This window comes from Sarcophilus harrisii, chromosome 3, assembly GCF_902635505.1.
Source record: "Sarcophilus harrisii chromosome 3, mSarHar1.11, whole genome shotgun sequence".
Lineage (NCBI taxonomy): Eukaryota > Metazoa > Chordata > Mammalia > Dasyuromorphia > Dasyuridae > Sarcophilus > Sarcophilus harrisii.
In genome coordinates this window covers 303,763-374,314 of record NC_045428.1, presented here as the reverse complement: position 1 = coordinate 374,314, position 70,552 = coordinate 303,763, and the positions used below count along the sequence as shown (strand labels likewise).

General features: G+C 53.6%; 1 protein-coding gene across 2 annotated transcripts; it reads right to left on the bottom strand.

The window, feature by feature from the left end:
* Positions 1-15,286: 15,286 nt before the first annotated feature.
* Positions 15,287-58,983, bottom strand: WSCD1 (WSC domain containing 1). Of its 2 annotated transcripts, XM_031957340.1 has the most exons (9): positions 58,582-58,983; positions 44,672-45,354; positions 35,263-35,377; positions 34,603-34,787; positions 31,609-31,730; positions 25,799-25,958; positions 23,918-24,082; positions 21,415-21,615; positions 15,287-15,830 (listed from the first exon to the last, which is right to left on the bottom strand). In XM_031957340.1, the coding sequence occupies exons 2-9, from the start codon at positions 45,114-45,116 to the stop codon at positions 15,475-15,477; spliced, it is 1,749 nt and encodes a 582-aa protein (XP_031813200.1). In that variant the 5' UTR covers positions 45,117-45,354; positions 58,582-58,983; the 3' UTR covers positions 15,287-15,474. The 2 variants fall into 2 exon arrangements, with proteins under 2 accessions (XP_031813200.1, XP_031813201.1); XM_031957341.1 differs by lacking the exon at positions 58,582-58,983 and having other exon boundaries at positions 44,672-45,528.
* Positions 58,984-70,552: the final 11,569 nt, after the last annotated feature.

Below are 70,552 nucleotides of genomic sequence, written 5' to 3'. Positions count from 1 at the left end.
CCCCCTCCTTGAAGGTCTTCAAGTGGGAGTTGGGTGATAGCTTGTCATGTATAGCATAGATGCCTTGTCAAGGAGGGATTGGATTTTAGGCTTCTCAAGTCTCCCCTGAGAAATTAAGTAGTGAGGAAGGGATAGAGTCAGAAAGACTTTTCCTGAGTTCAGATCTGGTCTCAGACACTTACCAGCTGTGTGATCCTGGGCAAGTCACTTAACTCTATTTGCTTCAGTTTTCTCATCTGTAAAATAAGCTGGAAAAGGAAATTTCCAGTATTTTGTCAGGAAAACTTCAAATGGGGTCACAAAAAATAAGATATGACTGAAAATTAATTGATCAACAACAACCACGTCCCTTCTAGCTCTGAGATTTTGTGATTCCTTGATGCTTGTCAAATAATTATTAGAAAGAGATGAAGTGGGCGTAGTCGGCTTCTTCTTGCTGAATCCATGCCCACCCTCTGTGAGCATTACTTCCCTTTCTGATGTCCTGATGCATCCTTTTTATGATTCCTCAGGGGGCATGGAGCATTAAAGTGGGTCTCATCCTCCAACAGATAATTCTCCCTTTGCTGCCCTAAGACAGCATAGAGAAACCTCCAAGATTGGCTCTGGAAACTGACCTTGGAGCTCTGGCAGAAAACCAGCTGGGCTGTGGGGAGAAGTTTGCTCTGTGTGATTGGAATGATCCCCACTTGTGTTTCTGTTACTGGATTGGCCCAAACATACTCTGAGCTTTTCCCAAAGCATGGGTTCGGTGAAGCACAATGCGCCCATGCTGGTGTTTTCAGGACCATTGACAGCGCCAGACTGCAAGAGTGAGGATGAAGACAACCAAGAGCACTGGCTGGCGCTCTCCTTCTCTCTCTCTCTCTCTCTCTCTCTTTCTCTCTCTTTTTCTTTCTCCCAACTGTCTCTCTGTTTCTCTGTCTCTGTCTCCCTCCTCCCTCTTCCTCCCTCTCGTTTCCCTCTTCTTCCCTTCTCTCTCTCCCCCTTTCTCCTCATAGATCCAATCAGTTGACAAACTTTGTCATTAATACCCCCATCACATCTCATGGATCCAGACCCTCCTCCTCCCTTACCCAGCCCTTACCATAGTTCAGGCCTTCACAGTCCTTGCCTATATCATTGCAGTAGATTCCTGATGGGTCTCCATGATTCATTTCTTCTCTTTCCAATCCATTGAACTCACAGCTATTGAAATGATTTTTCTTTAAACCAAGATTTGGTCATGTGACTCTCCCATACAACCAATTCTGGTGATTCCCTTTCACCTTTACAAAAGTACAAGCCCCATGTGGCTGTTAAAGCTCTTCAGATGCAGTTCCCACTCATTCTTACCATTTCTTTGGATATTATTTGTCTTCCCTTCATCTCCCTCCTCCCTGCCTTTGCCCAGGTTGTGCCATCTTCCTGGAATATTCAGTCCCTCCTCAAGTCATAAATCCTTCTCTTCCTCCAAGATCCAGCTCAAGTGCTCTCTTCTCCACCCGAGTCTCCCTTGTGTCCTCCCTCACTACCTTGTGTTTGATTACTCTGGGCATTTATTCTCTTTCTGCTTATTCTATATATGCATCTCCTTATTGTCCCTCTGTTAGAATATTGGAACCTAGCAAAGGGCTGCCACATAGTGAATTGATTGCTTTTTTATTGTATCTTCGTTCTGCTTCATACCTGCGATAGAGGAAAGGGTATAGCTAGGTATGTGTGTGTGTGCGTGTGTGTATGTGTGTGTGTATGTGTTTTCAGGCAGCAACATCCAATGTTTCAGAAGTCAACAAGCCTTTATTAAGTGCTTACTATGTGCATTAGACTATGTATTAGCTCAGAGGGTAAAATGCTGGGTCTGGGATCATGAAGACCTGAATTCAAATTTGACCTCAAATACTTACTAGCTGTGGGATTCTAGGCAAGTCACTTAACCCCAATTGCCTCACAAAAAAAGAAACAATAGACATTTGCAGAAAGGAAGCTGGCCTCTGCCCTCAAAGAACTTACATTTAAATTGGGAAATGCAATATATAAAATGTAGGAGGAGGTGGGGGAAGAGATGAGGGACCTTACACGGGGCATGGAGAAGCATGAAGACACAGCTAACCTAGACATCCTCTTCATGTGGAGGTTCTGGGAGGAGCCAGCTACTCCAAGAAGGCCATAGAGTCAGCTTCCAAGGGCGAAAAGTCCAAGGGAAGAGTGACTTTCTGGGAGGAAGAGATTGTTGGGCATTCATCCTAGGGAAAATCCAGAGCATCAGGAATCTTAGATAATTTCCTGTGGCTCCCAAAGATAACCTCATGGACAGCAGAAATAGGGACTCCTAGGCACCCATACTGGCAGTGATGAGTAGAATCCATCAAGCCTTTCATATTATTTAGCTACAAGGTCAAATATATCATCTCCATTTGACAGATGTGAGAGATTATCTCTGAAGGAAAGAAGAATAGTTTTAATAATTTAAAACTAGAGCTTGACCACTAAATGCATTTATAAAAATATACAGGGATGAGAGCTGGTGCTGCCAGAGGAACTCTTCCTTCTTCTCACTCTTCCTCCCTCCCCTCCCTTTCTATCTTTCTCCTTCCTTCCTTCCTTCCTTCCTTCCTTCCTTCCTTCCTTCCTTCCTTCCTTCCTTCCTTCCTTCCTTCCTTCCTTCTTTCCCTCCTTCCTTCCTTCCCCCCTCAATCCCTTCCTTCCTTCCTTCTTCCTCCTCTTTCCTCCTTCCTTCCTTCCTCTCTCCCTTCCTCCCTTCCCCTCTTCCCTCTTCATTCCTTCCCCACTCCATTCTTTCCTTCCTTCAGGGTTAGATGACTTAGCAGCAGCTCACAGATGATGCAGTGGAGAACCAGATGGTGTCCAAGCAGGCAGCCAGCCTCAGAATTAGTCCTGACAGACCTCGGGAGTCTTGGGGTGGACAATAGAGCAGGGCCTCCTCTCCTGCTGGGCCGGGGGGGGGGAGCAGGGCCTCCTTTCCTGCTGGGGCAGAGGAGGGGGATCCAGTCCCCTGGCCTGATGAATAAAGCTTCAAGAAAAATGAGTGTGCAGAAGAGTTTCCTCTGGAGGCCGGCAATGACAAAACAGTAATGAATTAGAATGTTTCTTGGTTATGTGTTAGAAAATTAGCAACAAGCTCGCGTTAATTGAAATTCAGTTCCTTGTGTACATCAATTCCCTGTGATCCTTCTGGGCCTCACAGCAGCGAGAGAGACACCGAGCCACAGATTAATCCAAACCTTGGCAGCAGCAAAGATAAATTAAGGTTGGAGAGCCCACATGGAGATGAATTACTGTTACAGTCTGTCTCTCTCATCCACGGTTACTGTACAGCTGGGAATCAGGGGAGAAAGGGTGTTGTCACCCATGGGGATAAAGCGAGGCCCTAGGGCCGGGGACCCCGCCAGGCTGCAGCCAGAGGGAGCCATGCAAGGACCAGGGGTCCCACCAGTCTACAGCCAGAACTACTCCAGGGCTGGGAACCCCCAAGTCTGTAGCCAGAGAGAACTACCCCAGGGCTGGGGCCCCCCAGTCTGCAGCCATAGGGAACTACCCCAGGGCTGGGGACCCCGCCAGTCTGAATCTGGAAGGAGCCACGCTAAGGCCACCCCTGGGCTTGGAGCTTTCTGACGTGCTAGGGGTGCGAGCATCCGGTATCACTTCCTCAGTATGTCCCAAGGGTAGAGAGACTTATGAATTCCTTCCCAGAGATCTGTAGCAAGGGAGACTGGGAAAGCTCACAGGACAGATTTGCACAGAAATGAGCATGGGAGTGGGCAGCACCCTCAGGCTTGTGTTCAGAGGTCCTGGCTGTCACCTTCCCCCTGGCACCCGTGGTGTCCACTCCATCCATCCTGTCCCGCACTCTACAATCTGCTTCCCTTCTGCCCGACCTCCTGAGAGGTGCCATATGGGGATCTCACCTCCCCAGACACTGGCGCAGCAAGGCCTTCGTAGACCCCACAAGGGCCATGAGCCCGAGCCTCTGAGGGAGCCAGGGCCATCCTCTTTGGGTCCTGCTCCCTGGCCTCTAGCAGGAAGAGAAGACCCTAGTTGGGCTGAGCATAGGAAAGCAATCCAGAACTATCTGCTCCCAGACCGAGCCATGGGAAGAAGTGTCTGATGGGGCTTCTGGGCCCCCGGTGGCCCCATGCCTCTGCTCACTGGCTTCTTGTTGGGTCTGGGGGAGCGGTGGCGGAGACTCCCCGGGCGTGAGTGGCCGGGACACTGTCTGCAGCTGGGGCAGAGCTTCACGGGACTTTCTGATTGTTTGGACCCAAGATGTCACTAGGTGTAGGAAGTCCCAGAGAGGGAAAGCCCTCCTTCTACCACAAGATTCCAAGATGAGCCCATCCCTCCTCCCTGTCCTTGCCCCAGCACGGTTGTGTGCGGGTCGGGTCCATTTCTGGGTTTCTTCTAAAAGATGGGGTGTTTTTTTAAAAAAGGAACTTGGAAATTTTAGCAATAAATGGAGAAATGTATCAACGAATTCACCAGGAACCTCTATTAAAATAGCACTTCAGATACAAATATGAAAGAAGCATTTGTGGGAGTGGCCGTCGGCCCTCAAGCCGGATACGGACCCTGGGTGGCTTTGTGCCCGTCGGGCCCAGCCGCTCCCTCGGGGGCATGTTTCAGGGCACGGCGCAAGGGCTGAGCTTGCCTCCGGATGGCCTTGTCGAGAGGCTGCCCGTGGGTGCGACCCACTGGCTGGGCCAGAGTGGGTGCTCAGCTGGAAGGGGCCCAGACAAGGGCAACCAATGAGGCAGCCAGAGAATGTGTCAGATTAGGGAAGACTGAAAGAAAGGCTGGGGCGGCTGGGATGGGGGGCAGGACATCGCCAGCAGCTCCAAGCCAGGGAGCGCACCCCCCACCCCGAGCTGGGATAACAACGGCTCCTGAAGAGAGCATGCTTCCCGAGACTGCTCATTGGCAGAGGCCTCCTCAGGAACAAACCACCAACAGACCTGGCTGGCTCTGCAGGGAGGTGAGGGCCTGGTCCCCGCTGGCCGCTGCAGGAAGGGCCATAGGCCCTCAAACACGCCCCCAGCTTGGGGTCTGACGGCCTCCCTCTGAACAGAGACCACAAGGGCTGGCGAGCTCAGCTGTCAGATCTGTTCTCCCTGCTCCAGGAAGTCCTGAGTGTGCTTCGGGAAGCCTCGATCCTTGGGCAGTGACTGCAGCCCAGGGCCTGGATGCTCTCTGGGGACCTGCCTCCACGCTCTCAGCATCACCTCCCAATTTGGTGCCCCACGTCCTCTCCCTAAGCCCTCCCCCTGCACAGAGGCCCCTCAATACCCCCGCCTCTGCATCTCGATTCTTTTCAGGGTTGTCACATACCCTTCGGCATTGTCAGGAAGCCACAGCCTGCTTCTGATGGCCATGGGACAGTCAACAGCCACCATCCAAGGGCTGCTTTTGAGCTGCTCCCCGTCCAGTGTGGCTGAAACCCCAGATGCTTCCTGAACCCTTTGAGCCCCGGCGCGCATTTACCCTAAAGTCTGCTGATCCTTGTGAGATAGGTGCTATTTGTTCCATTATAAAGCCAGATAAAGTAGGGCTTAAAAGTCAGGACCAGAAGTCATCCCAACTCAGGGACCCTTCCACCTCATCATGCCCACTGACCCAAGGGCCATGACACTGACACCTGAAGCTTCCCGAAGCCTCCCCCCATGAGAATCCTTTCATGAGAGAAACCAGTTTGGGGATCTACAATTCATGGATTTGGAGTTTGAGGGAGACTAGGTGTGTTAGGCTGGGGTTCAAGGAGAAATGGAGTCACTTTTCTGAGAGAATGTACCTGAAAATGCCTTCACTAATCTTGATTAAATGCTCATAAAGTGGGGTAGGCTAGCCAAGGGACTTTTAAAGAGCAGCCACCATGATCCCAAGAGCAGCCACCATGATCCCAAGAACAGCTGCCATGATCCCAAGAGCAGCCGCCATGATCCCAAGAACAGTTGCCAAGAAATCTCACTGATTCCAAGCACAGAGCCTGGACCTCTCACCTCAACCCATTCCCCTCCACCGAAAGACACAGATGATCCCAGAGAGGAGAACTAAATGCCAGCCTTCTTTCAGGAGATCCAGCCCTGAAGGGTAAAGTTGCCCCAGAGGAGAAGAGACTGGGCATTAATGGAGATAGTGGATCTCAATGGAGCCTGGCAGCTAAACCAAGAGCCATTATCATGGAAGGTGACAGGAAGAGCCAGTGGGAATGAGGGGACATCAAGACTGGTTTGATTTCCCAGCTCAATGCAATGTGAAATCATCGCCTGGAAAGTTGTAAACAGATTGACTGCACCAGGCATCAGCCTGCCTACAGGACAAGAGACGCATCCCACTGGGCTTTCCTGGGCTTATGAAGAGATGTAGAAACAGGAAACCCCTCCCTCTGCCCTGCCTAGTAGACATCCACTTCCCTTCCTTCTTTCCTTTCTTCTATTTTGGCAAAAGTGAACACAGTGGGAGCAATTGGGGAAGACACTGGTGAAGAAGAGAAGGGGTTCTGACTGAAGGATAGGGGAGAGATAATGGGGCAGCATCCCTCCGGCCTGGGTCGGGTCATTAGGTCCGACCAGGTGATGTGAAGGAGCCCGGGGAAGGGGCAGCTGCCCTTCTTCTGAAAAGGGAACAAAAGAGCCTCTGGCTCTCTGGCTCCCGCTCCCTCTCCTCTCTCCCTCCCTCTTCTCTGTCTCTCTCTGTCTCTATCTCTCCCCTAAATTTCTATGAAAATCCCAGTTTCCTTTCTTCCTTTCCACCAATATCAATAAAGTTGGCAGCAGTGGAGGTGCCAGACACAGATTCAGTGGGACAAGGGTGAGAAAGTAGGGGACTGAGCCCATTCACCAAGACTGAAGCCAGAAGCCATAGTAGCTGAGGCAGGGGAGGGAACAAATGGCTGCTGGAGTTGTCTTGGTCATTAGGCCCGTTGTCCCCGGACATCTCCAGTGACCTAGCTAGTCCTCTAGCCCAACATAGATTGGCTCAGGAAAGAGCAGGACTTTGGTCCCCAAATCTGTCCTCTCAAAATCTGGAGGAGGGAATTCAGTCAGGTATTTTCCAATCAGATTCTGTGTGGACACAGTCCCTTGGGAAAGAGAAAGGTTTGGGAGCCATGCTTTTCTAGTTCTTTAAAAAAACAAATGGGAATGAGCCAGGTTTTCCATCTGTGTACCCATCCCTCCATCCATCTCTTCTATAGTCATCCTTTATCACTCATTCATTTGTTCATAAAACATTCATTGAGTGTCAGGCCTACTTAAGATCTAAATTTGGTGCTATTTCTTTGTCAAAAGGTGCTATGTCAAACAATATTTGACATTGTTTTCTGGGATGGCCAAACCTAAGATCTGGAGCCCTGATTTTGGGAAAGGGAAATAGAAATTATGAAGCCCACATGAAAGCACTTTACTAGTCTGGTGGGGGAAAGAGCTCTCTTCATCCCCTGGTCCAGTGGACCAGAAGAAGTCCATTTAAGCTGCAGTATGAAGATCCAGGAAAGGTTTAAGGGCATGGGTTTATGATTGGGTTCCTGGTCCGAGCTCCACCATGCCATCTATGCCTATAGGGTCTGAACAAGAGACCTGGCTCCTATGCTTCCCAGTACTTGTGCTGGAAAAGAGATCTGAGCCAGGTCGCTTTAGGAAGTCCCTTCTAGCTGCAGAGCCATGCTGTCTCATTACTCTCAGTGGAAGGAGAGGGAGGAAATAGAGAGGTGGTTGCAGAAATTCAGAATAGAAAGTTGTAAATGATATAAAAGATGCAGAGAAGGAAAGTGAGACTAAAAGTGGAGTTGTTATGAGGGTTTCTCCAGAGAGGAATGATGACCTAGGTCTCCATTTTTTTGTTGTTGAGGCAGTTGGGGTTACATGACTTGCCTAGGGTCACACAACTAAAAAGTATTAAGTGTCTGAGTCTGGATTTGAATTCAGGTCTCCTGACTTTGGAGATAATGCTCTATCCAAGGTGCCATCTTGCTGCCCCTAGCTCCCCACTTCTTTGGACACAGCTCTATTCCTGACCTCAATGATGTAGAATGTGGTCCCATTCTCCCTGTTGTGACAGAGTCACTCGAGGTTCTGGGGCTGGTTTAAGATGTCACAATCGATTTGGTTTCACAAAATCAAAGACCCTCCAGGTCTTCTCTAGACCAAAATGTCATGACTGAATGCTGATCCAGAATGAATGTCCATAAGGAGGGGAAACCTCAGCACCTTCTTTTCCCAGAATACTCTTTGCATCTCTCTTAACTTTTTGTCCATCTATCTTTCTCTCACTTTCCCCACCCCTCCACACCCCTCTATTGTTCATGCTAATTTATTATCCCAGAGTCCAGCACAGACACCTGACTGAAGCATCCCTATGAATGATCCCACGTCCCTTTTCTCCTGCAAAGTGGACTGGGGCTGGGGCTGGGGAGGACACACTCCATTCCTGACTGTGCTTCTGGAACACTGGCAAAGAAAGTTACTCTGTTTCTGGGTTTGGGGCCTGCCTGCACATGAGGCAACAGCTAAAAACTGAGTGAAGAGGGGACACTTTTGCTCAGGATAATTTACAGGGACCACGGGCTCCAGTGATGTTCAATGGATCCCAGATGGAAAGCAGATACGTGGATGTGCTCACAGGAATACATGAGGATATAAATCTATACATATGTGTACACATGGCTAACACATGCAAACTGCCCTGCTTAGGAAAGAGTGTGAGTTGCTGTTGAGGATCAGCTTTGCCCCCTGAAGTCTGCTCCCAGACTTCAATCAATCAAAGGGTGGGCTTGCCAGGGAGCTTGCCTTGTTTCAAGTATACTTCCCTAAAGTTCCACCCTCTACAATTAGTAATCCCCAGTGTCACTGAGAAGTCCCAGGCCTCCCCCTTCTACCCTAACCCCCACTTTCCATCTTCACTGTTTTTGATGATGTGGATCAGAAGTGTTCCAAATCTGCCAGGTGGGTAGCTGGGAAGAACCCAGGCACAGCAGACAGGCGCCCATGGAGAAGAGGACCAGAAGGCTAATCCGGCTTTTCTCGTGGGTCACTTGTAAATGGTCTTGAGTAATTAACACAGAAGCAGGAAAAGGGATTTTTGGCTGCAAATGCTAATAAAACTTATGATGCATCCTCAAAATGAATTGAATCTCACACTTGGGAAGCTTCCATCACTGCCAGAAGAGACCACTCCAATGAAATATTGGCTGGGTCGGGCTCCAGCGTTGCTCTTCCTTCCCACTCCTCTGCCCGCATTGACTTTGTGGTCCACACTTAATAACAGGCAGGTGCCGGCAGAGGCAACCCTGGTGAAGTAGCTAGAGAGCCGAACTCGGGGGTGGGGAGACCCTGCGTGCAAATCCCTCCTCTGATGCAGGTGGGCCATGTGACTGGCAAGCTCCCTAACTTCTTGCTTTCCCGGGGTGGCCGAGTGCCAGGGATTCGCTCTCCAGGCATTCCCCATGCTGATCCAATTGCAATGCCAGGTTGTCCCTGCCAACTCCCACCCAAAATTGCGAGACTAAAAATTGACCCGGAACTCATGTACATAAGCAGGGGGAGATATTTAGATGATTTTTTTCACAGGGTGTTCAAAAGGTCTCAAAGATTACAGTTTTATAGGAGAAATAAGCACAGGATGAATGGTAAACTCTTGAGAATACAATTCTGAAGGCATCAAAAAGAACCCTTCCAGTGAGAAGGGAACAACATAGTCATTGGAAGGGATACATGGGGAGACACAAGGAGCTCATCATCCAGATGGATTTGGAAAAACCTTGCAAAACAGCAGTAACAAAGGATGGATACACACACAAGAACCATGTCCCAGACACTAAAGGCCGGATAAGCTGAGGCTGATGTTTTTATTATGATTTTGTTGTGGTTTTTAAAGCTATCTTGGGGAGAAAGCATCATCAAAGAGACTGGATGCTAGCTTTGGGTCGATGGGATGACAGGAAGTGACAAAAGAAAGGGGAATGATTCAATTCCTATTTTGTGTCTGTCTTCTCTGCTCTGGACAATGCCATTTGACTTAGCTGATGTTCATATAGTGTTCTGGGGCTGGCAATATGCTTCATGAAAAAAGGAAAAGAGGCAGTGTGACAGGGAATAATGGGTTGTACTTGAAGAGAGGAAGCCCTGGGATACTTCCTATTTCTGTAACCCTGTGCAAGTGACAATCTCTGAGCGGCCACTTCCTCATCTGCAAAATGGGGATATTAAAAACTTCCCCTTCACCAAATGACCATGAGGATCTAAGGAGAGTTCACATAGAGCATTCAGAAAACACTGGAGCTTTTTATAAAGATGACCTGCTGTTTTTGCTATTACAATAACTGAAAGGAATAATCATTGCCCTTAGGGAGGTCAAGTCACCTGCCTGTGAGAACTGTGTCCTTTGGTACTAAAAGAACTAGCAAAGGTGACTTCTGAGGCCTTGTCAATGATATTCAGATCTCAGGGATGGATGAGGTACTACACGGTGCAGGAGGACAAATGTCCTAGTCTTCAGGGGGAAAAAAAAAGTCTTCACACCATAGGCCAGAGAGTCTGTCTTTAATTCTGGGCAAAATTTTTGAATGCATCACAAAAGAGAAGGTTAGTGAATCTATCCAAAAAAGGAAGCAAAGGTCCCAAAGAGCTACCAAGAGAAGATCTGGGCAGACTAGCTTTATTCTGCCTTCCTCCCTGCCCTTACCCCCAGGATAACTGCTCAGTGGAGGAAGTACTTTAGATATTATTTACTTATCCTTCCATTAAATATGAGACAAAAGCTCTTTCCTCTCCCTGTGGCTCCTATACAGAAAGTGGGGAAGCTAGACCACAATGCAGTTAGGTGAATTCAGAAGGATTGAAATGAACCCTAATTCTCTCCAGCCCCCCCCCCCCCCCCCCCACCTCTCTCCAGCCCCCCCCCCCCCCCAACCAAAGTCAAAAATGATCTGACAAAAAGCCTGGGGGATGAAGCTATTAAAGGGGAGAGCTGTCCTTGGTCCTGAGCCATTCAAAATGTTCCTGACTGATAATGAAGGCACAGATGGCATTGATTTAATTTGCTGAGAGGTATAGCTAACACCCCAAATGGCGGAGTCAGGACTGTGACAGCTAGAATGTGGGCTGAATCTAATAGGATGAAATGTAATGGAAAGTTCTAAATTAGAATTTCAAAATCCACCAAAAGCAGCTCAGTGAGGTGTGGCTGGGCAGAAGCTCATCTGAAAGCAACCTGGGGATTTAGCCAATTCAACAGTCATCATGTGCCTCTTCTGGACAAGACACTAATGCCCGACATAGGTCAGTGGTGCCATATGGAAATCAGGGAAAAGGAGAGCTTTCCTGGGCTGCATTAAGGAGCCACTGAGCCTCACTGGAGCCAGGGTACCCAGCCCTGAGGACACATTTGGGTACCATAGAGTGGGATGCATTTTAGGAAAGACATTGATGAATTGAAATACATTCACAGAAAGGATGCCAGGAGGGAGAACTCTCAGATCAGGCCACTCAAGGACTGAGTGAATGGACTGGGCACGTGTAGCCTGAAGAGGAAAAGGCTTGGGGGGAACCTGATAGCTGTTTTCAAGTACTTGAAGAGTTGCCATGGTTGAGAGTTGTATTTATATGGGTTGGTCTCGGAGAGCAGAGAACAGTGGGAGAAGTTGCAAAGATGTCCATTTAGTCTTGATTTGTAGAAACCTTCTATTAGATCTGCTCCAAGGCTCGAAGAGATGGGCAGGCTTAGAATCTGGATGGACACTTGCTGGACAGATTGTGGAAAGTTTGACGTGAGGTATAATGGATTGAACTACATGTTCACTGAGGCTCTTTATGTCTGGGAGATTCCAGAATCCCTGAATTTAGGAGCTCAGAGGGACCTTGCAGGCCACCAAATCCAATCCATACTTTATCTCAGAGTCCTCCAGTTTGGGAGCCTGGGATTGATTCATCAGTCCGTTTTTATACTTCTAGTAACAATTGTAATAATTGTTTATGGAATATCTATTTTCAAGCTCTAAAGGACCTTCATACAGAAGAGTGATGTATGTTGCCCTCTGACCCCACAGGGCAGAGCCAGGAACTGGAGCTGGACAATTCAAAGAGGCTGACGGTCCTTACAATTTGAGCTGTTCCAAGAGGAAGTGGGATGCCTTGAATTCTCCTACTTGTTGGATTGCCATATTGGGGATATATGGGGATAAAAGTATGATCTGGACTAGAGGCTGCCATGGTCTCTGTCAGCTTTAAGCCCCATGATCCTGTGACCAGAACATGCAGGCTGAATGGGCAGGACCATTGCCAAGGTTGTCTTATTTTCCTACTTGACTTGCCTTCTTCACAATGGTGAGGCCATGTTGACTCCAAGCCTAAGTTCACTTTTCAGAGCCCATGAGTCAGAGCCCACATTAGCTTGGTAGCTAGTGAACATCAGTCTTGGCTCTAACCAGGTTGCATGAAGACAGTGAAGCCCAAAATGATCCCTACATCTTCCATGTAGTGATCCCTTAGCTATTAAAACAAAGTCAGTTCCTCTTTTGTGAAGTCATTCCATGCTGATCAAGTCCAACTCTAAAGGTAGACATGATAGACAAGTAAGACATTTTGGAGTCAGTCACAGAAACGTCTTTGGCCACTTTCATCACTTGCTTTTGAACCAAACCTTACCCTTGTGTCTATGCTCACAGAGACAACACCAATGATCAAAATGAAGGATCTTTCGGATCTCTGCAGAATCTTTGCTACGAACCACACATCAGCACAAAAGCTAAAACTAGCTTCCTGCTTGTCCGCAGGCTCCTTCATCACAAGCTCTTCAAGGCAAGGGGACACGTGTTCGGTAAGAGCGTAGTTCTGAAGCCTCGGAGCCTTCTCTATCTGCTCCCTCTGACCCCTGTAAGGAGGATTGGCAAACCTCCCGCTTGGCTCTTGCACAGGTAGGTTTCTGTTGCTCCTGCTTCCATCTCATTGGTCATTGGCCAGTAATCTTGCTTGGAGGATTCCAGAAAGCTACACACTATTTGTATATAGTTGAAGAGCTCTGATTCCTAGAAAGGCCCTTCCCTCCCTCATCAGTGCAAACATGGAAAGGGAGACCCAGCCTAGGGCCAAAACATCGTGTGTGGAAATGCTGATTCAACCTGCTTTAGGAAGTGTTTCAATGCAAAAAAGGCAGGGGAGAGCATGGAAAAGCCAAAGGCTCTCACCAAATCCCAGATAAGTCTAACTGATACATGAACATTTTCCAAAATGAGGGCAGCGAGCCCCAAAGTTCCCTCACTAGGATCTGCCTGATGAGTGAAGGGATAGGGTCACTAAGGGCCCCTGGGGGAGGGCACCGGCCAGGTCTTGTCAGGTCTAAGGAGGATTCCCAGAAACAGGCACCTCAAAGGGGCTCCCATGTTCAGCCACAAGGAGAGCCGGGTCTTCCTTCAGGGCAATAATGTGCCTTCACTTGGACAGCAAATCATGTGCAACTGCAGCTCTAAACTTAAGATCATGGGGTCAGGGCTTAGCTCTGATGCTAAATATCATGGATTAAACCACGGGAACACCCTGATCCTCAGGTTCCTCATCTGTAAAACAGGGGAGAAAGTATCGGCATAACCTTTTGGGTTGTGATAGGAGGGATGAGCTTTGGAAGCCTCCAACCACTACAGGAAGGTGTTAGCACAATGGTGAGCAATTCTCCTCGACCACAGAGGGCTTCCAAGGAATGAGCGAGGGGGGACAGATGTGGAGGCATCCATACCCCCGGAGCTCACACTTGGTGAGTTGCCATAACCGCACAAGAGCACAAGGGCTTTCTCTGGACACTTCACTGGGTATGTTCAGAGACTCAGATACTTAGAGAAGGGAGGGAATCCCCAGGCTCAGAGGGCCCCCTGACACTCCCCCAAATTGCAGCCTCCGGCCCCTTGGCTGTGCAGTCCATTCTGGGGCCACCCTTTTACTTAGGAAATGCTCCTGGCATAGGCAGGGCTGAGCTCTAAGGAAATTCAAGTGCACCCCCGCCATTATGCTGGACCTGCTGGGCAGGGGCTGCCTCTCTCTGTGCCCTCAGGACTGGGCACAGCCTAATAAATGCCTGCTGCCTGCCGCCTGCCTCAGGTCACTTCTCTTGACCATCATGGACCATACCCAGGCCATCTTCTCATGGTCGCAGCACACAGAGAACCAAAAAGAGCGGAGAGAGAGGATGGGGGGAGAGTGTCGAGCAGTATAGACAGACACCAAGAACACAGGCAGACCAGAAAGGCCAGGTTATTACAGGAGACAGAAGAACAGAGCCAACCATCCCATTTTCCCAAGAAACTGCAGCCAGGTGCAGAGGAAGCCCCTCTCTGTGCCCCCTGAGGTGCTGCCTAGCCGGCCTCCTCCCCACTCCCAAATCCAGGCTTCCTGAGGAAGCTATGAGCCTCCCACTCGGAGGTCTCCCAGCTGAAGCCCAGCCACAGCCCAGAGGTCCTTCAGCAGGCCTTCTTCACCCCCACTGGAGCGAGGGCTGCTGGCCCAGCTTCTGGATCCTGCTTCCTTCCCTCTTGTTCACCCCCCGAGGCTGAGAGGGAGGCACCATGGCCATAGCTTCTGGGGAGCCTGAGATGGAGACGGGGGACTTAACAGAGGGTCTCTGAGACATGGCTGGGGTGTCTGTTTTGGCAGGGGCGACTCGTAGATTATGACGATCAATCCCATTCTACAGATCTGAGTGCCCGGGAGGCTCTCTCTGGACCAGCAGCCCATGGGAATCCTGCAGTTGCTCAGGGTCCTCAGCCTTTCGTAGGACACCCCCAAAGCAGGTTTGGCTCAGTCTGTGCCCTCATGTCCAGCCTCCAGCTGTGGCACTGCCATAGTTAGGGAGAGTCCCGGGGCGCCTCCCGAGCCAAAGAAAACTGCCTCCCCTGGCCGACCCCAGCAAGGCACTGGGGCTGTAAACCTGTGGGGCTTCTGAGAGCCAGTGTGGGAGTGTGTGTGTGTGAGAGAGAGAGTGTGTGTGTGCCTGTGTGTGTGTGACTGCATGTGTGGGAGAGTAGGTACATATGCTTGTGAGTGTGTGTGTGTGTGAGAGTGAGTGTGAGTGTGTGGGAGTGGGAGTGTGTGTGTGAGAGTGTGAGTGTGTGTGTGCCTGTGTGTGTGTGACTGCATGTGTGGGAGAGTAGGTACATATGCTTGTGAGTGTGCACATGGGTGAATATGTGTGTATGTGAAAGCGTGCACCTGTGAGGGATGTGTGTAAGTGTGTATAAGTGAATATGTGTGAGGGAGGGTGTGTGTGAGTGAATGAGTGTGTGGCTACAGGAGAGTGTGAGTGTGTGAGTGTGTCTGAGTGTGTGTGTGTGTGTGTGAGGGTGCAAGTGTGTGAAGGTGTGAGCCTGTGAGGGTGCGAGCCTGTGAGTGTGTGCACGAGGGTACCGGGGGGCCGGTGTGTGTTCAGAGGAGCGTGTGGGTGAGTGTGGTCGGGGGAGCTGGGAGGGGGGAAGTGCCCGGTCCACGTGCCAGGGCCCCATCATCTGGGCACATACTCGCTGGGCAAGCCCGTCCAGTTCCTCTCCCGCAGGGCCTGGTCCACAGTCCGAATGTAGCCGTCGATGAGCTCCTTCATCTCGGCCGTGAAGGCTTGCTCTGGTTCTCGCGGCCGCCCACCCAGCCTCCGGAAGCTGCCTTCCCTGTTGCTCTCCACGCACAGGAGCCGCTCCTCCGTCACTGACACGTTCAGGAAGGCCACCATCTCCCTCAGCTTGGGGAGGAGGCTCCGGCGCAGGTCCTCATAGTGGACGACCAAGAGCCGCTTGCCATACTTGAGCCAGTCCAGGACATGGGACGACCACCAGGATGCGTAGCTGTTGACAAAGTCGGGCCACTCTGGAACAAGAGAGAGGGGCACAGAGGGAGGGAAAGGTCAAGATCTCTTTGGGCTCCGCAAGTCCCTCAGAGCCAGGCAAGGACAATGCCCCCAGACCCACGAGAAACCCCACCCCCTTCTCGGGGCACGTCCTGGACCTGACCCTCCCTTGCCTGGCAGCCTGGCCCCAGGGGGAGTCTCGGGGATGCCCCCGGGGCCCCTGGGCAGATGCCCCTTTGCCCTGGCCAGAGCCCCCAGGCAAAGAACTCTGCCGTGCCCATATGGGCTGGCCTTGTGGCTTCAGCGGCCATGGCCCTTGAGCTTTGGAGTCTTTGGGGAACAAGCGAATTTGTTGCTTGCTGCCAGCCAGGTCATTATACCAGGGCTGCCAGTGGTTTTGTGATTACCTCCGCCCCCACCTCTCTCCTGTATTATATAATGCATTATATGCAGCCTGATGGGCTCTCAAAGCCCCCGCTGGAAGGCCCTGGGCCCCAGAGGCTCCTGGCAGATTGGGATGGATGGGCCATTGGTCCTTTAGAGACAATGTAGGGATACCAACAGCTGCCCCTCACTTGCCCTCCCGTCACCTCATGGCCCTTCCACAGCTTCCTGGAGACTCCTGGATGGGCCAGGGGCTGTTTTGTGGGCAGCAGACGCACCCCGTGTTGATCCTTCCAAAAGAGGGAGAACCTTCATTTCAGAGAGTTTGGATCCCTCAGAGAGCGCTGCCATTTCTTCACCGCAATTCGGCTTCCCCTTGTCCTCCTGCTGTTCATTTCTGGGCCCCATTTAGTGCCCACATCCCATGTCCGTCCACAAAACCATCTCAATGAGCTCATCATCTGAGAGAGCATGGAAGAAGGGGGGGGGATGAAGGGAGGACTGGCTGAAGAGAAGGCTCGAGGGGAGATGAGAGTTGCTTTGGGGCAGAACTCATGCCAAGGACTCCTGATGTGTAGAACTGTCCCACAGTGGGGAGGGCTTCTCACCTGGCAGTGGGCTCCCCCTCCCCAAAGGCCCTTGAACTAAGCTCACCTAGCCACTTGTCAAGGATGCTGCTGAGGAGAAAGGGAGTGAGCAAGCTTCTGTGAGCTCGGGGCTTCTGTGAGCTCAGGGCTTCTGTGAGCTTGGGGCTTCTGCGAGCTCGGGGCTTCTGCAAGCTTGGGGCTTCTGAGACCTCAGGACTTCAGCGAGCTCGGGGCTTCTGTGAGCTCAGGGCTTCTGTGAACTTAGGGCTTCTGAGACCTTGGGGCTTCTGAGACCTCGGGGCTTCTGGACCTTGGGCCTTCTGCGAGCTTGGGGCTTCTGCGAGCTTGGGCCTTCTGCGAGCTCAAGGCTTCTGTGAGCTCGGGGCTTCTGTGAGCTTGGGGCTTCTGTGAGCTCGGGGCTTCTGTGAGCTCGGGGCATCTGAGACCTTGGGGCTTCTGAGACCTCAGGGCTTCTAGACCTTGGGGCTTCTGTGAGCTTGGGGCAAGTGCTTGCTCTGTTCCAAATGCTGTGGTAAATGCTAGAGCACCTGGCCTTCAGGTGTTTACAATCTTGTATTCTAATATGGTTTTTTTTGACTATCTCTCTTCTCTTGTTTGTACCAGTGAGCAGGTCTTGGTAGGTTCTTCCAAAAGACCATCCAGAAATGTGGGTAACATCTAGAGCAAGAAGGAACCTTAGAACCTCATTTTATTAATGAGAAAATTGAGGCCCAGGAGAGAAAGTGACTAAGGATTATAGGACAGTGCACCTAGAGCTGGAAGGGGCAGCTAGCCACACACACTGTCACCCACAGGACTGGCAACCAGCCCAACAAGAGCAAGGGGGGCAGCATAGGTCAAGCAAGTTGAACCATCATCACAATTACCTTGAACACCATCTCTCCTCCAGATCTCGGTGAAGACAGACTCCGAGTCCAAGAGTTTGGGCAAGATGTTCAGGGCCCATAGACATTAATTGGGGAAGCAACCCCCTTGGTGTATTACCTGGGAACTGATTGCTCCCGTAGACAGTCCCTGTCATCCAAGTCCTTGACTGTCCAGTGGCTCAACATCAGAAACTGATGAATTTCTCCCGTGTCTCATCTTCCCCATGAGAACGGAAGTTCTCTAATGCAGCAACCACCTGACTTTTCTCTCTGTGTCCCCAGCACTTAGCAACATTTTGCACATAGGTAATGCCCAATAAATGACTCATTTGTTTACAACAAGAAGCTCATCTTTCTGGGCTGGTTTACTCAAAATACAATGAGCATCTCTTCTACTACTCACGGGGAACAGCCTTGGTGGTCAGGACTCCCTTTGCTGTGGACTCTTAAGGCCCAGATTTTCTCCCATGCATAATGAGACAATATTGGGGGAATTCATTCAGTTCCAGACTTTTGCTTGAAACTTTTCAGAATTTAAATCTCTTTGCACTTTTATTAGGCTTTTCAAACATTATTTTTAGTTTGCTAACAACACACCCCATGCACCAGCCTGAGAAGCTGCCAGCTTCATATTTCCTGCATCCATGCCATCCTCACGTTATATCTGGTCCACTTCCTCTTCCATCTCACCTATGGGCACACTTGCTTTCTTCACTCAATAAGCTCATGCTCTTGTCCATTTTCTCATAATGATTACTGGTCCAAAATTTATATTAAAAGCAGTTCCACCATCAGTGGTTCCCTGGTTCTTCGGCTAGACAATCCTTGATACTAGATGAGGTCTCTAGTCAGAGGTTCCGTTCCTGTGTTTTCTGACACTGAATTAGCCTTGAATAGCCTGGCATAAACCCTCTCTAGATGTGATGGATAATTTCCTTATCGTGAAATCCCAGGGGAATTCCTTCTAATTTTCTAGGAACAAGGAATCTCTAGATCATTCATGTAGAGAGAATTGTTAAAAGTGACCCAATGTCTCTGATCAGAAAAACACAATAGTAATTTGAAAATCAGGTTAAAATAATACAAAAAAACTTGCATACCAGTTTCCCTGATGAATACACACATAGCAGGAGAGTGCTAAAATAAAGATTGGGCCACGATCATTTTTAGACCGATAAGGAAGTCAGCCACTTGGCCACATTGTCTCTGTCAGGGAAACTCCCAGGGTTTCTTATGTTAGTGGCTCTCAAACACCCAGAGAGAACTCTGTAATGGGCTGAGGCTTGAGTTGATGCACTGAGGTCCCAAGCACGTGAGGCTAAATAGTAATTGGACTATACTCTATTAATATACATGATTGGATAAAGAATGGTCCCTGCCCACTCTCTGTGCAAGTCCTGATGTGTTGTATAGGAAATGACGATTTTGGTGGGTGGAGGCAGAAAGAGACAGGAAGAGAAGCTGGGAGAGATTGGCCTGGGTTCCATGCTGATAGCTGCTGGTCGTGTGGCTGTTGGTCTAGCTAGCTTCTTGACTCAGCTACACACATTGCTATTGCCCATTCTCTTCCACCTCCGATCTTTCTTCACTGAGAATAAAGTTTGACGATTTTCCCCTAACCTGAATTCCTGACTCCAGCTGATTTTAAAATACACAGTCTTCACAGAACTCTGCATTCAATGCTTCCATTCCCCCTTCTCCTTCCTTTCTAAATGCTGTGGAACGCAGTTCTCAGGCTCATCATCCAACTGCGGTAGCTCTCTCCCCAGTCTCCAACCTTCTAAAGCCAAATCCAAAGGTCTTTTTAAATCCTCTTCCTTCTGGACTTCTCCATGGTCCTGAACAGTCTCCTCTGGGGAACATTTCCCTGTGTGGTTCCCACCAATTGTGGGTGTTTCCAAGGAATACACCATATACTCTTCTCTCCCTTTCTGTGCTCTAGCATCCATCCATCCATCCATCCACCGATCCAGCTGTCCATTTGCACCTCCCTGCAGATGATCCCCAGACCTCTCCACACATATCGAATCCCTCTCCTAGCCTCTAGTCTCACTCCACAGTCCCCTGACATATTGATCTCATGTCCTGTAGATCTCTCAAAATTAGCAGGCCCAGAACTGAACTCACTCTCCTTTCTCCAAACTCCTCCCTCTTCCAGATGTCCTCCTTACCGCAGAGGGCACCACCACCTTCCAGCCCCCCCCCCAAATCCCAACTTGGCATCTCCACTGCCCTCCTCGCACTCCAGATTCAGTCTGCTGCTAAAACCTGTTGTTTCCACTATCATGATAACTGTGTGATATTCCCCCCACCTTGTTCTCCCCATGGCAAGCACTCACAATGCAGTCAGAAAAAGCAATTACAAGGACAGCCTTGAGGTCTCTCTTAGGAACTTTGGAATCACAGGGGGACAGTGGTGCAGGACCGCCCGGCATGGCGGGCCCTCCTCAGAGAAGTGGCTGTGCGCAAAGCGGATGAGCTTAGAAGAAACTCAGGATGCACAAGATCAGAGAAGCCCCCAAACATTCATGGGGACTTTTGTGTCTGACCTCTGGCAGAGCACCCGGAGCTCGTACTGGTCCGATTCGCTGCAGTCAGACACACCATGACTGCGCTCTAACACAGTGATGTCATTAGAACAACCAAGAGAACTGCATTGGCTCCCGGCAGTCTCCAGAATCTCACTTTGGCTTTTAGTTAGCCAGTCAACAAGATTTTATTCAGTACGCAGTGGGGTCAGGCTTCAGAAGGGAACAAAAGTGAGGGGTGGGGATAAGTGACCTCCATGTACTTTTTACACATTGCACTCACACATACACACACTCACACACTCACACACTTACATCCACTCACAGACACTCACACCCATATAGTCACACACACACACACACACACACACACACACACACACACACATACACACATTTACACACACACACACCTCCCATGTAGAAAGCCATGTGGAAGTGCCTTTCAGAGCTGACTGTCTCCTGCTCACACTTTCCCCAGGTTTAGTAAATGAGCTGGGGAAGTACGGAGGTCTGTCCCTGTGGGCTGCCTGAGGAGGCTGGAGGAATCATGATGCTGCCTGATCATGCTGACCATGGCGGAGGCCTTCCTTGGAGATGGACAGGCAGCAGCCAGGCCCAATTGGGCCAATACCACAGCCTAGTCTCACGATGGGGGAGCGATGGTGTACAGCAGGCTCAGGACCCAGTCTTAGGGTGCAGCTCCCTTTTTCAGACTGAGTATTCTTAGGGCAGAGACACTCACGGTGCAGGGAAATGAAACAGTGGGTGAGGGCATGTGGACATCTTGGAAAATCCCTACTGTGCCCTGCGAGGCCCTGGCCGTGGCAGGTGGGGAGAAAGTTGAAACATGGTCAGAACTGGGCTGCGCTATACTCCGGGCTCTCCTTCCTTGGAGGCGGGGGGGGGGGGGGAAACCTGGGGGGGGAGCACTGCCTACACAGCTGCGGGGCTCGATTACTGTCCTGGGAAGTGTTGTGAGCCTGCTGGGCTCTTAGTTTTACTCTTTGTCACTCCGCACATGGGAGGGTGAGGGGACCGACTCAGAACTCATGGTAAACACAAGCATCATTTTTAAAAGAAAGGGAATCTCTCTGCTCCCAGTCTGTCCTGCTGAGCTTGGGGACAAGCAGCTGGAGGAGACCCCAGAGACCATGTGGCCCAGCTCCCTCCCTTAACTTATGGCCACCTGCCTCCTGCCATCCTGGTGCCCATTACCTTGACTCTTCCAGTTCCTGTCTGTGGCGTATCCCAAGTGCCCGGCGCACTTCCGGTTGAATTCCGCCATAAGTGACCTGTATGGGTTGCGTATGAGCAGAATGGCGGCATCAAACATCTCGATCTCCCTCTTCCCACTCTCGTGGGTCTTTACACAGATGGTCCTTCGGCTCCTCCAGTGGTCTTTCTCCCCTTTAAAACCTTCAAGTGAAAAAAGGAAATCAAGCTCAAGCATCCCACAGTCTGCTCCCCTTCCCATGAGAAGCTGAGGGGGAGGCAGGAAGTCAGTGCTGCCACTTTGATTTTTATTCTGGCCCTTCCTTGACTCGCCTATGAGTAGCCTCCCATCATGGAGAACGTTTGCCTCCATTCTGCACCCACGGGGTGCTCGGCAAGCCCTCTGGAAGAGGGAGCACGGGGGGTGGAAGGCCATGGGACAAGCGAGTCTGGCCTGGCCAAGCTCTTGGTCTCACTGTGGACGGGGCCGTTTGCCATTTCTCCATCTGTGGAAGATGCTAGATCCACGACTACGTCGTGGCTTGGTCCCTGGGCCCCACTCTGGGGGCTGTCCTCATCTCTGAAAGGGCAAGAAATCTCTCTGACCATCAGACCCTTCTGCACTGGGCCGTTTCTTCCGCCCACCCAGAGATCACGTGGCCCCCGGCTGCCTCGTGCCTGGCGGGCTCAGTGACCTGGGAGGGTGTGGATGGTCTGGACCCTGGGTCACTCTGATGGTTTCTGTTAGGTTAGCAGCCACTACTCCCCCTCAGGCCAATCAATCAAATAACAAGTCATCATCAAGCACGTATCTTGTGCCAGGCCCGTGCCAAGGGCTGGGATAGAAAGGCAGCCTAAAATAATCAACAAATCAACATGCATTAAGCACCTCCTGTATACCGGGCTGGGCCAAGTTCTGGGGATGAAAAGGAAGTGAAAGGAAGTCCCTGACCTCCAGGGGCTTACAATCTAAGTGCTGATTGAGTGACTGGGTACAAATCACAGCTCAACCAGGTGCAAACAAGCGGCTGCTCCAGACAAACACGGCCCATGCCAGATCAGTCAGAACTAGGAGGAGCTGGGGAGGCTTCCTGTAAGCTGGGATCTCAGTCAGGACATAAAGGGAGCCAGGAGGTCAGGAGTGGGGGAGGGAGGGGGGTCCAGGTCCAGGGATTGGCCAGAGGAAATGTCCAGAGCCAGGACACCGAGGAGGGCACCGTGGAGAGATGTGGCCAACGCAGGAAATGCAAGAACTGATAAACTGGCTGGCTGGCCACTTTCCTGGCTGACCCATGGCCACGCTTTCCTGGATGACCCATGGCCACATATCCTGGATGACCCATGGCCACACTGACCCATGGCCACACTTTCCTGGCTGACCCATGGCCATACATTCCTGGATGACCCATGGCCACCTATTCCTGGATGACCCATGGCCACACTGACCCATGGACACACTTTCTTGGCTGACCCATGGCCACTTTCCTGGCTGGGAAAGTCTGTCCACAATGGCTTCCACAGACTGTGAGCCTGGTGGAACAAGACAGTACCTGAGGGAGCCATATTGGAGGCGCCCATTCAGGCTCACTGAGGCAGTGTTGCTTCCTGTCTGAGACCTCAGTTTCCTCATTTGTAAGTTGGAAGAGCTGGACCACGTTTTGCACAACTCCCCCAGCTCGCCAAAGAACTGCTGTCCAGATAAAAACAAGCGCTTTCTTGCCCAGCTTCCATATCTTTGAAATGAGGGGGGCCTTGTGTCTAGCTGTGGCCCGAGCATTTCCAGCTGCTGGCCCTGTTGCAGGCCAGACCGGGGACAGGCCAGGACTAAGCCAGAGCAGGGCTGTGGAGCCGGCCCTTCAGCCAGGCCCTTCCAGCTGTTTCCTAACACCCCCTCACAGCACTGAGGAATGACTGTGTGGCCATATGTGACCTTCAAGAAACCCCCTCCCCTCACTGGGCCTAGGACAGGGCAGACAAGGCTCAGACAACCGGGCAGGTTCCTTCCAGGTCTAACAGTTCAGTGACCTGTATGAAAGCTGCCCCCCCACAACACACAGGGAAGGTGGGAGTCGCTCTGAAGCCCCGAGTTCCCGGCCTCCATCCCTGAGGTGCTCAGTTAGAGCAGCTCTGAATTTCCTTTGTTCTCTCCCTCTCCTCAGCATAAAGAAGCCCCCTGTGTGTTCAGAAGGAAGCCCCTAGCACGAGCCTCTCCTGGATGTCTGGGTGCTCTGTCTGGGCCCCCTGGGCTGACTTGGGAACGACTGACTTTCCTCAGAATCCTGGCTGTGACGCTGTCGCCTGCCCCAGCCAGCCCTGCCGAGTCCGTGGAGACGTGGGGCCCGGGCAGTCTCTAGAGCCTCGTGACCAGTGACCCCCAACGAGTGAGGACCCTGGTGCTCGCTTCTTTGAGGACGTGGGAGGGGGATGGGATCCTGCTGGGCCCACCCCTCCCAGAGGCCCCTACATCTCCCGCTCTCCCCACGCCCCCCAGGCTGCCAGAACTCACCTTTGTTATAGAGTGCGCCGTCGAAGTAGTAGCTGCCGGTGTAGAAGCCCGTGGCGTGCTCGATGAGGTGGCGCGCCCACGTGTTGCCGGCACCCGGGAAGCTGGACAGTGCCACGAAGACCTTGGCTTTGCTGGGCAGGAAGCGCCTGTCGGTGCACCGAGTGTCTGCAGGAAAGGACGAGGGGGGCGACCGTCACCCAGCAGCGGCTGGGGAGGGGGGGCCCTCGGCTAGAGCCCGGGGCCGCTCTCAGCTGGGCCTGCCCAGAGTGGACTCCAGCCACGGGACCCCAGAACATCGTGCCTGATTCACCGGCGGCCTCTCAAAGCTTCTGGCTGCAGGCGAGTCACAGGGGTGGGAGACGGGGCTTTATGGTGGCCCACTGGCCTCCTGGTGCGCGCCTGCTGGGCACGTGACAGTCCCTACAAGTGCCTCGGGGGGGGGGGGTAGCTCCCAGTGTGGAATCTCCCTCCGCGGGGCACTTAGCAGCTTCACTATAAAAGGAAAGCATCGGCCCAGGGCTCCTGGCCCAGCAGGAGCCAGCCCGTCATGGCCACTCCTGTGTGAAAGGAGCTGCTCTCTGCTAGCGCAGGTGCTGGGTGAACTACAGAGTCTGGGGAGGGGACGTCTCAACGAGCAGGCCAGAGGGGTCTCCACCACTGAATGACTGTGCCCTGTGGACCCCCAGCCTCACTCCCACCAATGAGGGGAACGATGGGGTCCTCGGCCCAATGACCCCAGCACCATGGGAGCAGGAGGGCCCTGTGGACCCCTAGCCTCGCTCCCTCCTCAGCCCCACAGCCACCAAGGAGGGAAGCATGGCATCCCACCAGCCCCAGCACATTCATCCAAGGGTCCTGGGAACACCATCCTCGAAGCCGTCCCTGGGGCAGCTGGAAGAGCCCCTGCAGGAGTCATGGCTGCAACTGCCAAAGCCCCAGTAGGGAAAGCCCTTGGCGCAGGCCGGGGTCCGAGATCGGACACAGCGGATGGGGACCTTATCTGTGGGAAGGCTTGTACAGAGGGGCCAGAGCAGCCTCTGCTGCCCTCCGAGGACCGGAGACTTCTGTCTGACTCTTGGCTGAGACCCTCCACAGGTGGTCCTAGGGCGCGGGGCTGTCTCTGCCTGCTGGGCCAGTGTCAGTAACAATTACAAGAGGAAGTGTCAGGTAGAACAGGCCTGGCTGAGGCTGTGGCTGAGCCCTGGAGCCAGTCTGGGGCCTGCCCGGATTCCCTGAGGGGCCACAGCCTCCTCTGGAAGACTGGGGGGTGGGGCTGGGGGGCAGCTCTGGCCTGTGGGACCAAGCCCAACTTCCATGGCCCAGATTCGTGCCCATCAGGACACCGATGCCTTGTCTTCCTGGGGCTCCTTTCGGGCTTCCAGACCCTCCTTGGGAAGCGCCCAAAAGGTAGTGAGGATCCCCAAGGGGACCAGAACATCCACGAGCACCAAAGGGGCAGCAAGCCCCCAACGCTCCCAGGTGCCCACTGGCCAGCCCCTCTTGAACCCAAACCCTGCCCAGGCCACCTTCTCTACCAGCCAGCGTGGCAGGGCCACAGTCATGAGACTGTCAGCCTGGAGGGCTGAGGGAGGCTCAGGCTTGCTTCCACAGCCTCACTGAGAGGGCAGAGCTGTGCCCACTGGTGCTCCCACCAGTTTCCAGGTCAGGGCCCCTTTGGACTGAGGCCAGCGGAGCCTCCCTCACCTTGGGCCTCCTCAGAGCCACCCCCTGTGTGCTGAAGTGCTTCCCCCCTCTCCCCATATCCCAAATGCCCCAAAGTCCCAGTCTCTCCCCCAACGCCAGGCCGTCCAGCCCAGGGCGCCCCGAGCTCTCCTGCGGGCACCGAGGCAGTATCCCTGGCCTGCCTCGGCCCGAACTCACCTTGGATGGGCGTCTGGTAGACCACGCAGTAATCCCCCCAGCCTGGGGTCTCAGGGCCCCAGGAGCACAGGGAGCTGTCCACCGCATCATGCAGGCTGAACCTCGGGGTGGGGAAACCACAGAAGCACTCGGGGCCCCTGATCACGGCCAGCGGGAACTCCTGTCAGAGCAAACGGACAAAGAGGGCATGTGGACGGACGCAGAGACAGTGGAGGTCAAACCCGGAACCGCGATAACCAATTGTGTCTGGGCCATCCACGGCACTTCTCGGGGCCTCAGGTTACCCATCTCTAAAGTGAGTCTGATAACTTGTCCCCCCCTGAGTCATTGCCCACCCAACAGGGTGCCATGCCATCTGGAGCCGAGGGGGCAACCCCTTGGGGCAGGGGAGCTGAGGGGGCGACTCTGGGGGGGGGCTACCCGTTGGGGGAGGGGAGTCAAGGAAGTGACTCTGGGAGGGGCAACCCCTCAGGGGAGGGGAGCCAAGGGAGCAATCCTAGGTGGGAGCTGGGCTGGAGGTCTCTGAGGTGCCATGATAGCCAAAGCTGGGGAGCCAGTTGGGATTCTCTTTCTGCACCTAAGTTTGTAGTCATAGAAAAGGCTCTGTGTCCCTCAGGGGCCCCATTGAGGGCAGCACAGTGCATGGTGCGCTGGACCGGGTTCACAAGGACCTGAGGTCCAGCCCCCAGGATGCATCCTAGCTGTGTCCTGAGGCCTTTTCCATTGTCCCACTTTCCTCATCTGTAAAATGGGCACCTACCACCTGGATGAGACGCCCTGCCCTGGATGAGGCGCCCACTGGGGCCAGACACAGACTATTCCTGTGCAGCCCACAGAAGGCTTGGCCTTGCCTGGGCCCCTGCAGCAGGGGCGGGGGGAGGAGATCGCCCCCAAGGCAGGCCCCCCGTGTCCCGGAGGACACCCCACCACAGGAGGCTCCAGCCAGCTCCGGGAGGGGCTGAACTCGGTTTGTAAATGAGAGAATGAAAGGTTTATAAATACAAGAGATTGCTTCAATTTGATTCCATCCCCAAAGAGCCGCTGGTCATTTCTCAGGCAGGCAGGCGCTACGTGAGCGGAGCTTCAATCAGAAGCCTTGCATCCACAGGCTGTCCATGCACAGCGAAATTCTCCCGGCGAGCCGAGGCCGTCAAGGGGGAGCCGAGGCTGTCAAAGGCGAGCCTGCCGGACCTCGTCCGCGGTCCTTCCACGAGCCTTTCTGCTCGTGTGTTTGTCAGCCTCCACCATCAAAGGCCAGAAGTGAGGGGTGGGTCGCTCAGTGGCCTGGCCTGGCCTGAGGCTCAGGGGGCAGAATGAAGCCACGTTTTAGAGGAACAGTGGTCTAGCAGAAGGAAGGCTAGGATCACCACTGCTGGCACTGTAATTAATATATGTGTATATATAAAAATCCTATTAATATATTAATATAAATCCTATTAATTTATGTATTACAATATGTTGATATGCATATTAATCCTATTAATAATATAGCTACCATTTATAGGACAGCCCTTTACATGAGAGGCAGGTGCTATTGTTATCCCAGTTTTACAAACGGGGAAACTGAGGCACGGGCCATTTGATTGACTTGCTAAGCGTCACCACCAGGAAGAGTATGAGGCAGAATTTGAATTCAGGCTTCCATGACTCAAAGTCTAGGCTCTATCCGCCCAGCCACCTGGATGCCTTGGCTTGGAGTCAGTTCTAACCACGGATACCCACCAGGCAAGACCCAGCCTCTTTGGGCTTCAGTTTTATCATTTGTAAAGTGGGTTGGCTGCCACTCTAACAACTAGTGTATGGCAAGTGCTTTGCAAACCCAATCGCATCTGGAAAGAGTAATTGGGAGAAGCCGGGCTTCTCTATCCTCTGCCCCGGTCACACATGGGGGTGGTCACGCCCTAGACCTGACCATTCTCTGAAGTGCTCCGCCTCAGTGAGCCAGACCCGTGAACTTGCTCTCTCTGACCTCCTATCTGTCATTTCCCTTCTATCCATCATCATTTCCCCTCCGCATCCTCTTTTACCATGGCTGCCACCCCATTCATCTCTCCCTGTTCTCCAGGTCTGCCCTTATTTCTTTCCTTTCCCAAGTACAAAAGTGGAAGAAAAAGCCATTACCAGCCTAAAAGTGAAGGCACTGATTTCTCCAGTAACAAGAAAGAAAATCAAGGAATAAAGAAGAAAACAAAAACAAAGCACTTCCTGCATATAACAAACCCAGAGACACATATAGAATGAAAAGGAGGGGACGGAGCGAGTTCTCTTATGCTTCATAGTACTCTAAGAAGTGGGTGCTGTGATGTGGATCCCAGAGAGGGCAACAATAGACATTCATAAAGTCCAAAAAGACAGACAAGGAAAGGGTGTCATGGTCAATAGCGTCATAACAGTGAGACATTTACAGAGGGCTTACTATGCGCCAGGCACCGTACTAAGCACGTTCCAACTATTAACTCAAATGAAAAAAGGGAGTTCCTGTACTCAAGGGCCTTGAAGCCCACTAGGGTCACCTAACGTTCACAAGGAGATGGACATTGGAGAAGTGGGTTTTGGTGAGAGCACTCACAGGGATTTTAGTGGAGTCACAGAAGGGCCAATTCACAAACCCTAATTTCCACAGTAATTGCTATAACTACGATCCTCTGAGTAGGAGCTAGAAAGATAGGCAAGAAGGGGTGTGAGTGGGGCTGAGGGTGAGGAACTCATCCCTTTTGTAGCAAAAGGCAGAAGATAAGATGAGTGCCTTAGATAGCCCTGCTTTTCTGGGCTTCCAGAGAGATCCCTGGTTGGGAAGCCTGGGGCACATTTAAGGTTAGAGTTAAATCCGTGCATGGAGAAATCCGGCTCAGCCGCCGACACGGAGAAAGCCAGCTCAGCTGCACGGAGTCTCACTGCCAGTCTCTAGCCCAGCACGCTAAATGACCGAAGCAGGGGTCTCAGACCAAAGATGGCTCACGATTCTGCTGTTCTGAGTCATTTCCCACTAGTGAAAGGAGCTGCCTGCAGCAGCCATCCACTCTTACACAGCCCAGACCAAGCTTGCAGAGCCCTGAACAGAGCACACACTTTCCCCGCATCGGGCCGCTCTGGAAGCGCCGAGAGCTCACAGTTCTGACATGTCCCTGAGATCCTGGGATAACCATACACTCAGAATGCTGCGACAGCAGCCAAACCTGCCCAAACCTTCCCTCCAGAATCCAGAGCCGGACTGGAAAAAGTCCTGATAAAAAGACCAGAGATGCAGGAAAAATACAGAGTACAAGCACAAGAGGGAGGCAGGAGAACCACGGAACCATCGGCACGGATGAACAATGGTGAAGGACTAAACAGGGAAAAATTGCTGCCATTCACATCTGGCACGTGTGTCCCCTCGGACTCCTAGCATCAACTAGGATGGCAGGGGAGTCCAATTGGACAAGACCCCAGAGTGCTCAGGTAACATCCCGATGGTCTTAAGAAAAATACAAAAGGAAGGAAAGATGAATACAACGGGGGCTGGGGAGGGGACGGGAAAAGAAGGTTAGGGGACAATTATCTCACATAACCAGGTTCAAAAGTAGACATCTATACAAAAGAGCATGGGGTGGAAGGAGCAGATTGTCTGTATGTCTCACATCTGAACTGAAAGAAGGAAGAACACGGAGAGAGTGAGAGACAGACAGACAGACAGACAGAGATAGAGACAGAAAGAGACAAAGACAGACACAGAGAGACAGACAGAGAGAGAGATGGACAGAGATAGACAGACAGACAGACAGAGACAGAGACAGAGAGAGACAGAGACAGAAAGAGAAACAAGAAAGAGACAGACATAGAGAGACAGCCAGAGAGAGACCAAGAAAGACAGAGAGACAGAAAATCAGAGAGAGAGAGACAAAGACAGACATAAAGACGGACAAAGAGAGAAAGAGGGAAAGAGACAGAGACAGAAAAAAGTGGGGAAGAGATAGGGAGGAAGAGAGAAAGAAGGGAAGAGACAGAGAAGGAAAGAGGCAGAGAGATGACAGAAAACGATAATGACCAATGTTGGAGGGGATGTGGGAAAACTGGGACACTAATACATTGTTGGTAGAGTTGTGAACAGATCCAGCATTACTATGCTCAAAAAGTTATCAAACTGTGCATACCCTTTGACCTAGCAATGCTTCTACTGGATTTATATTCCAAAAAGATCTTAAAGGAGGGAAAGAGACCCAGATGTGCAAGAATGTTTGTGGCAGCTCTTTTTGTAGTACCAAGAGACTGGAAATTAAGTGGGTACCCATCAGTTGGGGAATAGCTGAACAAGTTATGATATGTGTATGTTATGTAATATTATTGTTCTATAAGAAATGACCAGCAGGAGGATTTCAGAAAATTCTGGAGAGACTTGCATGAACTGATGCTGAGTGAAGTGAGTAGAACCAGGAGATCATTGTACATGGCAACAACAAGATTATACAATGATCAATTCTGATGGATGTGGCCCTCTTCAAAAATGAGATGATTGAGGCCAGTTCCAATGATCTTGTGATGAAGGGAGCCATCTAACCCCAGAGAGGACTGTGGGAACTGAGTGTGCACCACAACATAGCATTTTCACTCTTTTTGTTGTTTGCTTGCATTTTTTTTCTCAGTTTTTTTTTTCTTCCTTCTTGATCTGATTTTTCTTGTGTGGCAAGATAACTGTATAAATGTGTGTACATATATTCTATTTAACATATGTTTAACATATTTAACATGTGTTGGGCTACCTGTCAGCTAGGGGAGAGGGTGGGGGGAAAGAGGGGAAAATTTGAAACAAAAGGCTATGCAAGGGTCAATGTTGGAAAAATTACCCATGTATATGCTTTGTAGATAAAAGAAAAGAAAAGAAATAAAAAAGGAAAGAAAAGAAAGATACACACAGAGAGAACTAGATACAAATTATACATTTTACTCAACAGTGAAATAGGAGGCAAAAGGAAAAAGGGGATGGGGATTAGAAGAAAAGAAGATAAAGGAAGAGATTAGTCCTAAACAAAACAAATTCTGAGGATGTTCACAAATATTTATAGCTCATTTTTGAACCCCCCCAAAGCACCACAAAGACAGTCCTTCCCAACCAAGAGACTGGGGGAGATGCCTGTGCATCCTAAGACCCCTGCTCTGATGGGCCCAGCCATCATTGCCCCAATCTTTGGATGTCTGTGGGATAGAAATCCCCCTGCTGCAGGATCACAGATTGTGAGCTCTGAGCCGAGGGGACACCTCTGATCCATAGGGGTCATTGAGAGGGTCTGAAGAGACCATCCACAGAAGCAGAGCCGAGTTAATTATAGGGTCAGCACTAATGGCCTTGGCCATCTGCTGCCCCACAAGCCAACATCTGAGCCCTGTCCATGGGCTTCCCAGCCCAGCCCAGCCCTCAGCTGGATAGAAGCAGTTAAAACATGGACCCTGAGCCTAGAGGAGCTGGACTCTCCCTGGGAGAGATGAGGATCTAGTGTGTCTACACAGCACTCACATGCACCTCATTTTCTACCCTTAAGCCCCTTCCTTAATGCTGAGAGTGGCTGCCCACTCTCCCCTCCATGCACTGGGAGTGTGGGTGGCAGCAGCAGCAGGAGAAGCAGAAGGGGAGGGTGAGAGGAGGAGGAGGGAGAAGAGAAGGAGGAAGAAGAGGAAGAAGAGGAGGAGGAAGAGAAGGAAGAGGAGGAGGAGAAGGAGGAGGAGGAGGAGAAGGAGGAGGAGGAGGAGGAGGAGGAAGAGGAGGAGGAGGAAGAGGAGGAGGAAGAGGAGGAGGAGAAGGAGGGAGAGGAAGGCCAAGGAGCATGGGATGCTCTTACTTTATTGGAGCAAAGCTGTGAGCACATCTCCACTGTCAGGTTGGGCTGGGTTAAGGAGTTGGCCAAGGTGTCAGTGAGGTTCCCAGGCACTCGGAAACATCCCCGATAGGTGACCGTCCTTCCTGTGGGGACAGCAACAAGGTTTTCCTTAGAGCAGTGAGGGCAGTGCTGGGGTAGGGGAACATGGAGGGGGAGAGGAGGCTGCCGCAGAGAAGATCCCGGCCTAGCTCATCCCCTATCCAGATGAAACATTTGGATGGTCAGGATTGGTGTGAGAGTGGGGGGGGGGTGACCCCAAAACAGCTGAGTCCCCAGGTGAGGAAAGAGAGAGCTGGCCTGGGGGAGCTAATGAGAGGCCTGTGGCCCATGGTCCAGGCAGGATATGAGCCAAGAGAACAGGGTCAAGAAAGTGGAGGCGTGCCCACCGTCCTGGCAGCACTTCTGCCCTGCTCAGGTGGGCTGCACCACTGCCCCCAGGAGGCTGCATTTAGGGCAACTTCCACGTTGTGCTGGGTCAAATTATTCAATCCTGGGACAGCTGTAGCTGTGCCATCCTAGTTCCAGATCCATGGAAGGGGCATCAGACCAGAAGGCCCGGACACCACGGAGTCCCTCCTTTTTCCTTTTTCCCATTTTTATTTTCTCTCTTCTTCCCTCCCCTTACCCTCCCTCTCCTTCTCTTCTCCTCTCCTTCCCTCTTTCTCTCCTCTCTCTGCTCTCTTCCATTCCCTCTCTTCCTCCCTTTCTTTTCTTTCTCCCCTCTTTCTCTCTTTCTCCTTCTATCCTTCTTTCTCTGTTTTCCTGTGTGTCTCCTCTCTCTGTCTCTCTCCTTTCTCTGTCGGTGTCTCTGCCTTCCCCCTTCCTTTATTATGCAGTTCAGAGGCCAGCCTTCCTCCTGAAGCCTTTGCTGATTCCCGTACCCCTCGAGCTTCCTGTATTTAACGACTGGCTGGGTATTTGTGCTCCTGCTCATGCCAGAGCTCCAGGCAGCCCCTTGGGTCTCTGTGCCACGCCTCACTTGGCATTTCTGCTTTGATCAGACCTCCCTGCACAAGGCTAGGCAAGAGGGAGTCCTGGTGAAGGGCTAAGCTGTCCCCCAGAGCTGGATAACAGCAAAGCTGTGCTTGGAAACCCATGGCTCTGGGGCAGGCTGGACAGCTCCTGGACCCCCATGGGACAGGCTGGACAGCTCCCAGGCCCACACAGAACAGAATGGACAGCTCCCCGCCTCCACAGAATAGCTAGACAGCTCCCAGGCCCCCTCAAGAAGGTGAGGAAGGAGCACCCCACAAACAGGGGCTGCAGACCCCAATGGCCTAGGGGCAGCCATGTCTCTGGGACAAGGGTCCCTATGCTCAGGGATTCTGTTCTGGCCAGGAGGGACCTTCCAGCTACTGAGTCCAGCTGCCTCCTCTGTACCCATAAGAACAGAGGTAAAGTATGGGTTCAGGCACATGGCTAATAAGTGGTAGGACTAGGATTTAACTCCAGGTCCTCCTCCCCCAGCCCTGCTTCTCCAGAGCTTGACAGAGAGAGCCCTGGAAGGAAGGACTGAGCAAGCCAATGAATAGAAAAATGGGTGAGTGAGTTAGTGAATGGATGAATGAGTGAGCGAATGAATGGATGAATGAATGAGTGAGTGAATGAATGAATGAGTGAACAAATATTTGCTGGCTGCTAACTCTGCTGAGTGGGGACACCAAGAGGACGGTCCCCTTTCTCAGGGAGCTCTTGGCCCCTGCCCTCGGCGTCTCCTCTCTGCTTTAGCCTATGCTGCTTGCGCAGGGAGGGTGGCTCCTGTTTAAGTGGAGGCTCCTTGAGGGAGCCGTGTCACCCACGCCCGATGCCCAGCTGGCGTTTAATACACGCCCGGTAGCTGCCAGGTTCTAAGCTTTTCTCTGTTGCTAAAAGGGGTGAGCGAGGGAGCCCACAGATCCCGACCTCCGAAAGCAAGGAGGGGCCAGGTGGCCCCCTTAACCTAGGCCGGGCTTTGCCTCTCAGGCCAGTGACGGGATTCCGGCTCGGAGGGTAACGCCAGGGCCAGAGCTCGCTGGAGAGCCAGGGCCCGCAGGTTGCTATGGCAACCACAAATCCTTTCTCCACCGTCAACAGGAAAGGGGGCAGGGATGGAACCTCCAGGGCCAGGCGGCTGGGCAGCCCCTACCCATCAGGGGTCTCCTGGAGAGGGAGAAGAGAAGGGCTGGGCTGGAGGAGGAAGTGGGGGGGCTGTGGGGGAGGCTGAAGGCACAGAAAAACTTTCAGCTCAGGAGCAAGTGGAGCAAGTGGATACAAAACTGTTATATCCTGAAGGGAAAAGCCTCATCTGGTTGATCTGGGGGGAGGGGGGCGAGGAGGTAGAGAGACAGCCCGGGGAGCAGCTGAGGGAGGGGGCTCTGCTGGGCTGGGGGGGTTAGAGACAACACCAGGAGCTGCTGGGGGTGGGCTCTGCTGGAGGGAGCTCAGAGAGGCAGGCAAGAAGAGGAGACCCAGGCCCTCCTAACCCTTGCCCTCATGATTTCCAGCCTTGGTTCTGTCCTCCCCTGCTCCTCCCATGAAGCCTCTTCAGTCCCCTCCCCAGCTGTGGCTCTCCGTCTCTAGGGCTCTGAGCCTCCACAGCCCCCACCCACGCCTTGTGCCATGGTGTTTTCTTATACATGCTGTTAATGACGGGATCAATCCCCGATTGGCGAATGACAGCCAACCCCCTCAGTGGGCACGGCCATCTGGAGGCCGGCTGGGCCCTGGGGGGAACCTTAGCCGACCCTGGCACTCGCTGCCCCTGCATCAGGAGGAGCCCTCCCAGGGATGTGAACATCCAGATCCTCCACGGCTCAGGCAGCCCCCTTCTGTTCCTTGGGAAGCCTCCTCCCCAGGGCAGGGCCAAGGCCTCCTTCTCCTCCTCCTCCTCCTCCTCTTCCATCCCCTCACTGGCAGACCCGCTGGGGTTGGGCACACAAGAGGGTCTCTGGGCTCCAGATGGGCCCCGGCACTTACGTTTGGCGGAGCTGAGAGAGAGCTCCCCGACGTGGTAGATGGATAGCCGGTTGAGCCCCCCACACACAGAGCCCTTCTCCCCCCGACACTCCCGGTTGCACTCCTCCGCCTTGGAGCTCCTCTTGGGGAGCCGGTTCCCACAGTAACACTCGGTGCCGTACTGGAGGCCTGCGTAGATGTAGGACCTGGGGGACAGAGGGTAGGTCAAGGGGCTTCGTGGGGCGGGGTGCATGCCGGGAGGGGTCCTAGCACCAGAGACGATCACGGGGGGGGGGGCTTCTTGGAAAGGCTCCCAGCAGAGGCAGGGGCAGGGCTGAGGAGGGGGGTGCTGGGGGCAGGGTCAGGCTGGACAGAAGGAGAGGTGGAGCCTCAGAGGGAGACCCCAGGGCATGCCCCCCCAGTGGCAGTGGCCACTCCCAGCCCCATGGACCATGTGTGGATACAAGTGGTCACCATGTGGGACACACAAACCCACATTGGACACACGGACATCAAAGCCGGGGCATGTGCCTTATGCTGCGCCCCCTTCCTCCAGGCCGTGCTGGGGGCTCTTCCTCTGACTCTCAGGCCCAGGAGAGGTGGCTGGGGTGGGGGGAAAGGGGAGGATGGGTGGCGCCCGCTGCCTGCACCTCTCCCCAGCAGCCCCCCCTCCCCACTCACCGCTCAGCACAGGCTTCCTGACAGTTAGCCACTGTCATCTTCCTCAAGTCATAGAACACAGCTCCCTTCAGGGTCCTGTCCTGGACACTGTCAATGAAGCAGCCCATGTAGGAGCCTGTGGGGGTGGGTGAGAGGTCAGGGGGGCCCCTAAGAGGAGGGGGGGCTAGCTGGCGAGTGAGCTTGGCCCCCAGCGGAGGGAGGCCAGGAGCCCACTCTGTAGCGTCTGCACCCTGGCCCCTGATATCTGCACCTGCTCTGGCCCCCGGCCCAGCTGCCCCAGAATCCTTAGCTTCCCGTCCCAGCACAGGGCTGGAAAGTGATGGAGCAGACCCTCAAGGGCCCCCAAACATCAAAGGGATTATTGAGAACCGTCCCAGCGCAATTACAGAATTCGAACCCGTGTCCCCCTGGGGCGCCCCCGCACAGCGGCCCCTCCCCAATAGGGTGGGAGTGGCGTGACGCCCACTGGGGCGGGAGCAGTCCGCCCCCCCCAAGCTGGCATTCTGCCACGGGGCCCAGTGCCACGGAGCAGCCTGGGGCACCGGGACTCGGGGAGGTCGGTTTGCTCCAGTTTCCCCCAAAGTTGCTTCTTCTGAACTTTAAACTGTGAAGCCCTCGGGGCAAAGGGGGCTGAGGTGGAGGTGAGCTGCCCCTGCTGGGAAGGGACTTCTGCCTTTTTGAGGGAGAGGCCCGTTTTGCACCCGGCCCGTTGTTTGGGGGGGGGGGTGTCAGGCTGGAAAGCGGTCCCGGGACACCCTGCGGCTCGTCTCCCAGCCCCGATCCTCCGAGTGTGCGCTTCCGTCCCCCAGGTGGCACCCCGGCTTTTCTAGGGAGCTTGGCCCGGGCGCCCCGTTGGCGAGGGCTCCCCGTGGGGTGGCTTCTGTTCAGGAGAGGAAAGGGAGGAAATGTTGGAAACCGTCTGGCTGGCTTAACAGCCCAAGAAGGAAACCCAGCGAGCAGCTGCCGGATCCTGGAAATGTTTGCTTTAAAATAAGTGGTTCCTCCAGGAAGCAACATCGTGCTTGTTGGGACGGCTCCCCAGAAAGGGCTGGGGCGCCGCTGCAGCCCCGCGGGGTGTCGGGAAGCATCCGGGCGCCCAGTGGAAGTTTTCGCCAGCGATGGGCCTCAGAGGAGCCGAGTTCCGGCCTGGCAGGGCCAGGGCGGGGGGTAGGGAGGGGGTGCTCCACTGGGGGGAGGGGCAGTTCTGGCCCCTATCTCCGGTCCACTCCATAGGCTCTGGGAAGGTTAAATCTCGGTGGGGGGAGGGGCCCGGGTGCTGGCCCGTACCCACCCTTTCGATCATTACTCCCGGGAAGTTTTTCTTCTTTCTCTCCTTGGGAGCTTGGGGCTGGGGGAAACGCAGATGAAAAGGGATTTTCCTGGGAATCTGAGGGCTGGAGCCAGAGACCACCTACGGAGAGGGGCGGCCGCCCACAAGAGTCCTGGCGGGGGAGCGGAGGGAGCTGGGAGATCTTGGCAGTCCCCCGAGCGTCCCCACAGCCACCTGCACAAATGGTCCCAGATCTGGGGAAGAATCCAGCCCCAGAGAGCTGGGAAGGGAGGAAGGTGACAGCCACAGCAAGTTCCGTTTGTCTCCTCCTAGAAGTATGCCCCTTAAGGACAGGGACTGTCCTCAGCACTTAGCTCCGTGCCTGGCACATATGTGGTGCTTAATAAATGTAGATCGATTGGTCAACAGTCATGAAAATGGGTATAAGCTGAGGCAACTTACAGGGAATCCTAAGGCCCAGGGGGAGGCTGTTTCGGGAGGCCACGCACTCGGAAAACTCCCGGCAGGGGGGCAGCGGGAGCTCCGGGGTGCAAGTGGGGGCTCCTGGTCTGGGCGCAACGGACACCGGGAGAACTGCAAGGTCCTAGGGCCAGGGAGGAGAAAAGGGGCCGGGGTGGGAAGGGGGAGGAGCGCTGTGGTCATGTGTGAAGGGCAGTCACTGGGAGGAGATGGGACTGGTTCTGACTGGCCAGAAGCAGCAGAACCGGGACACTGGAAGGGATAACTGGGTGCAAAGGGCTGAGGGTCCAGCGCTCAATCCCACGGTCCTGTGAGGGTGGCCAGGTTGGGCGCGACGGCCGTGGGCACGGAGGGGCAGCTGTGTGCGCCGGCTGCCAAAGGACTCGGCCACTGGAAAGCCCAAAGTGGACACTCGTCCTCCAGGGCCATAGCTCAGTGGCCACGGTTCAGCTTCTTGGCCGAGCACTTGGACTGGGCAGCCTCGAAGGCCTCTCCAGGCCCTGGGATTCTGCCATCCTGCAGAACGGGGCCATCTCGGGCTGAGCTCCTCTTCTTGCTGGGGGTCCAGCGGCTGCTTCCGGGGCAGGGCCCCAGTGAGGGGCCATGGGAGGCTTCAGGCGGGCTGCCTGGGAGGGAGTGCTGGGATGCAGCGGGCCCGAGGGCCTTAACACAGATAACCGGGGTGCTCCTGGACCATCCAGATGGCCACACAGGGACGAGAGCATTCCCCAGGTGGGAAACATCGGTGCGTCCCTGAAAACTACCGTCAATAGAAGTGAAGCTCCAGGGAAGCCTCCTGTCCCGCTGTGGCCGCTTTCCAGGGAGTCATGAAGCTGGCCGTGGTGGGCACAGTCTCCCCTCCGAGCCTCCCTTTTGGGAAGATGGCGGCTGCCCAGCACGAAAGAAAGGCCAGCTTTGTCTGCACGCTCCTGCTTGGCTCCCCTCCTTGTGTGTGGGTCATCTCTCTGCCTGGGCGGCCCCACCCGGACTCTGGCTCATGGCTGCAAACCTCCAGCAGACCAACGGGCCTTGGGGTCTCAGCGGGCCTCCACCCACAATCTGTCCAGCAGGCAGGTCTGAGACTGGAGACGAACCCCCTTGGCCGGAAGTCTCCCGTGTACCCCAGGCTCTCCACCCAGGCCCGGGTAGGGGTCAGGAGGGCCGCTCTGCACTGCCGGTCAAGCCTATCCTGTGCCAAGAATTTTCCGTGATTCACTCGGAGGGAGAATGAGCCCATCCCAACAGGGATTGGGAAGACAAGGTTGCCAGTTGGCCGCCCATTTAAAATGAAATTGGGCCCCAGGGTTTTAGAGAGACCCGGCCTTCCCTTCCTTTACCCCTGGACATGAGCCAGGCAGGGGCCAAGGAGAAGGGGTTGGGAGGGTGGTTCCTGAAAAAGTTAGATGGGCGGCGATGAAAGGGATTGGGGTAATGGGAGGGGCTGGGAGGATGGGGAAGGGAAAGGGGTGAGGGGTTGGGGATGAGGGAGGAGGGTGAGGGGGGTTGGGATGAGGGGAGGGTGAGGGGGGCTTTGGGATGAGGGAGGAGGGTGAGGGGGCTGGGATGAGGGAAGAGGGGGTGGGGGCTGGGGAGGAGAGGAGGTGGGGGCTGGGGATGAGGGAGGAGGGTAAGGGGGCTGGGATAAGGGAAGAGGGTGAGGGGGCTGGGATAAGGGAAAAGGGTATGGGGGCTGGGGATGAGGGAGGAGGGTGAGGGGGCTGGGATGAGGGAAGAGGGTGAGGGGGCTGGGGATGAGGGGGGGTGGGGGTTGGGATGAGGGAGGAGGGTGAGGGGGCTGGGATGAGGGAGGAGAGGAGGGCTGGGATGAGGGAAAAGGGGGGGCTGTGGGTGAGGGGGGTGGGCAGCTGGTCTAAGAACATCCAGGGTTAGAAGGCATCAGGCCGAAGGGAACCCAAAGAGCTGAGTGGGTCCAGCCCTGCCTTTGCCCCAACATCTCCCTTGATTCCCTCCGGCTGGCTGCACTGTTACTGTTCCCAAGCTGAGCTTCAGGGAGACCACCAGCCAATAAGGCTTGAGGGAGCCTGGGACGTGTGTCCAGGGTGCTGTTGCGGGAGAGGAGGGGTGGAGTACTAGGCCTGGAGTCAGAAGGACCTGAGTTCAAATCCAGCCTCAGACACTAGCTTGAAGAAGTCACTTAGCGCTATTTGCCTCAGTTTCCTCATTTGTGCAATCACCTCCCTCCCAGAATCCAATGAGACCATCGGGAAGCACTTAGAGCCACGGTGTCTGGCACACAGCAGGCGCTATATAAATGCTAACTTATATCCTTATTAACTACCACAGCATCAGCTGGGCCTGGTTACCGTGTCCGGGTTGGAAAAGGCCCCCACACGCACCAAAAGCGGTCCCGCCGCTTCCCCACTGACCAGTGGCCAGCTCGGCTCCCCTCCCCGCTCCGGCGCCCACCCTGGGGACGTCAGCGCAGACAGATGCCCCTCCAACTCGCTCCCTTCCCCCACCTCCTCCCCACATGCCCCGGCCCCAAAAGGTCACTCTGTGTCCCCCCTCCCCTCCGCCACGCACCCTCCCAGGCCATTCCTGGCCCCAGCGCCGCTCTCCTCCCTCCCTATCTGGACCCCCTGGAGACCCCGGCATTCTCCCCCGACTTCGGGTGTCCCTGCCAAGTTCCAGCCTCGGACCCCTCCGGCCATCTGCCCCCCCTCGCGGGGCTGTGAACGGAGCGGGAGGAAAGCCTGGGGCCGGCCTAGAATTCGAGTCCTCCGCTGGCCCGGCGACGCCGCCGCCCCTGCCCCTCGCGCCGGGCCCTCCCCCTCCCCAGCGCTTTCCCTAGAAGGAAGGGGGTTCCCAGAGACGCCCCAGTCTCTGCTGCTTCTAGCCTCCTGCCGCGCCATCTCCTCGTCCCCTTATTCCCTCTCCCCTTACCCCTCCCTCTCTCCCCCCTTGCCCCTCCCCAGCGCAAAAGCCTCTCCCCGCACCTGCAACCCCCCAGGAGGCCCGCAGTGGCCCAAAGCCCCCTCCCCAGTGGAGGGCCCGGCCTTCTGTTCCCAGTGCTCTCGCCTGCCTCTGATTGCCTGGACGACTTGACCCGCCCCCTCTCATGGCAGCCCCAGCTCTCGCCCCAAGGCCGCCGGCTTCCCCCCTTCGCTTGCTCCAGCACTCTGCGGGTCGGCTGCGATCTCCCAATCTCGGCCCTGGGCTCCTTCACCCTTAGCTAACCGCACCCCCCTCGGTCGAGGAGCCTTTCCCAGCCCTCCCAGGCGCGTGCCTCCCCCGGGACTCTCTCTGCCGGTCTCAGTTTCCTCATCTGGGAAATGGAGCTGAAAGCGGGAGTTGAGGAGGCAGGAGGCGAGCCAGGAAGCAATCTCTGGACCCGTTTGGGCGGCCGTCCTTAGCTAACCGCGCAGGATTCCTGGTGCATCTGCTTTGTCCGGCGCAGGCCTTAAGTCCCGAAGTCCGACTGAGCTGCTGGGCCGGCCCGGGGCGGAGAGCCGGGACCCCTTCCTGCAGATGCGTGGACCCTGCTCGGGGAGCCGGCCCGTGCCATCATCCCATGCCATCCTGGGAATGAGAGCCCTGGCCAGCTCCCCTCACAGAGGATTCTAGAACTTGACTTGTCACTTGTCTGAGGGCCACTTCTGGGGGTGGCAGAGGCTGCAGAGCCCGGCGGCTCCCCACGAATGACGAGTCCTGAGACAGCAGCTGAGCCTCCTTCCCTCCTCCTGCTTTGTCCTGGCGTTCAAAGCCTGGCATTGGAGCCCTGAAGACCTTTGCAGACTCCTCGTCCTTCAGCCCGTTCCTGGCCACCATCCCTAAGCCCGCTTTCCCCCCCTGTCATGCTCAGCTCCTGGGCCCCTTCAGCTCTGGGCCCCCTCCAGCTCCTGGGCCCCCTTCCCGGCTCCACCCCAGGCCCCCCGCTCCGGCCCCCTCCAGCTCCTGGGCCCCTTCCGGCTCCCTGGGCCCCCCCGCTTGAACCCCTCCCGCCCCTCCCCCTAGCCCCCAATAGCTCCTGAACCCCCTCCAGCTCCTGAGCCCCCCTCCATTCTGAAATTTCTGTATTCACTCGCTCCCCAGCACAACATAAGCTCTCTGTGCACACAGAAGACAAGAATTGTCTGTTGAATTGGATTGTAATGTACTGAGTAGGGAACATGGATCCCTGCCCTCCAGTTCGGGAGAGCCCTTCCCTCGATGAGGTAGCTCTTCCACCTTCCTGCCCTTACCCGGATGGCCTCTGGCGGGCTCCGGAGAATCCCTGTCTCTGTCTGAGGGGGAAGCTGACCCTGCTCTCTGCCTTGTTGGCCCCAGGCATGTACAAGGCCAGGGAGGTGCCCTGGGGCAAGGCTTCTGGGGGGGGAGAAGGGGAGGGTGGTCCTGGTGGGGAGGAGAAGGTGGTCCTGGGGGGGAGGTGAGAAGGGGAGAGTGGGCCTAGAGGAAGTCCTGGCCGGGGCTCATCCTCCCCCAGCACAGCCCAAGGCCTGAGCTCTGGCAGAGAAGCTTAGTGGACAGAACTCAGACTCGAAAGGGACCTGGCAGGTAAACCACTCCAGAGTTCCCGGACACTCAGAACAGGAAAGGGCTCCTGCTGTTCAATCATTTCTGTCATAGCCCCCTTTTTGGGATCCCCCTTTTGGGTTTTCTTGGCAAAGATACTGAAGTGGTTTACCACCTCCTTCTCCAGGGTCCTTATTTGACAGAGGAGGAAACTGAAGCAAACAGGGTGAAGTGACTTGCCCAGCCAGGGTCACACTAGTCAGTGTGTGAGGCTACATTTGATCACAGATCTGAACTCTAGACCTGGCTCCCTGGGCACCTGGGCACCCCCTAAGGGGCCATCCTGTGTTACAGTTCTGGGACATAGTGAGGACTACAAATGTCTCCTCCTTTCCCTGCCCTCCATCCTCTAGCTACACACTCGGTTAGCCGGACAGCTCCTCCACAGCAGACATTGGGTTTTGCCTCTGAACCCCCCTAGCCTTTAGTTCAGAGGAAGTCCTGCTCCCAGCACCTCCTGGCTGGGCGTGTGCTCAATGCTGCCAGGGTATCACTGCCCGGGCCAGGGGGCAGCGTCCAGCCCTGGGGGCTCTGCCGCCAGGAGCCATGATAGACTCCAGCAGCAGCAGCAGCTCCCATCTATATGGTGCTTTGTGTGAGCTTTAGGAAAGTCTGTTTGGCTGCCCTCCATTTTCCCATGCTCCTTTCCTTCCTCATTTCTCCCCTCTCTCCTTCCTTTGCTGCTTCCTTCCTTCCTTCCTTCCTTCCTTCCTTCCTTCCTTCCTTCCTTCCTTCCTTCCTTCCTTCCTTCCTTCCTTCCCTCCCTCCTCTAAACCTTCCTTCCTTCCTTCCCTCTCTCTTTTCCTTCCTTCCCTCCCTCGTTTCCTTCCTCCTTGGCCTCTGCCAGAGGTGATGGGCCCTGACAGATGCTGCTAAAAATGACATAGTCTAGGAGAGGACGGATCCCAAGAAGGCTGGCCTGCAGGGATGAAGAACCCTCAGTCACTGGATACGTCCCATGGGGAAGAAAGGGGTGGGGGGACGCATCTCGGGCTGACAAAGGGCTTCGATTTCAAAGGGGCAAGTGCAGCACACAAACCAAAGCTAAGCGGGGGGGGGGGGGGCGGGGGGGCAGATTCCACCACAATCTGGCGTCAGACAGAAGGGAGGAGGCCAGGATCTCAGCAGGAGCAAAATCTGCCCTGGAAAACTGAGGATTTGGGGCTTGAAACCTTACCCATGTCCCTGAGTTCAAATTCAACCTCAGACACTAGCTGTGTAGCCCTGGGCAAGACACTTAGCCATGCTTGCCTCAATTTCCTAATCTGTCACATGAGCTGGAGGAGGCCATGGCCAACTGCTCCAGCCTCTCCCGGGGGAGAAGCCCCTCTTCATTCAGCCTTGCTGGCCTGGCTGGGCTGAGGTGGAGGGAAAGTCCAGGGCTATCTCAGGCTTCAGCTCCCCTGCAGTGCCAGTCCCCTGAGTCCCCCCCAGGAGGAGCCCTTTCCTCCTCTCTGCCGGGGTCTGAAAGCCCAGGGTCCTGGGAACACAGCCCCTCCCCCTCCTCCCCGTGGCTGACCGAGGGGCTCTGGCGGCTTCGTTTCCCCCAGCCCCCGAAGTAACCATGAAAAAGGAGATGTAAATGCCTTTTCAAAGAGCCTCGGCCCCAGACAATGGGGCTCTCATGGGGCGCTGGCGAGGGAGGGCCGTTCCCAGGCTGGGGCAGCTCCTCCCGACCAGCCTCAGAGAGAAGCAAGCTCTGGAAACCACAGTCTGGCCTGGGGGGGGGGGGGTGACTTCGGCACTCATTGCCTGCCAGGAGGCTCCCGGAGGGAGGTAACCTGGCCTAAGCGGGCTTATTTCCCAGGTCTCAGACCAGGACCTCCCTGAGCCCCACACCCAGAGTCCTCCTAATGCAGTTGGCCACTGACCAGACCATCAGAGCAAGGGGGGCTCTGCTCCCCCCAGGGCCTCCCTACAGCAGGACCTCCCTAAGCCACCCCCCAGCTCTGCCCTTCCCCCCGGGGACAGGCCCCAGGCACTAATCTCCCCACAGCAGAACCCAACCCTGAGCCCCACACTCAGAGGTCTGGGCCCAGAATGCTGCCTGTCTGGAGCAGGGAGAGCTACCTCCGGCCTCTACCCCCACGTGGGGCCGGGCCACAGCCACCCTGCCCTCCCTACCCATCTCATCACTGGACACAAGCCAAGATGAGCCAGACCACCCAGAGCAGCAGCGTGGCCCCAAGAGGTCCTAGGCTTGTGACTCAGTGGCTCCCCTGTGTCGCCCCCACCCACACTGGGCTCTCCCCCTGTCCTGTTCCAGGCCCACTGCTGGGGAAGGGGCAGGGAGGACCAGGGCAGGGCCCAAGAGAGGCCCACCTGCCTTCGCCTCCGGGTTAAGTGTCCCAATGTCACCCAGAGGTCTGTCCCCCCCCCAGCCCCAAAGTGAATTTGCCATGGGACCAAACAGGTCTGACTCTGGGGGCCCTGGGTGGTGGGAGCTCAGGGCGTGCAAAAGGCCTCCACCCCTCACCATTCTTTGCCCTAAAACCCAGCTTTTCTGGAGCCTGGCGCAGACCCCCGGATGGGCAGATCCAGAAATACACAAGGGAAGAAGGGGAATTCAGAAGCGCCCCTACCAGGGCAGGAGGGCAGCCCTTGGCCAGCCTAAGGGTGTCTGAGGGTGGGCTTCCCTGTACCCACAGCCAGGAGGAGGAGGAGGGAGGAAGGGAAGGAGCACTTATTAAGCACCTACTATGTGCCAGACACTGTGCTAAATGCTGTACCGCTATTATCTCATTAATTCTGCCAGGGAGGGAAGGGCCGCTATTACCCCCGGTTTTGCAGGTGAGGAAAGTGAGGTAAATGGTTAAGTCACTGCCCAGAACCACGAGCGGGCTACCCTCCCCACCCCCTGCAAACAGGCCCACCTTCGGGCCTCGGTCCAGCCCTTCTCGGAAAGTGGAGAACCGAGCCCTGAGCACAGTGCGGGGCACAAGGCGCGGGACCCCCAAGATGGGAGGAGCCGAGAGCAATGGAGTCGGATGACTGGCCCTCCCGCCCCTCCCTCTCCCCATGGGCTGGCCCGCGTGGTGCTCCGAGGGGAGGGCTCTCGGGTGCAGGTGCCCCAGCCCTTGCACACCATGGACACGCTGACGGCCCGAGCGGACGCCCCCCGCTTACCTTGGCTCACGGCGGCCTCTTTCAGGGCCTTGGGGTCTCCAGCTCGGGGCCCGGGGCCCCGAGCTCCTTCCCGCTCACTCACAAGGTGACGGAACCTGTGGCGCCGGAGCTGCCGGAGCTCCGAATTGCGGGCCATGAGCCAGCGGGGCCCCAGCCTGGGCTCGGCCCCCGGCGGCCGGCGAAGCACGTCCACTCCCAGGAGCAGCCGGGGGCCTTCGGGAGGCCCGGGGCCGCCGTCCAGGAGGCCGACGCCCAGGGCCACGGCCGCCACGGGCAGAGCCTGCAGCGGGCTGGGCGCGGGCCGCGGCCCCTGGGGCGCCAGGGCCAGGCGGGATCGCTGCAGAAGCAGGAGGCTTCCCGCCATCAGGTAGGCGGCCGTGACCACGAAGAGCAGGAACTGGGTGCGCCGCAGGAGCTTCTGGAGTCTGAAGAAGGGTTTGGCCATTCCCTCGCTGGGGGCGGCGGCCGTGGGATCCGGGCCGCCTGGGGGCCGCCTCCAGCCCCTGGCTCAGCCTCGCATGGTCCGGGCGGCCTCAGCTCCCCTCGCTGCCGCTGCCGCTTGCGGGCGGATCCGGCTCCCATCACAACTTGGCTGCGACGCCCCTGGAGCCCGGCGCCTGCGGAAGCCTCCGGAGCAGCCTCGGGGACGGCTCCATCACCGGAGCCTGGAGCTAGGCAGAACCCTGGAGGGGCAGAGAGAGGGGCTCAGAGCCAGCGGGAGCGGGAGGGCGGGGGGAGGCAGCGGGAGCCTGGGGCTTCGGACGGCGCTATTCCCAAGCGCTCTATTTCCCGGGCTTCACTCGGGACAGAACTGGCGACAAACAGCAGGGGGACGAGGGGAGGGAGGGCCGTCCCTCCTCCTTCCCGGCCTGAGCGCGGGGGAGCCGCCAGGCCAGGCCGGGCCGCGAGGCTGGGCCAGTGCACCTGTATTCTAATGAGGAGGACGCTGGGGAGGGGGTGGGGGAGAGGGCCGAGCGCCGGGCCGGGAGGCGGTGCCTCTGGGAAGGCTGGCAGATGCGGCCTCAGCTGCCTTCCGCCTTGGCTGAGCCCTCTGCACAGGGCGGGGATTGTCCCGGGAAGAAAAGCTCCTGTGAGCTGTGACTAACCCTTCGGCCAGTAACTAATGAGAGCTGGGGCCGGGCCAGGGGCCGGGTCTCCCGGTCAATCGCGCCTCTGTGCCCCTCACGTGGGCAGCCCCTCGCTGCCTGCTAATGTGAGCGCCGCGGCTCCCTTGGGCGTGAAGAGGCGGGCGGGGGAGGCCATGGGAGGGGGGCTGGGGGCATCCGCCCTTCCCCATCCCCTGGATTTCCTGTTAAACCTTCGGAGTCAGCCTAAGCCTCCTTTAGAGGAGACAGCAGAGAGTCCTAGTCTGGGAAGGGAGGAGAGAGGAAGGAAAGGGACTGAGAGCCACTGGGTCACCCCCAGTCAATGCTGGAGGCAGGAGCCAAGGGCGTCTGGCCTTCCTGCCTGTCTCCTCTCTCCCTCTCCTCCTCCTCTTTCTTCTCTCTCCTCCCCCCTCTCTTTCCCTCCCTCCCTCCCTCCCTCCCTCTTTGCTCTCCCTTTCCCTCCCCCTTCTCCCTCAGGGCTCTGGCCTGGGCCATCTTCTCTATCCTTGGTGACATCATCAGCTCCCACAGACTGAATGCCCATCTCTAGTCTGATGATTCTCTCGTTTCTCCTCACCCTCAAACTCGAATCTCTTCAAGATGGAAGTCCAGTAGACATGGCCAAACAGAACTCATTCACTTCCTCTCCCCCCAACACCTTCCCAGCTGGGAAGAGAGGGCGCCACCTCCTACCAGATCCCCAGGCTTTGAACCCCGGGACCATCCCGGCCTCCTCTCAGGGCCCACATCCAACACGGTGCCACTGGAGCATTTCTCCAACGCACCCCTTCTCTCCCCTGCCCCTGCCCCGATGCTGCCGCAAGCTCCCATCACCTCAGGCCATTGCCACAGCTGTTGGGGGGGCTGCCTGCTCTCCCCCCCCCAAGTCCAAATCTTGGACCCCAGTCCAAGCCATTCTCCAACCGCTGAAGTGACCTGGTTAGTCCCTATTCAGTAAACTCCTGTGTCTCCGATTGTGTCAGGGGCAAATACAAAATGGTCTGTTGGACATCCAAAGCCCCTCGTCACCCAGTTTCTTCCTCCCTTTCCAGGCTTCTTACTTCCTCCTTCTCCCCTCGCATCTTGAGTGACCCTGGCCTCTGAGCTGCTCCACACACAAGACACTCCAGGAATCAGCAGCTAGGATGAAGTGGATGGGGCACCAGTCCTAATTCTGAGCAGACCTGAGTTCAAATCTGCCCTCACCTACTTCCTAGCTCTGTGACTCTGGCCCAGTCACTTCACCCTGTTTGCCTGAGTTTCCTCATCTGTAAGATGAGCTGGAAAAGGCAGTGATATGGCATCCAAGGATCTTTGCCAAAAAAAACCCCAAACAGGCTCACAAAGAGTCAGACGCAAACAACAAAAGTGTTCTCTGGCCATCTCTGTGGCTGGGATATTCTCCCTTCTTAATTCCCCCTTCTATAATTCCCTCTTTTACCAGAACCCTTCCCCAACCCCTCTACATTCTAACACCTTCCCTCCCATAACGATTTCCCATTTGTCCCGGATCGGCTAGTTTGTAGGTGTTTGCATGTCGTCTCAGACTGTAAGTGTCCAGAGGGCAGGGACTGTCTCGGCCATTAATAGATGTTTATTTGATTCATTGAGAGAAATAAGGCTCCTTCCCCAGCCAAAAGTGAGCTAAGCTAGCTGAAGGTGCATCTATGTCAATCTTCAGTTTCTGATTTGAAAGAGTAAAGGCTACAGGGCCAAGTCAGAAGCCTAACCCTAAATGCATGTGCTTATGGGATGGGCCATGGCTGGTCAGGAGAGCTGACGGTCACATTTTCAGTGAGAGTATTTTCACCTCAGAAACTGACCAGTATTACAAATTGGGACTTGGTTTTATTTCATTGATTATCTAAAGCAAATGACGTAGAAAACATTAATATTTCAAATTAAACCTAAAATCGTGTTATGTGTACTTTTTTCTGGAGCACCAGTTATTAGATGTTTACCAGCACCCCACCCTTCCAGAAGGGCAGAACGCTGGGTCCACAGGTATGGAGCCCGTCTGTCAAGGCTCAAGGGATACCCAAGTCTTTGGGACCTCCAGTCATCCTGCTTGGTAGTCACACTTGTTTCACTTATTTCAGGAGAGATGGTATAACTTCTGGGACAGTCAGTTAGTGGGGAATCAGGGAGGGGCCTGTGCTTCAGGATACAAATGCTGCCTTTGGAGTTTCCTATGTCCGTCTCCTAACCTAGGCACCCATTCTTGGAAGAATATAAAAGCAATCTTTCCTGCATTCAAAAAGAGAGAGATGTTATCATGGGGTGATGACTGTCCCTGCTTAGGATGGTCTCAGTCTAGCACCTGCCAGCTGTGTGACCCGGGGACTGTTACTCAGCGCCTCCAAGCTGATTTCATCATGAGTAAAATGATCTGTTTAGAGCCAGAGGCAGGAGACTTGAAAAATCATTCCAGACTTGGAACAAGTAACCTCAGGCTTTGCTTGTTCTCTTGCCTCTCACCTCCTGGAAAGTTGCTGGCTCAGGAGTCCTATAGAATGGCAAAGCAACTGCTTCTGGCCCTTCTTCCCAGGAGCCCCCGGACTCCCAGAGATCCCGCCAATGCTCGGCAAAGCCCTAACCTGCCCAGACCGGTCACTGTGGCTGGCCGGCTTGCCCTGGCAGAGCTTAGGGTCATTGTGCACGGAGAGCAGCCCTTTTCTGGCTCATGACTTGTGTGAAGATGGTCCATCCAGTCCCTGTCCAGCAGGCCCCGCACTGAAATGAGGGAAATTTTGTTGATACAGCCAGAACCAAAACAAATCCTGGAGGCTTGGACCTAAAGCTGGAGAGGAAGTCAGGGACCACACCCCTAACCTAAGGCAGTCCTTCTAAGTCTCCTTCCTGGGGCACAGAGGCTGCCCCCTCCAAGGCCCCCAGCACCTCTTGGTTTTGGATGAGCTGAGACTCTAGTGTCTGGAAAAGCAGACACACATTTTATGGATGAATGAATTAAACACATAAGGAACAGGGCAGACATGAGGTAATATCTGCTGATGCAAAACCATGCCCTTGTTGCCTGTTTAATTTATGTTGCTCCAAACTAATGAAATCAGCCCGAGGACTGGGCCAGCCCTCCCCTCCCCATGGCCAGAGCCCTTGCTGAATGCAAGGCTGGACTGCAGGGGCTGGGGCAGGAGTAGGGAGGGCCAGTGCCCGGGAACCACAGCTGTGTGACTCGGGTCCCTTCTCTTCCCTTCTCTGGGAGCTATTCTCACTCTAAAGGTCTCTCCCATTTAAGATTCACTATCTCCCTCTCCCTCCCTCTCTATTTCTGTCTCTTCCTCCCTCTCTCTCCACCCCTCCCCTTGCCCGGGGAAAGGAAAAGTGGCACTACTAGAGAGCTGTCCAAAAGTGTAATTTTCTGATGGCCAAATTCTTGATCCCTCCATATGGTCTCTATGGCAAGACCAGGAAAGTTGGGTCTCAGTGCTGGGCACAAGGCCAGCTCCCCTTCCTCTGGCACTTGGGCTTCTCCCAGCTCTGGGCTGAGACTGGATGCAGAGTACATCCATCAGCCATTGAGCTGGGAGAGTTCTTAGAAAGAAGCCCCCAGTCAGATCCCCTCCTCCTCCCCGGGGAAAGTCATAACAGAGGCTCCTGTGCAGAGGGTCCCCTAAAGGTCGTAGAGCCTGGTGGGTCAGCCCATCGGTCTCTGATTGCCCAGCACCCAGGATAGTAGAGCCTGGTGGGTCAGCCCATCGGTCTCTGCTGCATTCATGATATGAACAGGGAAGCAGGAGGAGAGGGGAAGAGGGGAGAGGAGGGGAAATGAAGGCGAGTTCTGAGTGTTTTCTGTCTGAATTCTCAACTTCATCCACCTACCCAAGTCACCTTGGCCCAAGTCACCTAGAGGAAATCCAAGCAACCCAGGCATCTAGTTTGTGCCAGGATATTTAGACCTTTGGGATGCTGAGAAAAAAACCAAAAAACAAACCCATTTCCAGAGAGCTAATATTATCTTGGGTGGAGTGGGGGAGGGGACAATATATAGACACATGCACTATACATGGGACAATAAAGTTATGAAAAAAAGAAAGACATCCATCCCAAACTTGGAGGAATCAGGGAGGACAGTCTGTAGGAGGTGGTCTGCAAAGGCTGCAGAGACCATGAGGAGGAGAGGGTGCATTCTGTGCATTAGAGATGGGGTGTGCAGAGGCACAAGATTTGGACCCTCAAGTCTGGGGAACAGCCTGGTAGTCTGTTGGCTGGAATGAGGACTGTGTGGAGATTTAGAATGTTCAATGAGTCCAGAGATTGGAAGGGAAGGTTTTTAGTGCCCGGCTGAGGGATCTTGTTCTGTCCTACAGGCAGCAGAGAATCATGGGCATTTCCTCAGCAGGGGTGCTTTAGCAAGATCCGGTGGCTCTCTGGACAGTAGATGGGGAGAAAGGAAGCCAATTATTTCCTAGGTCACAGGTGACAAAAGGCTAAAATAGGGAGAGAGAAGAAAATGAATAGAAGAGGGGTTATGGGGGTAGAGTCAACTAGGGAGAGAGAAGGGGATGGCCAGAAGAGGGGTTGTGGAGGAAGAGTCATCTTGTTTGGATGCAGAATAATGGAGGTCTTGGACCTGGATGACTGGAAGGTTGCTGATGGCTCTTGGTCACCAGAGAGGGGGTTGGTGATTCAGAGATTGGGGCTAGATATACAGAGCCTTCAGTCAGCCAGGTGGAGAAGTGAATAGGGCATCAGACTTTGAAACAGAAAGATGATGTGCCTTCAGACGCTGACCCTGGGCAAGTCACATTACCCTATTTGCCTTGGATTTCTCATCTGCAAGATGAGTTGGAAAAGGAAATGGGCAACCGCTCCAGTATCGCTGCCAAACTCAACCCCATCGATATGCCAGGTACTATCCGCTGGGAATACAGACAGAGGCAGAAAGAGTCCTTGCTCAGGGACTTATATTCTAAAGGGAGGACAATACATAAACTGAGTCCAAAAAAGAAGGGAAGCACCACTTCCCCTGTGGAGATGTCATCAGTGCAGCCTTTGGTCTGGGGCTCAATGAATTAAAGGTTCTGGGAGGGTCCAGTCCATCAGAAAGCCAGGGCTCAGAGGCAAAGGGCATGTCCACTGTGAGAAGTAGTCCATTGAGAAGTACTTCCAAGGTGAAGAAGTCTATGGTCTGATTGTGGAGATGAGCCAGGAAGACCCTAACACTCCCTGGCCAGGGATGAATCCTGAGAGGGCCAAGGTAACATTTTAGAGGAAGAGAGGTTGGGGCTGGGCTGAGAGCTCTTCATCATAAATGAAGTCCTTTTGGCAGGAGGCTAATATCTAAGAATCTGCCCCCAAGCTGGGTCCCCAGCTCTGCTATAGTGGTCAGACAGTTTAGGGGTAGGAGGAGAGAGAGGAGAAGGAGGTAAAAAGGAGCTTTTTAGTTCTGGGGCAGGGTCTCTTCTCTAGCAAGTGCCTCAATGAAATGGTGGCTATTCCCTTGTTGGAACATCTGAACCTCTTTCAGGCATCTGTAACTATTCCCGTCCTGATAGAGAGTAAAGGGGTTAATCCATTGTCCTGTGCCAGGGCTATGTCCTCCTGCCCTCACCTTCCATGTCTCTGAGTCCTCCTTCCACACCAGGGCCAGCAGGTTTCTAGAGGGAAAGATCCATGAGATACCTTATCTGGGCTAAATCTAGAAAAAAGATCTGCCCTGGTTCTCACTACCAGAATCCAAGTGCTTGACAGCACAAGCCTGGGCACAGATTCCTGGGCACCATGGATGACTACTCTTCTGGTACAGCCAGTGCACCTGCTCGGTTGGCACCTGTCCAATCACCATTTGGTCCAGTTTCTAGACAAAGAGCATCAATATGTTTGTCAGATGCTTTGCTAAAATCTACGCAATGGACCTCAGTGGCACCCCCTTCCCCAATCTGCCAGGGTGGCAACCGTGTCAAAAAAGGAGACCAGGAAGAACCCACCCTGTTCCTGGAAAGGCTGCACTGGCTCTCGGTGCAGCCAAGGGAGCCACAGCCCTCGCGTCCAGAGGTGACCCTGACTCTAAGAAGAGAAGCTTCATGTACAGTGAAGAATGACAACAGTGGCAGTGATGACAGCGACAATGACACTGACAATGACAACAATAATGACAGCAATGGCAATAACATCAGACATGACTGGGATGACAGTGACAATGACAAAGGCAACTATGACAATAGTAATGACAGCAACAGTGGCAGGGATGACAGTAACAACAGCAATGACAACAATGACAATAACATCAGACATGACAGGGATGACACTGACAATGACAAAGGCGACAATGGCAAGGATGATAGTGACAATGACAACAATAATGACAGCGATGACAATAACATCAGACATGATTGGGATGACAGCGGCAATGACAAAGGCAACAATGACAACAGTAATGACAGCAACAATGGCAGTGATGACAATGGCAATGACAATGACAATAACCTCAGACATGAAAGGGATGACACTGACAATGACAAAGGCAACAATGGCAAGGATGACAGTGACAATGACAACAATAATGACAGCAGTGACAATAACATCAGACATGACTGGGATGACAGCGACAATGACAAAGGCAACAATGACAACAGTAATGACAGCAACAATGGCAGTGATGACAAGTAACAACAGCAATGACAACAATGACAATAACATCAGACATGACAGGGATGACACTGACAATGACAAAGGCAACAATGGCAAGGATGACAGTGACAATGACAACAATAATGACAGCAATGACAATAACATCAGACATGATTGGGATGACAGCGGCAATGACAAAGGCAACAATGACAACAGTAATGACAGCAACAATGGCAGTGATGACAATGGCAATGACAATGACAATAACCTCAGACATGAAAGGGATGACACTGACAATGACAAAGGCAACAATGGCAAGGATGACAGTGGCAATGACAACAATAATGACAGCAATGACAACATCAGACATGACTGGGATGACAGTGACAATGAAAAAGGTAACTATGACAATGGTAATGACAGCAACAGTGGCAGGGATGACAGTAACAACAGCAATGACAACAATGACAATAACATCAGACATGACAGGGATGACACTGACAATGACAAAGGCAACAATGGCAAGGATGACAGTGACAATGACAACAATAATGACAGCAATGACAATAACATCAGACATGATTGGGATGACAGCGGCAATGACAAAGGCAACAATGACAACAGTAATGACAGCAACAATGGCAGTGATGACAAGGCAATGACAATGACAATAGCATCAGACATGACAGGGATGACACTGACAATGACAAAGGCAACAATGGCAAGGATGACAGTGACAATGACAACAATAATGACAGCAATGACAATAACATCAGACATGATTGGGATGACAGCGGCAATGACAAAGGCAACAATGACAACAGTAATGACAGCAACAATGGCAGTGATGACAATGGCAATGACAATGACAATAACCTCAGACATGAAAGGGATGACACTGACAATGACAAAGGCAACAATGGCAAGGATGACAGTGGCAATGACAACAATAATGACAGCAATGACAATAACATCAGACATGACTGGGATGACAGTGACAATGTAATGCAACAGTAATGACAGCAACAATGGCAGTGATGACAGTGACAATGACAACAATAATGACAGCAATGACAATAACATCAGATGTGATTGGGATGACAGTGACAATGACAAAGGCAACAATGACAATGGTAATGACAGCAACAATGGCAGTGATGACAGTGACAATGACAACAGCCATGACAATGACAACAATGACAACAATAATGACAGCAACAACGACAGCAATGACATCAGACATGACAGTGACCACAGTGACAATGACAATGATGATGATGACCGCCATGACAGTGACAACAACAACCCATGCCCTTCTTTAAATTTGACAAAGGGCTTGGCGCTCTCCCTCTCCCTCAATGCTCTTGGCAAGCTTTGATGACCATGAGATATTATTTGTCAAAGCCCTCAGCCCTCAGCCTGGCGTGTAGCTAGACGGCGCGGCAGAAATGCTTGCTCGCTACCTTTCTCGGACGTAGCTCTACAAGTATTCTCATTCTCATTTCTAGAGTCAGACCCTGAGGTCCATAGAGGTCAAGTGGCGGGCCCAAACTCTCACCTCATTAATCTGTGTAGGAGCCAGGACACGAGCTCTCCAACCCAAAGTCTGGTTCAATTCATATTACAGGACATTTATTATGAGAACAGTTGGGAAGTGGGGCCGGCCAAGCCTTGGAAAACTCCGAACCACTATGGTCTCCCTGGAATCACAGCAAAGTGCTGCAGATAAAACCAGAAGCCCTGGATTCCAATCTGGACTGTGATGTGCCATGATCCTGAGCTTGGGCTTCCTCTCCTGTACCAAAAACCATCTGGTGGTCCTGCCAGCCCTGAATCTATCATCCCATTAAAAATGAGTGCAAGTAGTCAGGCTACCCCTCAGGGACCGGGTCCAGCTCTGCCCTCCTAGAACTCTCAAGTTCTAGGCAAAAGGAGCATGAGATTTGGGATTGGAGGGTTTGGGTCGATTTGGTCAAAGATTTACTACCCCCTCTGGGCCCAATTTCTCCAGGGGAAGGGGCTGGGCCACATGGTCTCTTGAGGACCCCCTCGGATTCCCAGCCCCCATCCCAGCCTTCTCCCTTTCCTAGGATAGAATTCACCAAATAGATCTGGGACATTTTGTGCACTCTGAGATGCGTTTGTGCATGCACGTGTGTATATGTTTCCATGCATGTCCATCTCAGCTGGGCTCGCAGGCTTCAGTAAACCTCTGTAAGTGTCCACACAGTTCACTGACATTGTAATAAGTAGCACTCTCCCATGGGTGGGATGGCCACGGCTAGACACCCTACACGGCCACCCCGATGCAGCGAGGTCGCTTTGGTCCTTCTTGACCACGAAGGACAACAAGCAGCCAATGCAAACACCTCTTACCATCTCCAAAGCTATCCCAAAATCATGGAGACCGCTCCATGCAGTCAGTCTCTCAGGAGAAAAGTTCTCTTGTCCTCCCCCTTGCCTCTCACACATGGCTTCCTCTAAACTGACAGCTCCTCTTGGATGGCAGATATACTGTCACAACCCAAGATCCCCTTCTCTCTTAGAGATACAATAGCAAGTTCTATGGGACCATGGGAAAGCCTTTGAGAGCTAGTTACAGAGACAGAGAAGGCTGGCAACCCTCTCCCTGCCTCAGCTAGCCGACCTGGGATCGGTCCTGACTGAGCAGGGCTAGGGAGCATTGTGTTGGCAAGTCTGTCTCCAGCCTGCCCCGGTTGCTATTAGCTTTTTTATTAACATTCTCTACTGGAGGATCCTGGGATGCCCACAAGCACCCTTCCCACCGGCATCCTGCCTACACTTGACTGTTTCTAATCACCAGCTGTACAGAGATTGCCTCATCTACCCCAAACTCGCTGCAGGTGGGCAAGCAAATAACAGTACCCCCATTTTAAAGATGAGCCTACTGAGACCCAAAAAGGGAAAAAATAGTTTGCTCAGAAGCCATGTGGAATAGATCCCGTCCTGTGCCAAGTTTCCCTGATTCTCCACAACTGATTGAGAGCTCCCACTGCCCTGGCCAAGCCCAGCTGCTGAACTCAGCTCTGTCTCTGGGCTTCTCCACCCTTCCCCCTTTCAGTTCCCTTGCTGGGAAGCTTAGCTAACTTCTCTCTTAAAGCATATTTATTTCCTTGGCAACCCCTTCCCGGAGCAAGGATTTGTGAAGACAAGAGCAGAAGCAAAGAGACAGGGCTGCAGTGTCTCCCCTTGGGGCCCCCCACTGCCAAACCATCAAACTCATGCCTTTGCAACAAGGCCATGCAGCCAGAAGACTGACTCCGGGGAGGCAAGGGGAGATGCTCAGGGGAGGAGACCCGGCCTTCTGCTGTGCTGTGGCTCCCTGATGCCCCGATCCCCTAGGCCCAAGGAATTCCACCTAGGAGGCACCCCAGTGCCCGGCGAGCGAGACCCCAACCGTGGACTCTGACGGCCAGAGTGACTCACTTGTATCTACTTCTGCGACCTTCATGGCGATTCCAGGAAGTCAGGAGAGAAGGTGGGATGGCACCTGCCCACCCCCAGCCGGTACAGACTAGTCACTAAGCCTGCAAAGCTGCTCTGAGCAAAGTTGGGGCAGGGGAAGGGGGCAGGGTGGCAAAGCAGCTCCTGCTGAGTGGATGCCCTGGAGGAACTTGCTCACTCTCAGGGAGTATGATGGGAAGTGCTGGGAAGTGGGGATTGTGAGCTGGAGGACTGGAAGCAGAGGCCAAGTGGGCCATAGCCATGGAGATTCAGTGGTACTAGGTAGCCTCTGAGGACCCATCTACCTGGGATCCTCCTATAAGACAGCAGGAGCTGGCAAATAAATCCCAGACTGGTCTTTGTCCACACTGCAGGTGCTGCCCTACCTGCCTGAAACCTTTTTTACCATTCCCTGTGCTGGTCAACCAGGGAGCTGGGGGGAAGGGAACCGACCTTTGGAGACAATTCCATCTTCTGAGAATCTCTCTTAGCAACAGCAAGCTTGGGGTATCCTCTGGGCACCTGTTTGTTTCTGGAGGAGCTGAGGATGCTTTGGGGAAATTATCACACTAAGTCTCCAGGAAGATCTGTGTGCTTGATTTCTTTTCTAAGGGTTGGGGGGAGGGATGAGATAGGGTTCCCTGAAGCTGAATAAGAAGAGAGAGAGAGAGAGAGAGAGAGAGAGAGAGAGAGAGAGAGAGAGAGAGAGGGAGAGAGAGAGGAGAGAGAGAGAGGAAGAGAGAGGAGAGAGGAAGAAAGAGAGAGAATAAGAAAGAGAGAGAGAAGAAGAGAGAGACAGAGACAAAGAGAGACAGAGACAGAGACAAACAGAGGCAGAGGTATAGAGAAAGAAGCATAGGCAGAGTAACAGAGACAGAGAAAGAGTAGAATCAGGAAGCTTGTACTTGGCCCTCCACTCCAGTTCTTCATGTATCTGGGCTTTTTATGTAGCAGGGGCTTTTTAGTCCCCAGAGAACTGAAAGTCTATCTGAAATCACAAGGTGGGGGCAGGGAGGATGGCAGTGCCCCTGGTTTGGAGGATCTGTTCTGGGGTGCTTCCTCTGCCAGATGCCCCCCAGGGCCATCCACCCCTTGTGAAATGCCCGCTGGCAGTGGGGGCCCAGGCCTCTACCCACATCTCTGGGAGAGCATGGGGGACTTCTCAGACTATCCTCAGCTCCTGGACAGCTCCCCATGGGAAGGGGCAGGCCGACTGAGCCTCCCATCCCCCTCTCTGCCACATGTCCTCGGGCAGAATGGCGACGCTTCAGGATGGATGACATGAAGGGCTGAGGGCCAGGGCCTGAGCCAGCCAGGCCCAGATGCAGAGGAGGCTGGCCTATTGGCCCTCTCCCTCCACGCGGGGCAAGCTGCTGAGCATCAGCTGGTCTGCCTTTGGCCTCCTGGCTCCTGAGGGGTGAGTGACCAGTAGAGCAGGAGCTCCAGCCCCCCCACACCAGTGAGGGGAACCTCAGAGGCTGGGAGGCCGGCCGGTCAGCCATGGGGAAGGGCAGCTACAGCAACACCCAGGGAGCGCAGGGGGAAATAAAGGCCATTCTTCTCAGCCCTGGGAGGGTGAGCCTCCGCCACCTGCGGCTCTCCCACAGAAGAGGGGCTATCTTCCAAGAAGCCTGGATTTGGACCATTTCTTTGGAGGAGTCAATTTGGGGGTCATTCAAATATAAGAATGAAAACACTGTTTCTGCTCCCGAGGCACCATGGGGCAGCAACAGGGAGGGGGGGAAGACAAGCGGGTGGCAAAGACCCCGAACTGTCATCCCAGAGGCCTTGTCGTGGCTGGGGAGAGAGGGGCCAAAGGGGCAGCTAGCCCCCCTCCCAGCGGAGATATCGCTCTTACCCTCCCCACTCTTCTGCCTCAGTGACAGCTGGCCAGGCGGAGGAGACCCTGCCAGGCTCCCCATACCTCTGTCGAGCTGGTGTTTATCTGGGCATGTGCCCAAACCCTCAGGAAGATGGCAACCTGCCCACGGTTCCGGGCAGGGACGACCCCAGCGTGGGCTACCGCGGCTGGTGCCCGCGCGCCAGCGCCAACCAACATCTGGGCAGATGCTTAGCTTTGCCCCTGCGATTTCCAAACCCTCACGTCTGCCCTGGCGGCCCCTCTGCCGGAGTTTACAGACGCAGAAGAGCAAAATGCAGGCTGCCTGGGAACCTGGGGCGGGAGAGGAGCGGGCAGCGTGCTCCCAGCAGGGCCGGAGGGGAAACGGGCAGAACCGGAGCGAGAACGGGCAGAACCGAAGGGAGAACGCGCAGAGCGGGACCGCTAGGGCACACAGCCCTACCTCCCTCTCGGGGAAGGTGTCTGCGAACGGGTGTTTGTGCTGCTGGCTGGACACGCCAGTGTATGTGAAAGTGCCCCCCCTCTTCCCCCCCCCCCGCCGCTTCGATGCCTCCCTCACCCTGGATTCTGCTCACACTCGCGCCACACACACACACACACACACTCGCTCTTCCACGTTCCGTAGGAACCAAGCCCCCACCCCCGCTTCCAAATCTGCCCCCAGTCCCGAGCTGGGGACCCGAGCGCCTGCGGCAGGGGCTGCCCGGAGCGGGGCGCGCTGTCGCATCTGGGAACCGGGTGGGGAAGAGGACGCAAAGTTCGGTGTGGAAGGCTACCTCGGCGCCCAGCCCCGGAGCCTCCCCCAGCCCCCCTTCCCGAGACAGCACAGGGAGGCCCGGAGGCGGCGGCGGCCGCGGCCGGGCTCGCTCCCCGCTCGCTCAACTCACCTCGGAGCGCTGGTCCGGGAGCGGCGGGTCCGGGCCGCTGGAGCGCGCTGCGTCAGGACTCCAGAGGGCATCCTGGGGGGAGGGGGGCGGCGGCGCCGCCGCCGCCGCCGCCGCCGCCGCCGCACCTGCCTCCCCCCGCGCTCTCCTCACCGCCCTCCCGACCCTCCTCCGGTCCGGTCAGCAGACTCCGGTGCCGCCGCCGCCGGGCTCCCAGAGCCCCCTCCGCCTCCTCGATCCGCCCCGGCTGGGAAGCCTTCGGAGGCGTCAGTCGATCGGTGGGTCCGTCGTCAGTCGTCAGTCCGCGGCCCCAGCTCCGCGCGGCTCGCCCCCGCCAGCCCCGCTCCGTCCTGCCCTGCCCTGCACAGCCCCGCTCCCCAGGCTGGGGCTCGGGCTGGGGCTCCGCCTCCCTCCGGCTCCTCCGCCTCCCCCCCATCCCATCCCCCGCCTTCCTGCTCTGCACATGCCCAGCATCCCGGCAGAGCGGCCCACTCGGGTCCTAGAGGCAGCGGGCCGGCGGCGGCTTCTGGGCCCCCCGCCCCTATCCCGGCGCCCCCTCCTCCCCACCCCAAGTCCTCTACCTGAGAAGAGATAGCGGCCGGCTCTGCCCCGTGAGTCAGCGGGGCCCCCGCGGCGGCCCCCGGCCACCCCGAGCATCCCAGCGAGAGCCCGCACCACGGTGACGGACGGTGACCGGGACATGACGGCCGCGCCACAGTGACACCCAGCGACACGGCCACGCAGGGACACGCGGGGCAGCGCAGGCCACGGAAATCAAGGGGATCCCGGGTCCCCGCCTGGGGCAGTCACACAGCGAGGCTGGAAGGCGGCTGCAGGGATCACACACTGCCACGGGTGTGCACACCCACACGCTCACACACACTCACACACACTCACACACACACTGCAATACAGCTACAATCCCCACATATATAGTCATACACACACACATTGCCACGGCACTCACACACTCACACACGCTCACACACACACACACACACACTGCAATACAGCTACAATCCCCACATATGTAGTCATACACACAACACACCCACACCACACACACACACACTGCAATACAGCTACAATCCCCACATATATAGTCATACACACACACACTGCCACGGCACTCACACACTCACACACACACACACTGCAATACAGCTACAATCCCCACATATATACACACAACACCCCACACAACACACACCTCACACACCCACACCACACACACACTGCACACTAAATCCCCACATATTATCAACACACAACACCCACCACACACCCATATTCACAACACAACCATATACACACACCCACAGCACTCCACACACCACACACCCACCACACCCACACACCACCACCACAACGCACACACACAATCCCCACTAATACAACCACACACACACCACGCACAACAATCCACACACACACACTCCCACACACTCACACACACTCACACACACCAAACAGCACAATCCCACATATAATACCACACACACCACCTCACACACTCACACACGCTCACACACACTCACACACACACACACAACACTTAATACCACACAACCCCACAAAACAATAACAACCCACACACCACGACTCACAACTCACACACGCTCACCACACACTCACACACACTCACAACCATCCACACCTGCACATACACTATAACCTTCTACAAGTACATACACACCCACACTCCCACAACCCCAAACACAACTTTATCACATATCCCAACCCAAACACCACACACTCACACACGCTCACACACACTCACACACACACACACTGCAATACAGCTACAATCCCCACATATATAGTCATACACACACACACTGCCACGGCACTCACACACACTCACACACTGCTCACACACACTCACACACTCACACACACACTCAATACAGGCTACAATCCCACATATTAGTCATAAAACCAAAACACACCTATCACACTAGCATATACCACACAGCCTCACACACTCACACACTAACACACTACACACACACACCTGCAAAAGCTACAATCCCCATATATAGTCTACACACACACATTCCACAGCACTCACAAAAAATTTCACACACTCTACATACACCATATACTCACACACACACTGCAATACAGCTACAATCCCACATATGTAGTCATACACACAACACCCCACACAACACACACCATATTCACACAATACAGTCATATACACACACACACTGACAACAGCAATTACAATCAATAGTCATACACACACACACACACAAATTCACACAATCATCATATAAACACAACTTAATAATTAATCAATACACATAACACAACACACTCAATCACACAATACCACACAATGTATCATAACAATATCACAACACATCACAACATACATATACATAACTCACACACATAATGTAATACACTACAACACCATATAGTCATAAACACCACAAAACACACATACACACAATAAGTATATACACACACTCCTAATACACTAACAACCACCATATAATATCATACACACAAACAAACATATAACCATAATAACACAACACATTATACATATACAAATATTAAATAATACACAAGAAGACACAACAAAGCACCAACAACACAAAACAAACAAATACAGGAACACAGAGAACAGAAACAAACAGAAAAACAAGAAAGAAAAAAAAGAAACACAAACAAGACCACAAAATAACACATGGAGACACAAAGCAAAACAAAAGAGATTAAACACAGAGAAACAAACGAGACACAAAAACAATCAAAGATATGTGACAGACAAAAAATACACAACCAATAAAGACCATGACATGGGACAGATAACAAAACCAAAATTCAATAAGACAAGTCATGATGAGGTGAGCACAGACATGAAGAGAAGGAAAAGCCTAGTGACAATAGCAAGCAGAAACAGAGAATAAGTGGATAGAAGGAGAAGGTTACAAGGATGGGAGGAGAGGCAGCGGAGGCTCCTGGTGTAGACAAATTTTATGAATTTAGCCACAAAGGGCAGGAGAGATATAGGATGGAAGGCTGAAGTGAGGGATGTTTTTTCAGGATGGGAGAGATATAATCATGTTTATAGACAGTAGGAAATGAGCCAGTGGACAGGGATTGATTAAAAATAAGAGAAAGCGGGGACAACAGAGGAGCAGTGTGCTGGAGGAGCTGGGATGGAAGGGGACCATTGGGCAGGGGAAGGCTTGGCCTTGGTCAGCAGGGAGACGGCTTCCTCGTGCGAGTTGGTAGGAAGAGGAGATGGGGCAGAAGGGGGCTGAGTGATGGAAGATGGGCAAGAAGGGACAAGGGAGAGCTGACAGTGAATGGCTTCAGCTCTTTCTGTAAACTAGGAGGCAGAACATCCACCCAAAAGTCTTTGGTGCACCCTCCCACTAGCATCTAGAGTCTCAGAGAAGGTGGACTCATGCTTGGGGAACTTAGGTGAAAAGGGGGACAACTCGGCTCCTGGACATCTTTTTGCAGAAGCCCCGAAGATGTGTGCTGAAGGATCGTGTTATTCAGTTGCTTCAGTCACGTCCAGTTCTCTCCGAGGCAGTGGGGGGCAGAATGGACAGAGCCCTGGATTCAGGAGCACTGAGCATAAATCCATTCTCAGACACTAGTTGTATGAAGCTGAACAAGTCAAATAGTCTTGTTTGCCTCAGTTTCCCAGTCTGTCAATTGAGCTGAAGAAGAAAATGGAAAACTACTTCAGTATTTTTACCAAGAAAACCACAAAAGAAGTCAGGAAGTGTTGAAACCCCCAAAACAACCAAACGACCACAATCACAACAAAACTCCTGACCTAAGGCCAGCCCTTTCCCCCCTGTGCCACCATGTCTCCCTTGGGGGTTGTGTAGCTTTGCTGATGGTTCTCTTCTTTTTCAAAAAGGGTTTTATTTCCCCCCAATTACATGCAAAAAGAGTTTTTAACATTTTTTTTTGAGCTCTGAGTTCTCTCCCTTCCTCCCTAGCCCCTCTCTGAGAAGGCGAGCAATATGATATGGGCTCTACATGTGTAGGTAGTCACAGAAAATGTATTTCCAGATTAGTCATGTTGTGAAAGAAAACACAGACCCCTATTCAAGGAAAATAAAGTAAGCCCAGCGTGCTTCAATCTCTATTCAGATGTGATGTTTCCTTTCCGTGAGCTTTGACCATGTGCTCAGACTACTGACATAGACCCTATGCCCTCGGCCACTATTGCGCTAGGGAAGATGGCTAGATCGCATGTCTCCTTCACTCTTGGAGTTCACAGGACAGAAGTGGTTCTGTCCAAAGGGAAGAAGAATAAAGGCGACGCCGAGCTTTTCTCCCCTGCTCCCACAGTCCAACGAGTCCTTCCAATTCTCCAGGGGCTTGTTCAGAGTTTTTAATCTTCTGGCTCACTCAACTTTGATTCCAATGAGCTGAATAATTTTATTAAAGTCCTCCAGGGCAATCCAAGACTTGCAATCTACTCTCCCTGGGCATCTTCTGCTCTGCCTGGCTCAGCCCTGCAGAGCAAGGTACCCCTCTTGGGTTAAGCTCCTCATTTCTATCCTCACCATCCTGCTGACTCAAGCCATGGCTGACACAGCTCCCTCAGCCTCCTTTCCCCTCTGATTGCAGGGCTGGAGGGTAGCTACTAGGTTCCCCTTAAAGCCTTCCTTTAAAGTGAGCAGAAACTGAACTGCTTTGCATGGTCTCAACAGCAAGACCAAGACACTCTAGTTCCCACCCCAATTCCAGCCTCTTCTTGTCTCCTGTTTCCCCCCCAAAGAAGTATAAGCCCCTCCAGAACAGCTTGCTCCAACAGCCATGAAGGTGGTGGAGTCTTAGAGAGTGGTGAGACAGCAAAGTTGTCAGTCATTCATTGTCATCCTGATATCACTGTCACTAGTCAGTCATCCTGCCATCCCCGTCACCAGTCATCCTGTCGTCCCTGTCACCAGTCAGTCATCCTGGAGTCACCATCACCAGTCAGACATCCTGCGGTTACCGTCACCATCACCAGACTGTCCTGCCGCATGATGGCTCCAGAACAGAGAGTAAGGTGATGACTCCGCACAGTCTGGACTCATTTCAATCCAATTCATACAAGAATTAAGACACCTCCCCACGATCACATTGGTTCTCTTCAAAGCAAAGGACAAACAATTCCGGGTTCGGCCCAGAGCCGCATCCATAATAGGTGCTTATTTAGAGTTTATTAGCTTGATCTAGAACATAAACAGACTTTCTGTCCAATGTAGGAGGGTTCGTACCTGCTGAAAAATCCACTGATCCATGTGTCATGGCTGACTGGGTAGAATGATTCCCACCGTCCCCTTCTGTATGTGCATGTGCTTGGTGATGTGGGCAAAGGGAGCCATGCTCTACCCCCACTTTCTTTGGTCCCACCTGCTCCCATGAGTCAGACTGGGGGTTGGAGGAAGGCGTCTTTGCTCCACGTTCACCTCCATGAATGCTCTATTTCTTCCACCCAAAGGACTGCAAGCTCTTGAGGGCAGGAGCTGCTTGCCTTTTGGACTTCAGGACCTTCAGTGCCCAGGTAGACTGTGCACGCAGTAGGTGTTCATAAGTGTCTTTTGACTCAGAAGATGCCTAGAGACACTCGATCAGCTCGCTTCGAGAAAGACCATTGCAGACATCTTGAGAATTGGGGCTAGATGAGCCAGGGTCACTGCCACATCATGGCCCTTTCAGAGAAGTCCTGCGGGCAGGGAGATGAGAGTGCTCCATCGCTCAAGCACTGACCCTGGGCAAAGCCCCGGCTGGGAATGGGGCTAAGGAATGAGGGACAAGCAGCCACGATGGCTAAGCCAGACCCTGGTCTTCCCGGGGCTCACAGGACTGCCCAGCCAGCGCCGGGTATGTGCCCATGGACAGTGAGAACACCTGCCGACGTCCACGAGGGCGGGCAAGAGCAGGGAGCTAGGGAGAATCCCGGGCCTGTGAACAGAAAAACTACCTAGAGACATGGCCAAGGCCTTGGGGAGGGCAGTGCAGAGACCAGGTCACTGGAGTGCAGAGGCTGTGGGAGGGGGACCCCGAGAGCTCAGGCGGAGCTAGCTCCCCTCAGAGGGGAGGATGAGACCGGTGACTTGGCACAGCCCCGGCTCACTTAGTCCAGTTCACTGGCAAGTCAAGGTGTCATCCTCCCGATGTCGTGGTGCTCCTCTAGGACAAAGGACAAAGCTAACAGAGACATGTAGCAAACTGAGGGGGAGCCGCTGAGAGCTCTTCATCCCAGGAGCGGGGAAGGGCTTTGGGGATTATTTGATGGAAATCTGAATGAGGGAGAACCCTGGGGCAAACCTGAGGGCGAACCCGAGGGCATGAGGGATTCCTTTATTTCTGACTGTTGGGGGGTGAGAATTCACTGGGGGGCAGCTCTATCAGCTCCCCACTTCTCTGTCCCTTTGGGTCCAGCTGCCGAGCCGATCTGCGGGTCAAACAGGGGCATCCTCAGGGATTAAATGGGATGGCCCTCATCAGCCTTAGGTCCTCTACAGCTTGGCTAAGTGGAGTACCTTTGGGAAGTTTGGGAGGACCCAGGCCGGTGGCCCTGAGGCAGGATAAAAAAAAAAAGAAAACCCAGAAAGAGCGGGAAGAGGGAAAACAAAAGAACCACCCGGGAAGGCTTCGGGCGGGGTCCTGCGGAGTGGGGAACCCCAAAGGCAAAGGAGAGACCCCCCTAAAAGCTTTAACCCCACCTGCTGCCAGGGAACACCCAAAGCACCACATTTCCGGCACTACCTATGGGGAAGATTCAAAAGAAACTGATATGCAGAACAGAAGAATAGAAAAGCGCGGAAGAACCCCAAAGAAAGCGCAAGGAAAGAACCCGGCGAAAGCCAAAGAAAGAACCCCAGAAAGCGAGAAGAGAACCCAAGAAAGCGCAAGGAAGAACCCACAGAAAGCAGCAAGGAAGAGACCCGGCAGAAAGCACAAAGAAGAAACCCCAGAAAGCAGAAGGAAGAGAACCCCAGAAAAGCAAGGGAAGAACCCCCAAAGAAAGCACAAAGAAGAAACCCACAGAAAGCAGCAAGGAAGAGAACCACAGAAAGCAGCAAGGAAGAGAACCCAAGAAAAGCAAAGGAAGAGACCCCAGAAAGCAAAGGAAGAGACCCGCAGGCGCGGAAGAGAACCCCACAGAAACAGCAAGGAAGAGAACCCACAGAAAGCAGCAAGGAAGAGAACCCACAGAAAGCAGCAAGGAAGAGAACCCACAGAAAGCAGCAAGGAAGAGAACTCACAGAAAGCAGCAAGGAAGAGAACCCACAGAAAGCAGTAAGGAAGAGACCCCGCAGAAAGCAGCAAGGAAGAGACCCCACAGAAAGCGCAAAAGAGACCCGCAGAAAGCAAAGGAAGAGAACCCAAGAAAGCAAAAGGAAGAGAACCACAGAAAGCAGCAAGGAAGAGAAACCCAGAAAGCAAAGGAAGAGAACCCACAGAAAGCAGAAGGAAGAGAACCCAAGAAAGCAGCAAGGAAGAGAACCCACAGAAAAGAAGGAAGAGAACCCAAGAAAGCAGAAGGAAGAGAACCCCACAGAAAGGGGTGCAAAAGGAAGAGAACCCACAGAAAGCAGCAAGGAAGAGACCCAAAAGCAGCAAAGAAGAGAACCCAAGAAAGCAGCAAGGAAGAGACCCCAGAAAGCAGAAGGAAGAACCCGCAGAAAGCAGAAGGAAGAGAAACCCGCAGAAAGCAGCAAGGAAGAGAACTCACAGAAAGCAGTAAGGAAGAGACCCCACAGAAAGCAGCAAGGAAGAGACCCCACAGAAAGCAGCAAGGAAGAGAACCCACAGAAAGCAGCAAGGAAGAGACCCGGCAGAAAGCAGCAAAGAAGAGAACCCACAGAAAGCAGCAAGGAAGAGAACCCACAGAAAGCAGCAAGGAAGAGACCCGCAGAAAGCAGTAAGGAAGAGAACCCACAGAAAGCAGCAAGGAAGAGAACTCACAGAAAGCAGCAAGGAAGAGAACCCACAGAAAGCAGTAAGGAAGAGACCCCGCAGAAAGCAGCAAGGAAGAGACCCCGCAGAAAGCAGCAAGGAAGAGAACCCACAGAAAGCAGCAAGGAAGAGAACCTCGAAAGCAGCAAGGAAAAGAGACCCTGCAGAAAGCAGAAGGAAGAGAACCCCAGAAAAAGGGGAAGAGAACCCACAGAAAGCAGTAAGGAAGAAACCCCGCAGAAAGCAGCAAGGAAGAGACCCCACAGAAAGCAGCAAGGAAGAGACCCGGCAGAAAGCAGCAAAGAAGAGAACCCACAGAAAGCAGCAAGGAAGAGAACCCACAGAAAGCAGCAAGGAAGAGACCCCACAGAAAGCAGCAAAGAAGAGAACCCACAGAAAGCAGCAAGGAAGAGACCCCAGAAAGCAGCAAAAGAGACCCCCAGGCAGCAAGGAAGAGAACCCACAGAAAGCAGCAAGGAAGAGAACTCAGAAAGGCAAGGAAGAGAACCCACAGAAAGCAGTAAGGAAGAGACCCGGCAGAAAGCAGCAAGGAAGAGACCCCGCAGAAAGCAGCAAGGAAGAGACCCCACAGAAAGCAGCAAGGAAGAGAACCCACAGAAAGCAGCAAGGAAGAGAACCCACAGAAAGCAGCAAGGAAGAGACCCCAGAAAGCAGCAAGGAAGAGAACCCACAGAAAGCAGCAAGGAAGAGAACCCACAGAAAGCAGCAAGGAAGAGACCCCGCAGAAAGCAGCAAGGAAGAGAACCCACAGAAAGCAGCAAGGAAGAGAACCCACAGAAAGCAGCAAGGAAGAGACCCCGCAGAAAGCAGCAAGGAAGAGACCCCACAGCCCGCAGAAAGCAGCAAGGAAGAGACCCTGCAGAAAGCAGCAAGGAAGAGAACCCACAGAAAGCAGCAAGGAAGAGAACCCACAGAAAGCAGCAAGGAAGAGACCCCACAGAAAGCAGCAAGGAAGAGAACCCACAGAAAGCAGCAAGGAAGAGAACCCACAGAAAGCAGCAAGGAAGAGACCCCGCAGAAAGCAGCAAGGAAGAGACCCGGCAGAAAGCAGCAAGAGAACCTGCAGAAAGCAGCAAGGAAGAGAACTCACAGAAAGCAGCAAGGAAGAGAACCTGCAGAAAGCAGCAAGGAAGAGACCCGGCAGAAAGCAGCAAGAGAACCTGCAGAAAGCAGCAAGGAAGAGACCCCACAGAAAGCAGGCAAGAGCTATTGAGAGGCGACATCCATCAGAAAACTAGTAGCTGGAAGGCAACAGCAGAGGGCCTCTGCCCCAGGCAGCTCAGCAACCTTGCAGATGGGACACCTCATTTTGCCTCAGTGTCCTCGGCTATAAAATGGGATCCCAAGAGCCCCTGCCTCACAGCATTGTTGGGCTGAAATTTGTAAAAGTGCTTGCACAGCGCCAGGCACCTAGTGGGTGCTTTAAAATGCTTCCTGTCCCCCTTTGGGGCTAAATTCTTGAGGAGGACATCTGCATCCAAGGTTTCCAGTTCCTTTGGAACTCCTCTTGATTCTCTGAGGTCTGGCTTTCAGCCTCATCGTTCAGTGGACACTGCTCTCTCCGAGGAGTGACCTCCCGACTGCCAAACCTCAATGTCTTTTCTCATGCTTCTCAACTTTCCTCGGAAGCCCTTGCCACTGCCATTTAGCTTCTTGAAGGCCTCCCCCCAGGTCTCAGGGACACTGTCCTCTCCTAGTTCTTTTCCTCGGTTCCCTGTCAGTTCCCTTTGCTCATCTGCATCACCCCCACTGACTCAGTCTCTTTTTGAAGTTTCACTTGATCATCTCTTCGGCGATCAGACTCTCAGATCCGCTTGTCCAGCTCTGATCTCAGGCTACTATCTCCAATTTCTACTGGGCTATAAACTCACCAAGCCCCGAACTCAATTCACTTTCTTCTGCTTCTGAATCCCTCCCCACTTCCTACTTTTACTGTCAAGTCCTCCCCTTGGCAGACAGTCTCCGGGGCATCTCCAGCTCCTTGCTTTTTCTCCCTCCCCAGTCCCAATGTTTTTTTTTTTTTGCCAAATCATATCATTTCTGTCTCCATAACAACCATCAGCATTAGCTCCCTTTCCTCCTCTGAAACCACAGGCTCTCGTCACATTGGGACAGAACTACCACCGTAGCCAGCTGGAGCGGGTTCCTGCTTCAACTCTGTCTTCACCGTAGTCCAGCTGTCAGTCATGCTTCCATTTGGGGTTTTCTGAGGAAAGATATGAGGGTGATTTGCTACTTCCTTCTCCAGTTTTATTTTTTAACAGATGAGTAACTGAGGCACAGTGTCCAGGGTCACACAAGGCTAGCTTTGAAGCTGTGTCTTCCTGACTTCCTGACCACTGTAGTTGCCCTCCTCCCTGTTACTAGCTGCCAAAGAGATCTTCCTAAAGTGCTCATGGGCCTGAAAAGATCCGTCTCCTCCTCATTCAGTCACTTCCCCCAGCTCCCTGTGACCTCTAGGGTCAAATACCAAAGTCTGGCTTTTTAAGCCCTTCAAAACCTTCTCAGTTTTCTTATACCTGACTCCTCCATGCTCCAGGACCTCCTCCCTTCAAAACCTCCCCCCTCCTCACACAGCACTCTCTGCCTCCCAAGCCTTCTCACTGGCTGTTCACATGCCTCCACAATGCCCAACATCTCCTCCAAGTGTGTTTGGCTTCTGCAGGAAGCCTTTCTCCTCCACATGGGTGTCTTCCCTCTGAGAGGAACACCAGTCCTTACTGCGTGGCTCTTGTTTGTTCATCATTGTCGTGCTTTCTCCCCCATTAGAATGTATCCCCCCCCCCCATGGATAGAATGAATATCTTGGCTGTTGGGACTGATTTTTTTCTATTCCCACAGTTTAGCACAGGTCTTGCCAAATAGTAGGTGCTTAATATAGCCTAGTTGACTGATTGACTTATCAGGCAAATAAAAGTAAAAATCCATAATATCTGGAGAGATTCAATGCTTAAAGTCACAGTAGATTGAAAAAAAAATACTTAAATGAAGTTTTAATCTCAGCAGTTTGGGAGGTCTCTCCAGTGGTTCAAGTCAAGTCAAATAACAACTAACTTATTATGTACTAGGCACTGGGGAAAGGGAAAAGCCAGTGCCTGCTCTCAAGGAGCTCCCAGTCCGGTGGGAAGAGACAACGAGCAAATACTCAGTCTAATTAAGCTACAGACAAGGTAAATTGGAGATAATTAACAGGGAAAAGGCACTGGTGTTAAGGAGGACTGGAAAAGGTTTCCCATAACTGGGAAGCCAAGAAGCACATTAACACCATCCACATCTGTCTATCCCAAAGTTTTCTTGTTTTTGTGCATGGGGAGTCCCTCCCACATGCTGGAGTCCTTCCCAGATTGCTCCTGGCAGTGCCATTGGCACCCTTTAGCTTCTTCCTGTCTTTCATTACCAGAAAATTTCTGGGTGATGTATTTTACTTAGATCTAAGTTTCTGATTAGTTCTATGCTCAGATCCACCTATTACCTTCTGTGCAATATCAATTTTGAATCCTTTAGAGACTATTGTCTTCTATCTCTCACTATCAAACACACTTATTGGTAGAATATTGGTATGAAATAGATGGGAAACATTAGGAAAAAATGGAAAAATATCACTACTTAATATAGATACAGTAAAAAAAAAAAAGCCTTATATAGAAGCACAATAATTGTAGGAAATTTTAATGTTCTTCTTTCCGAGTTGTAGAACGCTAACAGAAAGGTAAACAAATGGAAAATATAGAACTGAACAAACTGTTGAGATTTGAAAGACTTATGGTGTCTTCCAAATACAAAGATATATTTCTCAACCTCACAAGTTACCTTAACAAAAATAGACCATACACTAGCATGGAGAAAAATTATAGATGCAAAAAGGAAGAAACCTGTTCCTCAAAGTTACCAGTAATGACTTATTTGCAAAATCAAATGGCCTTTAAAAAATTCTTTGTTCTTCCAGGCTTCTCTGCAGAATCAGACATTATTGATTGACTTCTCTTCTTGTGGATTTTTTTCATCTTTGTTTTTG

Bases quoted from the DNA above. Each gene is read 5' to 3' on its own strand.
- WSCD1 (XM_031957340.1), bottom strand. From the start codon at position 45,116: ATGGCCAAACCCTTCTTCAGACTCCAGAAGCTCCTGCGGCGCACCCAG. The intron at 35,378-44,671 runs GTAAGCGGGGGG...CCACCCCCACAG, and splicing joins AGAGGCCGCCGTGAGCCAAG to GCTCCTACATGGGCTGCTTC. The intron at 25,959-31,608 runs GTAAGAGCATCC...TTGCTCTGACAG, and splicing joins CACAGCTTTGCTCCAATAAA to GAGTTCCCGCTGGCCGTGAT.